This window comes from Herpailurus yagouaroundi, unplaced genomic scaffold (assembly GCF_014898765.1).
Source record: "Herpailurus yagouaroundi ecotype Mexico unplaced genomic scaffold, PumYag 29, whole genome shotgun sequence".
In the NCBI taxonomy this organism is placed as follows: domain Eukaryota; kingdom Metazoa; phylum Chordata; class Mammalia; order Carnivora; family Felidae; genus Herpailurus; species Herpailurus yagouaroundi.
The window spans coordinates 6,844,150-6,916,238 of NW_024412377.1; the positions used below are offsets into that span (position 1 = coordinate 6,844,150).

The 72,089-nt window shown below is 43.9% G+C and overlaps 1 protein-coding gene and 1 long non-coding RNA gene across 2 annotated transcripts; one reads left to right on the top strand and one right to left on the bottom strand.

Annotated features, from left to right (window-relative positions):
- The first annotated feature begins 12,593 nt into the window (after positions 1 to 12,593).
- LOC121042553 (uncharacterized) lies at positions 12,594 to 25,768 on the top strand. Its single transcript, XR_005796289.1, has 4 exons — positions 12,594 to 12,750; positions 14,739 to 14,826; positions 23,972 to 24,037; positions 25,027 to 25,768. It is a non-coding gene; the product is annotated as an uncharacterized LOC121042553 (long non-coding RNA).
- A 3,251-nt stretch (positions 25,769 to 29,019) lies between these two features.
- TAS2R1 (taste 2 receptor member 1) lies at positions 29,020 to 30,085 on the bottom strand. The gene has a single exon (XM_040491559.1). The coding sequence runs from the start codon at positions 30,083 to 30,085 to the stop codon at positions 29,189 to 29,191; it is 897 nt and encodes a 298-aa protein (XP_040347493.1). The 3' UTR covers positions 29,020 to 29,188.
- Positions 30,086 to 72,089: the final 42,004 nt, after the last annotated feature.

Below are 72,089 nucleotides of genomic sequence, written 5' to 3' on the forward strand. Positions count from 1 at the left end.
TAGAAATCCATGATCTCGCAGTTTGGAGGTCAGAGGCGCCAAACCCGTCTCGCCAGGCCCCAGTCGACGTGCTGGGAGGGCCGTGTTTCTTTGGAGGCAGAATCTGTTCTTTGCCTTCTAAAGGCCACCCACATTTCTTAGCTTGGGTCTTCTTCTTCGGCCCTCGCGGTCAGCCAGACCGCATCTTCTCCCCTCTCTGGGTTCTGCTTCTATCGTCACGGCATCTTTGCCTCTGACCACCACCACCACCCCCGGCTTCCCTCGGAAGGATCCTGTGATTACGTTGAAGCCACTCAGATATTCCAGGATAACCTCCCCATTTCACATTTTTTAAACTTAGTCACATCTGCAAAGTCCCTTTCACCAGGCAGAGGAGCACAAAGAACAGAGATTGGGAGTGGGCATCTCTGGGGCTCATCTTCAGCCCAACGCCCACCACGCAGAACCCCAAGCATTTGACCCACCTTCCCCTCAGTAAGGAATTGCGGAAAAGCCACGGAAGCTACAGGAAATGGGGCCGTGCTGGTCCCATCCCGTCTCTTCTTTTTCCTGAACTCATGCTCAGGAACGGGGTGAGTTGGGATGGCACAGGCGGTCACTGGTTGGTGGCCTGAACCACCTGCCGAGCGACAGCAGCTCTGTCCTGCAGGAGGGTGAGGTCCCGGACAGCCTTGTTGTACAGCTTCGAAGGGCCTGTCTGTCCTCTTTCTCCATGACTCCCTTTGTGCTCCTGGGTGGGGGGGGCCCCGCTTCCTTTTCCGTGTCCTGCTCCTCCCTGATCACATCTTTGGTGGCCCTGGAGAAGGATGCCTCTTTCTGGGGAAGCAGGTATAGTTTTAGAAGCGAAATTCTCATGGTTGCAGGTTTAGAGACCAGGAAGTTGCTCTGGTGGGTTGGGGGGATGGGGAGGTCAAATACTCAGAGGATGTTAATGACCAGACTCCAAATAGCTTTAGAACATTTCCTTAAAAAAAAAAAAAAAAAAAAAGGGTCTGGCCTGTTATGATCTAAATTGTGTTCCCTCCTCTCATGTGTTAAAATCCTAACTCCCAGGACCTCAGAATGTGACCGCATTTGGGGTTGGGGCCTTTGAAGAGATGATTAAAGTCAAATGAAGCCGTATGGGCGGGCCCTCATTCAACATGACTGTTGTTCCCGCAAGAAGGGGAGATTAGGACACAGACAGGTACAGAGGGAAGACGGAGCAGAGGCACAGGACGGAGGCGGCCATCCGCAAGCCAAGAAGGCCTCGGGAAACCGATCCTGCCGACACCTTGGTCTTGGATTCCCAGCCTGTAGGACTGGAGGGAAATAAGTTTCTGTTGTTTGAGTCATGGGTCTGTGGTACTTTGCTGTGGCTGCTGTAGGAGCCAATGCGGGCTCCAGGCGGCAGAAGCCGTGGGAAGTGAGGGGGCATCGGCGGATCATTAGCAACCAAAGCTCACACGGCCCCGGGGCGCTGGCCCAGGAAAGGCATCTGGACCACCAGAGCAGCACCGACCACAGAAGACAAGTGCCAGTCCTAGAAGCGGGGTGCAGGTGCCGCACGGTCACAAAGAAGAAGAGGATGCCACTGCCTTGAGCTGTGAAACAGAACAGGTACACCACCAGGAACTTTGAAAGTTGGAGCCTGAAGCCTCTTTGTAGGCAGAGTATCTCTGCCTTAAAAATAGCACCCAACGGGGGCCCCTCAGTGGCTAGTCAGTTAGGCATCCAACTCTTGATTTTGGCTCAGGTCACGATCTCATGGTTCGTGGGATCGAGCCCCGCATTGGGATCCACACTGAGAAGGTGGAACCTGCTTGGGATTCTCTCTCTCTCTCTCTCTCTCTCTCTCTCTCTGTCCCTTCCCCACTTCCATGGACTCTCCCTGTCTCACTCTCAAAATAAATAAACATTAAAAACAACAACAGCACCCAACAATAAGACTGAGCAACACCTATGTCTACTTGGCTTTGTCATGATGGGCAACGGATTTCCCCCTGGGGTTATATAGGTTTCATCTTTCCTCCACCCAGTGCATGTCCTGGAAAAGTCGTGCAATTCTGACAATATGGAGAAAATAGGTCATGTTTCCTTCTCCCTCTACCTAGACACTTGTAAGAGCAGAAGCTGTCTAGTTACAAACGATATTTCCTTTGTGCCTTAATCCTCTCACATCCTGGTTGCAGTCCCTGTCCTGCTATTACTCCGTCCCAGATCCATGTTTGTCCGCGGTGCTCTATTTTCCACCCTGGTGCTCCTGTCCCTGGCAGGGCTAACAGAGAGCACCGTCCTCTTCTTTAAAGGTCTATCTCGTGGAAATATTTCTCTTTAATTGCTCTAGTACAAACCACGTCATCCAGCCCTACTCATGATTTCCCCGACCACAGATTCTTTGTGGCAAACTTTTATTTTTTTTCATTTCTCCTGTGATGTTCCACCCGGCTTCAAGCATGGAATGGATAATGGAAACAATGTTCACCTTTATTTTCCTCGCGAGACAGAACCGTAGTGGCTTGTAGCAATTGGCAACAAAAGGTGAAGGTACAATCAGACATTTGATTTAATCGTCGAAGAGGTGGCTGAAACAAGATGCAAGGCCAACTTTTGAACTAATATTGACACAGTGGTATAATCCAACAGTGATTCAGGGTACGGTTTTAAGCAGCCAGACAAGGAAATACTAACATTTGGGTTTTTGGTTTGTTTGTTTGTTTGTTTGTTTCGATCAAAGCTGGAAAAGTTTGGAGTGTTTTCTTAGCCAAGAGTCTTGGTGTGGTCAATGTATCACAATGATTGATTTGCGAATGTTGAACCAGCCTTGCAATCGCTCCTCATCAGGGAAATACAAATCAAAACCACACTCAGATATCACCTCACGCCAGTCAGAGTGGCTAAAATGAACAAATCAGGAGACTATAGATGCTGGAGAGGCTGTGGAGAAACGGGAACCCTCTTGCACTGTTGGTGGGAATGCAAACTGGTGCAGCCGCTCTAGAAAACAGTGTGGAGGTTCCTCAAAAAATTAAAAATAGATCTACCCTATGACCCAGCAATAGCACTGCTAGGAATTTACCCAAGGATACAGGAGTGCTGATGCATAGGGGCACTTGTACCCCAGTGTTTATAGCAGCACTTTCAACAATAGCCAAATTATGGAAAGAGCCTAAATGTCCATCAACTGACGAATGGATAAAGAAATTGTGGTTTATGTGCACAATGGAATACTACGTGGCAATGAGAAAGAATGAAATATGGCCCTTTGTAGCAACATGGATGGAACTGGAGAGTGTGATGCTAAGTGAAATAAGCCATACAGAGAAAGACAGATACCATATGGTTTCACTCTTATGTGGATCCTGAGAAACTTAACAGAAGACCATGGGGGAGGAGAAGGAGAAAGAAAGAAAGAAAGAAAGAAAGAAAGAAAGAAAGAAAGGTTAGAGAGGGAGGGAGCCAAAACACAAGAGACTCTTAGAAACTGAGAAACTGAGAAGGGTTGATGGGGGGTGGGAGGGAGGGGAGGGTGGGTGATGGGCATTGAGGAGGGCACCTGTTGGGATGAGCACTGGGTGTTGTATGGAAAACCAACTTGACAATAAATTTCATATTAAAAAAAAAAAACAAAAAACAAAAAGAAAGAGGTCTGCAAGCCCATGAGCGATTTCTCTGTAGGAACACTGTATGACATTGACATTGCACTTCCTTCTAGCAACAGCTGTGCTTTTGGATATTGAAGGTGTGTAAACTGCCTGGACTTCATGTATAGGCTTCAACTGGTTAAGAAAAAAGAAGAAGAAGAAGAAGAAGAAGAAGAAGAAGAAGAAGAAGGGGGAGGAGGAGGAGGAATGCATTCTGGACATTTCTTTGTTGCTGATCTGAGGACTAGACATCTGCAAGTGGCTGCTCTGGAAAATGTAGAGCAAAGAGCAGAGCCCACTTAAGAACTATTAGGAGCGATTGGAAGAGTGTAGGTGGATAATGTGCCCCTGAGTAGGCAGATGAAGAGTTTTGAATCACTGATGATGCTGTTCAAAGACGCCCAGAGACACCTAGGACAGATCTGCTCGGCTGGTTGTCCTAAGCTGGTTCATTAGTAGCGTGAGGACATTGGAGACCAGGAACTGAATGAAGAGGCAGGTATGGAGAAAAGGGCCAGTGTAGTCACAGGACCAATAACGAAATCAGCTTCCTTTCATGTTTGGGTGACAGTAGTTCACCAGGAGCTGGATTCCGTGGGAAAGGAGCTTGCAGAGAACTACAGAGGAAGCAAGTCTATTCAATACCGCACTCCGGCTGGTGGTCTTACAAACTAATGCCATGCATCATCCCTGCAATCCCTACTTACTGAAGGTCTCTGGGTTGATGTTGCCAGTGAATTAGACAGCGTCTCTCCCTTGTCCAGGCTGCTGTGACAAACTATGGCAGACTGGGTGGCTTATCAATAATAGAAATGTGTATTTCACAGTTCTGGAGGCTGGGAAGTCCAAGATCAAGGTGCCAGGTGCGAGTATAGTCAAGTTCTAGTTTGAGTCCTTTTCCCGGTTCACAGCTCGCAACTTCTCGCTGTGTCCCCACGTGATGGAAGGAGCGAGGGATCTCTGTGGAGCCTCTTCGATAAGGGCACTAATCCCATACATGAGGGCTCCACCTTCACGATCACCCTTAACTGCATCCCAAAGCCCCACCTCCAAATACTATCACGTGGGGGTGTTAGGATGTCAGCATATGAATTCGGGGTGGACACATACATTCAGACCAGTAGTGCCTTTCCTTGTGGAGCTAACATTCTGGGAGGAGAGCAGGTAACCCTGCTGTGAAGCAGGTGGGGGGCTGGAGGACTGGTAGGGGGCAGAAGGAGGTAGAGTTTTCCATGAGTCCCACTTCCCCAAGGCAGAACAGAGAGGACCTGGGGTCCCAGGTCTCGGCAGCGGAATCTCTCCATCAAGCTGGTCCTCACACACAGGCTCTGCTTTGCAGGGGAGCAGCCTAAGGAAGGAGGCTCCGATGACATCCACTTCAGTAGTAGCATCTGGCTCGTGGGACAAGAGTGTTTGCCTGGCTGGTTCCTGGAACAGAAGTGACGTGGGACCCGGGGCAGCAGCAGGGGCGGTTGAGCCTTGTGGCAGTGCAAACTGTAATGTGCCCGACTCAGTGGCGGCAAAGGTCCTGCTGCAGACCTGTTCCTGTGTGTGGTTTAGGGCACAGACCCTGGAGGCAGCGAGCTGATTTCTGCAGATGACTCAAGGATACTGCATGTTCCTCGGTCTCTTTTCTGCTAGATCCACTGTAATTAACTACTATTCCTGGCAACTAATAACCTGGTCTGATCCTGGCTAACTATCCTTATTAAAACATGTCCCCAGAGTCTATATACACACAAGCAATGATACATTTTTATGTTTAAGAATGGGACTCTTGGGGCGCCTGGGTGGCGCAGTCGGTTGAGCGTCCGACTTCAGCCAGGTCACGATCTCGCGGTCCGTGAGTTCGAGCCCCGCGTCGGGCTCTGGGCTGATGGCTCAGAGCCTGGAGCCTGTTTCCGATTCTGTGTCTCCCTCTCTCTCTGCCCCTCGCCCGTTCATGCTCTGTCTCTCTCTGTCCCAAAAATAAATAAATGTTGAAAAAAAAATTAAAAAAGAATGGGACTCTGGTATATACACACTGGGTAGCTTAGACCCACTCTTTCCCGTTAACCACTCCGCAAGAGTCCGTGGAATTGTATGTTTCACCATAATTTGCTAACCAAACCCCCTGCTGATTTACACTTAAGAGATTTTCCTCTTTTGATTCTTGTATGCAAGGTAGCAGTGAAAACCCTGACACATTTATTTTTACCAGTTCACGCTGTGATTTTTGTATAGACTCCTAGCAATAAAATTTCTGGATTATCACATATACATATCAACCATGTTAACATGTGAAACAAAATGATATTCTATTTTATTTATTTTTTACAGTTTTACTTGAGTGAGAGAGAGGGCACATGAGCAGGACGGAGGGGCAGAGGGAGACAGACTCTTATAGTGCAGAGCCGGACGCAGGGCTCGATCATATGACCCTGGGATCATGACCGGAGCTGAACTCAAGAGTTGGATACTCAACCAACTGAGATACCCAGGCGCCCCTACGGAGGTATATTTTAAAAGGTTATACTAACTCTACATATGCGTGAAGATGCCAATTTTTCCCATTGTCTCTAGCACTTAATGTGGATAGTCTTTTTAGATGTTGCCATTTTGAAAGGCAAACCGCGCCTCATTTTAATTTATATTTTAAAGATTATTGGTGAGATTGAATATGTTTACTGGTCATTTGTATTTTTCATCTGTGTTTTGCATATTCAGAGCCTTTGTCTATTTTCTACTTTTTTATTTAAACAATTGTTTTAATGTTGATTCATTTTTGAGAGACAGAGAGACACAGAGCGTGAGTGGGGGAGGGTCAAGGAGAGTGGGAGACACAGAATCCGAATTCTCAGGCTCCAGGCTCTGAGCTGACAGCACAGACCACTATGCAGGGCTCAAACCCATGAACGATAAGATCATGACCTGAGCCGAAGCCAGATGCTTAACTGACTGAGCCACCCACGCGCCCCATACTTTTTTATTATTCAGTAAAAATCACCTATATTCTATATTGCATATACGTATATAACATGTATGTTATACAGTATGCAATTTGTATGCATTTCTCTTATAAATAAAATTACCTTTTACTACACCCACTATACAAAAATTTTATTCTGCATTGGATGAAATGATTCAATGTTAGGGAATTTAACAGTGTATTGAATTATATTAATAAATAATTTGAGTAAAGAATCATCTGATCCTGAAAAAATTTTTTTGATCTAATTGAGAAGAAAATGTTGTGATTAAAGACTTCAAGTAAAACACAATTTCTGATTAAATACTTTTGATAAAAATAAAAACTCCCTAAAATGACTTTTAAATTTTTTTTTTTCAACGTTTATTTATTTTTGGGACAGAGAGAGACAGAGCATGAACGGGGGAGGGGCAGAGAGAGAGGGAGACACAGAATCGGAAACAGGCTCCAGGCTCTGAGCCATCAGCCCAGAGCCTGACGCGGGGCTCGAACTCACGGACCGCGAGATCGTGACCTGGCTGAAGTCGGACGCTTAACCGACTGCGCCACCCAGGCGCCCCCTAAAATGACTTTTAAATGATAACCAGAGATCACCGTAAAACATGGTATGAAATTGTAAAATCCGAAAGGCATGCCTATGGCAGCTGGAAACAAGACAAGCCACGGGGTACCTTCTGCTAAAATTCAGTCTGGTTTGGGAGGGTTCAGCTAATGCGAGAAGACAGAAGCAAGTGAATGGTGTAAATTTTGGAAAAGAGGTGAAAGCACTTCCACTTTTGGCCGAGAATATGATTTTATACCTAGAAAACTCAGGAGGCTTAACTAAAAAGAAAATCTCTTCAAACTCATTTTTTAAAAAAACCCAAGCACATGAAGATGTCACTGGGTAAGATAAATATTTGAAAGCCTCAACAGCTTTCCTCACCACTAGCACAACATTTAGAACTTGAAATGGTAAAAGATTCCATTCATGACAGCTACTAAAACTACAGAATGACTAAAAATAAATTTATCAAGGAAGTCATAGGGCTAGAATACATCTTTCAATATTAATATTTTACAGAAGACATAAAGGAAGGCTTTAGTAAATGAAGACGTGTCACATCCCTGAATGGGAAGACTGAACGTTGTAAATGCTTCTCAAACAAGTGCATATATTTCGTGCAACGCTAGTCAGAATTCCAATGGTTGCGTATGAACATTGTTTTGGAATTGGACAAATTAATTGTACATTTTATATGGAAGGATAAGCTTGATAATTTCTGAGAATGTTTTGGAAGAGACTATTAAAAGGAGTTTATCTTCTAGATACTTAAATGTGTGTTAAAGCTACTCTAATCAAAACAATATGGCATGGGAATAGACAAATTGGGCAAAACAGAACCTAGGATCCAGAAACCAAACGAAAAATACTTGGGTTTTGATATATGATAGATGATACTTGGACAAAGGGCTGACAATGTAAACAAGAAAAAAGGTATATATGTGCATTTATGCAAAAGTTTTCAATGATTTCAGGATGGATTAAAGATCTAGATGAAAGATAAAATCCATTTAATGACATAATAAGATACAGGAATTACGCTTTTGTGTGTTCTTTTTAAGTTTATTTATTTATTTTGAGGTGAGGGTGCAGAGAAAGAGGAAGGGAGAGAGTCCCAAGCAGTGTCCACACTCATTGCAGAGCCCAATGTGGGGTTTGATCTCACGACCACGGGATCAAGACCTGAGCCAAAATCAAGAATCAGAAGCTTAACCGACTGACCCACTCAGGCACCCTTGCCTTTGTTTTTTAACCATTGAGTGGGGAAGGTGCTTCTAAGCAAGGTTGATAATTCAGATGCCACACAAAAACAAAACAAAACCAACCCCACGGTCTCTTCCATATTAATCCCATCACTTTACAGATTTGGATATAAAGCTTGTATGTGACAGTAAGTAATTCATCCAATTTCACTCAACTCAGTAGAGGTAGAGAATAAAGGCCTTCTCAGGCGATCAGAATGTTCAACTGGTGTAAAATATATCTTTTTCTTTTTTCTGGTGGTTGCTAAACTTTAATGAACATAAAAGTTACCCGAAGTACGTAACAAAACAGTTGCTTGGGCCCCCCAGTTTCCGGTTTAAAATAGGTTCGGTTAGGGCCCGAGAGGGTGCATCTCTAAGAAACGCACAGGTGATGCTCATGCTGCTGGCTGCAACTTTGTGGGAATAAAATCCTTCACGATAAAACTTTATGTGAACAATAAGGGCGCCAATATATATATTAGCTTGGATGCCTCACTAAGCACCCATTTTACTCCAACTTATTTTAGGGATATATATGTGATAGGGCAGTGAAAACTTAGGCCTAGAGATGAGTAGGTAAGTACTAAGAATCAGAAACAGAGCTGTGAGGTCAGGCCGAGGCTACGGAAAAGCAGCATAATTAAGATATTTCATGTATGAAAAGAAAGCTAAATGACATCAACGACAATTCTCTTTGCCAGAAATTCTCTTCTCCATAAAATCAATGAGAAAAGTGGCAAAAATGGTCAGAATTGACTTTTCCAGAACCCTGGAAATTAACCAAAGGTGTGGAGTCACCTGAGGAGCTTATCAGAAAATCAGTGGCTATGTCCCAGGTCAGGGAGCTTGGTGGCATTTAGCTTGCCTTACTCCCTCCTCTGTTCTCCAGATCTATAACAACCATGTAAAGTGAAAGCCTGTGTTCCCAGGGCAACCAGCAGCCGCTGGAGGTAACAAACCAGAGCTGAGGCTTTTGCAAACCCCAGTTCCAAAGAATTGTCACTATTTGACTGCTCCCATGGTTCCATGAAAGATCTTACTTGCAAGGCTATCTGTATTTGACCTTAGAGCTTGCCCTGTGCAAAAAGCCTTCTCCCCAAGGGGTATTTGTTGAAGACCATGATAGGGACATGTTTAACTTTTAATTGCCTGAGGTGGTGGATGCAGTGAGGACACACTATAGACTAAGCAAACCTAAGAGGGAAAGGTGGGAAAAAGAGTTCACAGGGTCTTGGAAAAGCTCTGAGGTGTTCCTGGGAGTTTAGACGGCCATGCGTCTGTTAGAGCTGTGTACGTGCCCTGGGTTGTGGCAAGCTTGGATAAAAACTGGAGTGGGTCCTAAGTTCTCGCCTTTGGCTCATCTTGAAGCTTTGCACAGGCAGAAAGGGAAGGTAAAGGTAGTATTGTCACCTGCCTGAGTGTTGAAGGATTGCCCCCAAACACATACAGAGCCCTCGTCAGATGCTGGGGGACTTCCTGGCTCCAGGAATTTGAGGAAATCTCTGTCCTATCATTAGCTGACCACTAAGCTGAGTAGAGACTTCAGAAAAAGAACACGATTTGGGGGGCTGGGGGTGGTAGAATGACTACAGAAAAGTCACTAAACAAACAAACAGTAACTACAACAAACAACAATAACAATAACAACACGCCAGGATGAAGGCAGAAAAAGACCCTATTTTCAGAGTTGCTACATTATATTATTTTCAATGCCCGATTTTCAACAAAAAAGATTGCGGGACCTGCAAAGAAACAAAAAAGCTCGGTCCGTACACAGGGCAGGGGGAGGAGGAAGTAGTCAATAGCTACCGTGTCTGAGGAGCATCAGACATCGGACTTCATCGTCAAAGACTTTACACATACTGTGTAAATACATCCAAAGAGCCAAAGAAGGCCACGTGTAAAGGACTGAAAGAAAGCAGGATGCCTCACCACATAGAGAATATCAATAAAGAAGTAGAAATACTTTTAAAAATCAAATAGAGATTTTGCAGTTCAACAGTCAAATAATGAGGAGAAATTCACTAGATGGCTCAACAGCAGATCTGAGCAGACAGAAGAAAGAAGAAATGAACTTGATGCTAACCAATTGAGATTATCCAGTCTGAGAAACAGGGAGGGGGGGGAATGAAGAAAAATGAACAGAGTCTCAGAAACCTGTGGAAGCCGGTCACGATTCTCCACACACGAATAAAGGGAATCTCAAAAGGAGTGGAAAGGGAGGAAGAGACAGAAGGGATGTTTGATGAAGTAATAATGGCTGAAAACTCCCAAATTTTGATGAAAACCATTGGTCTCCACATCCAAGCAGCTCCATGAATTCCAAGTAGGATACACTCAAGAGATCTACACATACACATCATCTTCAAACTGTCAAAAGTACAGACCAAGAGAGAATTTTGAAAGCAGCCAGAGAGAAGTGACTGATTTTGTACAAGCGGTCCTAATTGATATTGACAGCCAATTTCTGGCCAGAAACCATGAATGGCAGATATTGGTGGTATGACATATTCAAAGCCCTGAGAGACATATACTGTCAACAATGAATTCTATATCTGGTGGGGGTCAGTTGGTTGAGTGTCCAACTCTTGATTTCAGCCCAGGTTGTGATTTCAGGGTTTGCGAGTTCAAGCCCCGAGTCATCAGCTCGGTGCTGACGGTATATAGAGCCTGCTTGGGATTCTCTATATCCTGTCTCCTTCTCTCTCTGCCCCTCCCCTGCTCGCACACTCTCTCTCTCTCTCAAAAATAAATTAAAGAAGCATTTTTTAACAAAAGAATTCTACATCTGGGAAAACTATCAGAAACACAGGAGAAAATAATATATTCTCATATTTTATTTTATTTTATGTTTAATGTTTTCATTTATTTATTCATTTTGGTGGGGAGAGAAAGAGAGAGAGGACAAGCCGGGGAGGAGCAGAGAAACAAGGGGACAGAAGATCCGAGGTGGGCTCTGTGTTGACAGGGTGACAGCAGTGAGCCCGATCAGGGGCTCAAACTTACCAACGGTGAGATCATGACCTGAGCTGAAGTCAGACACTCAACCAACTGAACCAGCAAGGCACTCCTATTCTCATATTTAAAAATCAGAGACAATTCGTCTCTAATAGACCTCCCACAAGAAATACTAAATAGAGACTTTGAGGCTGAAATTAAGGGCCACTAGGCAGCACTGTGAATCTACACAAAGAAATAAAGAGCACCGATAAAAGTAACAACATAGGTAAATAAACGACAGTGTAAAGGTATGTTTACTTTATGCCTTTTTCTCCTATCTAATTTAAGTGACACTAGCATAAAGAAATAATTATAAATGTGTGTTGATGGACACACAGTATATAGTCATGCCTGTTTTATTGCACTTGGATATGATGGTGGTTTTTTTTTTAATGTTTATTTATTTTTGAGGGAGAGAGAGAGACAGAGACAAGTGCAAGTGAGAGAGGGAGATACAGAACCCGAAGCAGGCTCCAGGCTCTGACCTGTCAGCACAGAGCCTGATGTGGGGCTCGAACCCACGCGCCGTGAGATCATGACTTGAGCCAAAGTCAGACATTTCACGGACTGAGCCACCCAGGCGCCCCATGCGTTTTTTATAAATTGAAAGTTTGTGGCAACCCCGAGTTGAGAAATTTCATCATACGTTTTTTTTCCCGTAGCATTTGCTCATTTCAGGTCTCTGTCACATTTGGTAGTCCTCACAATATTTCAAATTTTCTTCTTCTTCTTATTTTTGTTAGGTGACCTGTGACCAATGATTACAACTCACCGAAAGCTCAGGTAATGGTTAGTATATTTTAGCAATAAGTATTTTTTCAAAAATTTAATGTCTATTTTTGAGAGACAGAGAGAGAGAGAGGCATGAGCGGGAAGGGGCAGAGAGAAGGAGACACAGAATCTGAAGCAGGCTCCAGGCTCCGAGCTGTCAGCCCAGAGCCTGACACGGGGCTCGAACTCACAGACTGCGAGATCATGACCTGAGCTGAAGTCGGACGCTTAACCGACTGGGGCACCACCCAGGTGCCCCAATAAAGTATTTTTTAAATTAAGGTCTGTACATTTTTAAGGACATAATGCCATTGCACACTTAATAGACTATAGTATAGGGTAATTATGACTTTTATATACACTGGGAAACCAAAAAATTCATGTGACTCATTTTATTGCAATTTTTGTTTTGCTTTTTTTTTTGTGGCAGTCTGGAACCAAACCCACGGTATCTCTGAGGTCTGTCTGTACACAGATGTGATTTGTGATAATAACACCGCAGAGGACAGGGAGGGAAAGGCACTGTAGGAGAACAAGATCTTTGCATGCTACGGAAAGTAAATCGGTATTAATCTGAGCTAGCTTCTTATGTGTTAAGAGGTAAATTGTATTTCCAGAACAGCCACAATGAAAATAATCAAGGCATACATAGGTGAATGAATGGAAAGAGAATCCTAATGGTACCCTTAAGTATGTATATTTAACATCAAAGAAGGCAGTACTAGGGGAACAGATGAACAACAACAAAAAAAAAGGCATCAAACATAAAAACAAACAGGAAGATGGCAGATGCAAAAACAAAGTGAACCTTCTTGCCATGGTACAAGCAGTGAGAAGGGTTGATGCTGACCATGGACGGCCAGTCCCAGGACACCTGCTGTGGTGAGGAGGGATGGGGGAAGGACACACGTGGGACACACCCAGAAGCACGACCACGGCGGTAAAGCCCTGTACCAACAAGCAGTCCGACTTGCTTCTTGTGCGGGGTCCTGAGCTGTCCCTACCTGCTCCAAGCTTGGCTCCCACTCAGAGGTGGGCTGGCCGTGAGGAGAATAAAGCTCACACTGGCTGCGTCCTGCTCCCGGGATGCAGGGAGGATTCGCATGCGTGACCCACATGCATGAAGCAGTGCTCCAGCCTGGGGGGGTCATGTGTACACCCCGCTGGTGGGGGGATGTAGGAAAGGCCTGGGGGTGGGGTGGACAGCTGGACGTGCCTACCAGGCAGTGGCTGAGGCCACATCCAGGGAGATTGGGGGACGAAGGCTCCCAGGGCTTGGCTTGATCCTGCGCCCTTGCCGGTCCCCAGAAAGACCCAGGGTCTCTGACCGCTTCCCTGGTCTCTGCACACCTCCCTAGTCCCACTGGGAGGACCCACGGAGCAAGACACTGTGCGGAAAGCCAGTGGCTTTACCCCTTATCAGAGGTGGTGGAGAGAAGCGTTTCTCAACCGTCAATAATAAAAAACAAATTTCTGTCGACCTTGCTAGAGGAAAGATAGAATTAGTTTTCTATTCTCTCTGCAGAAAATGATATGACCAAGTTATTTTCATAGGAGCAGGGCAGTAACAGAGACGAAAAACCCGCAGAAATGAGCCCTGCAGATGTGTATCAGGCAGCCAATTACTGCGACTACGACTAATAACAATTCCATGTTATTTTTCTGGATTTTACGGTGTCTGTAACATTTGTCAGCTTTTTAGTCTGTACCTCTGTGTGGTTCTTTCTCTCATGTCATAAATGCTGGAGAAGCCGCCACCCCAGCTCAGCTGGTCTCTGCTGTGCCCAGTGCTTGCAGAGGCCATCGGGGTAGCTGCGGGACCGAGCAGGGCCCCCACCTCAGCAGAATCTTCCAGTCCATTGTCATGAAGTTGGTCAGGGAAGTCTCTCACAATTTTTAAAACTCGTCCCCTGTGGGCCTTGCCTCCTCTGTCACCAACAGAATTTGTATCGCCCTCTTTTGATTTAATCAGTCTTGTCAGTAGACTTGTTTATTTTAGGATATTTTCTAAAATAAATATATGTGTGAGTGTGTGTGTGTGTGTGTGTATGTATACACACACATTTATATATATTTATATATGTTTAATATATATATTATTTATATGTGTTTAATATATATTTACATATAAATATATATTTATATATATTAAGCATATATAAATATACAATATATATTTACATATATAAATATATAATATATATTAATATATATTTCTATATGTTTAATATATATATTATTTATGTGTTTACGATATATTTATATATTAAATATATATATTAAACATATATAAATATACAATATATATTTACATATATAAATATGCAATATATATATTAATATATATTATTTATATATGTTTAATATAAATATATATTAAACATATATAAACATATTATTTATATATGTTTAATATAAATTTATATTAAACATATTATTTATATATGTTTAATATATTTATAAATATATATATATTAAACATATATAAATAAACAAACAATATATATTGTTCCTGTTGATTTTGTTTTTTATCTTCTAGTTTCTTCATTTCTGCCACCATTCCCTCTCTTCTTTCTCCCAATACATAGGAACCAGATATCCTTTCAGGAACCATGGAGGCAGCAAAGAACAAGCCAAAGTCTCCCCCTCATGGAGCTTTTGTTCTGTTGGGAAAAGGTAATAAACACATGAATGAGTGAATGTATAAGTTATGGTATACGGTATACAGTGACTGAGGTGCTAGGGGGCAAATAACGCCGAATTATAGGACACAGAAGGATGGGGGAAGTTCCTGTTCTATGTGGGATGATCAGAAGAGCCTTCTTCACAGAGGTGACATTTGAGCAGAGACCTGAATAAGCAAGGGAGAGAGCCAGACTGCATTTTGTGGGCCAAGAGAAGCACGTGCAAAGGCCCTGGGGTGGCCATAACCGTGGCATGTTAACTAGACACAGCATGGAGGCCAGTGCCCTCAATGTAGACGAAGCAAAGAAAAGAGAGACAGGGAAAGAATTCAGAGAGAATTCAGAGAAGGCTTGCATTCCACGGGACCTTATAAACTACAGAGAAAGTATGGATTTTATTCTGAATATGAAAGCAAGACAATGGAGGGATTTGCACAGGAGAGTGAGAAACCAGAGGTACATATTTTAAAACAGCCGTGGGTGCACGATAGGCCTCTTTAGCTTTCAAGTCTCCTTCAGGGAACTTGTTTTTGGGGTGGAACCAGAAGCCTGAAGGACCTGGATCCCACGGGAACAGCTGGGCAGGAGTGAACGTGGCATGTGTGTGGGGTGAAAACGAAAGAGAGAGAGAGAGAGAGAGAGAGAGACCCATGGGAGCCAGGGGAATTCACACCAAGGCCCAGCTTTGAACAAGGTAAGGCAGAAAGTCACAAAGAGACCCATGAATAAATAAATCATCGCACATATATTGCCTTACTATCAACGTTTTGGATTTAATGTCTTACAAACACGTAGGTCAACGTAAATGCTTTTAATACGAGCAGGAGTATCGCATTTAGGGTTTTCCACATGTTTGCTTCCATAAAAAACATCCCTGTCGCGTGGTTGGCGTGTATCACGACAGCCCCCGCCACCCCTGAGAGGGCTGGTCAGCCCGCACCGAATGTCCGCGAACAGAGGCTCGTCGGGGACGCCGATCTCATTATCTGCTGCCACTGAGTTCTCAGCGCTGGGACCTTTAGGTCGGAGCCTCCGCGCTGACAATCTCTAAGCACATCGCCAGCCACTGCCCGAAACGCTGTCACAGCCCCGCCGCCACGGCCACCCGCCTTGCTCGCCACCGCGGGCCGCCACACCCTTCCATTTTGATTCACCTGCCAGCCAAGCTTCGGTGCCACCCAACTGCTGTCCCCGTTTGCCTTTCGGTGGTGACTTTTTCCTGGACTTTCTGGCTTTTTAATTTTTCTTTCGAGTCACCTACTTCACGCCTTTCACCTCCTGCGCTGAGCGCACCTGTCTTTTTCTCGTCGCTTTCCAAGGTTCTGACTCTGCTGATCTTCATTCCGCTGTTATGTATGTCGGGATCGTTTCCTAATAGTCTGATGATTATCATGGAGGCGTTTTCTGCAGAGAGAGTGTAAATTTTCATGTCATCGGGTCTGTGGATTTTTTTCCTTCTGTTTACTTTCACGTTCTGCTCAGAGAGACCTCCCCTCCACCCCAAATTCCACCAACATGCAGTTTATCCTTCTCTTGGTGAAAGACTTACATTTACATCTTAACCCAGCTGGCTGTCTTAGTCCCAGTCGTGTTCTGGGGCGGAGAAACAAAATGTAAGACATCGTCACGCTACCTGCGGGCTCTCCTGGTCACACTGACGACGTTCCTCGGCACACTCGCCCTCCTCGTGGGGTCCGAGTCCCCAGAGCAGTCACCCGGCGGCTCTGTTCGCAGGGCCAGCTCCACGGCGCCCATCAGATAAGGCTCTGTCCCTAAGCGCCTTTTCTGTGCGCCCTCCTCAGGCGGTGGGGCTGTCCCCAGGCCTGGAGTGGCCACAGAAGGCCTCTCAGGGAGGGGACGGACGACAGCCCCGCCTGCCTGGCTTGACCTCTCCCTCCACGTGTCTAAAGAAATGATGGATGGCGGGGCTGGAGACACCCTTAACTCTTGGCAGGAGCCTGCCGGCACCCTTGGTGAACCTAGATGCAGACACGCAGACTCTGGAAGACGAGCTGAGAGTCTTCCCGCTCTGAGGTCACCCCCATTGGGACCCTGCCCCCTAGAACCACTCAGATCGTCAGACAGTGTGGTCAGAGATTTAAGAACAGCATTCTCCTTAGGCAACTGGAAGGAAAAAGTTATTCATCCATGGACATTTTATTTTTAATTTTATTTTATTTGAGAGAGAGAGAGAGAGAGAGAGAATCTAGAGCAACCTCCACACTCAGCACAGAGCCCCACGGGGGGCTCGACCCCATGACCCTGGGATCCTGACCTGTGCTGAAATCAGGAGTCGGATGCTAAACCGACTGAACCGCCCAGGTGCCCTTCATCCGTAGACTTCTTAATCCATGTGGAAAATTGCCCTTCTCTTGTGATTTGTCCCAACAGCACTGAGGTTTGTACCCACCAATTTATTAAACCCTACAACACCTCCGGATGCAGGGATGTACCCAGTGATGTGAGAAACAAAGGCAAAAGAAAAAAACAATAAATCTCCTTACATCTTACAGCCCGTGGACAAGTCCTTGAAACAGGCACAGTGACATTCCTCTAGGAGCTCAGCCGCCTCGATGATGACACTTTGCTCAGGGCAAAAGGCAATCGTAGCTTAACATTATCCTGACCCCCCAGGATCCTGTTAAGTCTACTTTAACATATAAAAATTCCTTTGGAAACTTCCTTTATCTCTACACCCCCCACCACAAGACATGCTGCTGGCAATCATACTCCAAGCTTATGGCCCCCTAATATACATCTCAAGGGTCTCATGACTCAGATTTTACTAAATACACAGTAATAAATAACCTTTTCCTAACAGCAGCTAGCCCCTCAAGGTCCTGGAAACCTTGTTTCCAAAATACCTTAAAGACTTCCACTGTCCCTGACCCCCTCCCAACTTGAAGGTATGTAATCAGTCGCCTGTCGCGACCCCAGTGCAGCTCTTTATGCCCAAGGCTGCTGTCCCCGTGCCTTCATAAAACCACCTTTTTGCACCAAAGACGTCTCAAGAATTCTTTCTTGGCTGGCGGCTCCGAGCCCCAGCATTTACGACGTCACCCAGAACCACTGAGATGCCCCCACTTTGGGGGTCCCGCAGCTGCTGTTTAGAGACAACACACAGTGGTTTGGAACCAGAAGCCGGAGAGGACACGTCCTGGGGTTATTTTCTGCTGCAAGAAAGACCAAAACGGGGTGAGTTTCAATCCGGTTCGAATGACACAATTCACAGTCTTATCTGGAAGGTAATATTCACAGAAACTCAGTCAACGCTCTATTATTCAATCGAGCAGCGCCACGGCACGGATCACTTTTAAGCTACTAACTTGTTAATCCACGCACTTATCTGTCCATTTCCCCCTGCGGAGCAGCTCGGCAGACCCCTGTAGCGTAGCTGTTCTCACCCAGGGGTGACCTTGTCCCCAGGGACAAGGGGGCAGCGTCTGCAGACATCTAATGGGCCTGGCTGGAGATGTTGCCAGACGTCCCACAGTGCACAGGTGTCGCCCCTACAGGTGGGCCGGCTTGTGTGGATGGTGTTGAGAGACCCGGTCTAGAACAATGAGGAGAAGGCACCCTCCACGTCCCCTTTCAGATTTTCTCCCAGTTTAATCCAAGACCGAAAAGGTTGACCTGAACTGAGAAAAGCCGAGTGGTGGAGGCAAACAATGTGTGAGGCAGCGGGGGCCGGGGGGGCGGGGGGGGTGGGGGGGGTGGGGGGGGTGGGAGGGTGTCCTGGAAAATCAACTGTTATGAGGGCCGAGCAGCCCCCCGCCTGGGTCTTGTCATCCGTCCACACAGTGCAACTCCAGAGGGGACTTTTCAGCCTGTGGGTTGGGGTGCCGGGCGTCTCCTGGGCGCTAGAGGGCGCCAGCTCCCTGCCCCACTGGAGCAAAGGGGCGCACAGGTGGCTCCCTCCTCTCCCCTCCGCCTCCTTCCTCAGCTCCCATCTCTGGTCTTCTGCGAAGCAAACGTTCCCTGCACCCGACCTCCATTTCCACCTTCTCGCGCCGGTGGGCTCGGCCGCGCCTCGGTCATCATCCAGGAGTCTGTGCCGCACCGAGCACCGAGCACTGAGCACTTAGCCCTCAGCACCCCCAGGGGTCAGTGTTGCCGCCCAGCCCGTTGTTCCAGGGAGCGAGAAGCTCTGGCTTCAGACAGCGCCTGTGCCAGTCTCTCAGTCTCTGAGCCTCAGTTTCCTCATTTGTAGTGGGACCCATAACACCGGCCTTGGGTCCCAGTTTTCAAAATACTAGGATCAGGGCGCCTGGGTGTCTCAGTCCGTTGGACGTCTGACTCGCTTGCAGCTCAGATCATGATTTCACCGTGGTGAGATCAGCTGACAGCGAGGCGCCCACTTGGGGTTCTTTCTCCCTCTCTCTCTGCCCCTCCCCACCTCCCACTCAACCCCACCTGGGCTCTCCCTTCCTCTCTCGCAAATAAATATTCGTTGATTTAAAAAATACAATAATAAAAAATAACAAGATATTAGGATCCAGCCAGGCAGTGTGCATCATCATCATCATCCATGGGTATTTTAATATGAATTTCTAAAAAAAAAAAAAAACCTATTAGAAGACAAGATGTAATCATGGAATGTATTTGTGCTGTCCCTCTGTTATTCCAGTAAAAACTTTGAAGCCCAAGTCTTCCTGTGCCTCGGCACCCCAAGGACGGTCCTCTGAGCGGGGGCTTTGGAATCTGATCTCCTGATCCTGGATCCCGACGGCTCAGGGGCAGTGGGCAAATCACGTTTCCCGGGGCCCCGTTTCCACATTTTGCAACGTAGGATGAAAATCAGGCAGCCTTCCACACTGCTGGGACAACGCAATAAAGTAACCTTTGGGACATGTGAGGCATAGAGCCCCGCCCGTGTTCAGCGTGAGGTGCCCTGAGCCCTTCCCGGGCTCCAGGGAGGATAATCCGGAAGAACCACCTAGTGCCGGCCCCACCCGAGAGCCTTGTCTGCCGGCTGCCCTGAAGCTTCAGCCTCCGCTCCACCCCTCGGAGCATTTCTGTCACCTCGCAGCCAGCAGGCCCGGACAGGCTCTGTGCTCAGAGTGGTTCAGGAGAGTCCCGGGCCTGACACCTGTCCTGTTTGCAGGACAGAGAGATGCCCCACCAGCTCCCTTGGAAGGTGTCTAACCACTGACATGGGGTCGATTGACCAACATTCAAAGCTGGTTAGGTTCTGTGTCAGGGTCACAGGAAAAGGCTTATAAAACAAAGATGAAAAGCTAAAGCTATTCCATTATTACTTTATTTTATTTTAATTTTTTAAAGTCTATTTATTTTTGAGAGAGAGAGAGAGAGAAAGACTGAGTGGGGGAAGAGCAGAGAGAGAGGGAGACTGAGAATCCGAAGCAGACTCCAGGCTCTGAGCTGTCAGCACAGAGCCCCATGTGGGGCTCGAACCCACAAACTGTAAGGTCATGACTGAGCTGTAGTCGGATTCTCAACCAACTGAGCCACCCAGATGCCCCTATAATTATTTTGGAAGAGAGAGCTTTTCAACTTGAAGTCTTTCTATACCTATTAAATTAGTAAACATTAAAAAAAAGATCTTAAATAGCTGTGCTGGTCAAGATATGTAAAAACCAGCAGATTTGTGTATTGCTAACTGCAGCAAATCCATACAATCTCCTTAAAAAGCAATTTGCTAATGCATTTCATAGCTGCCGACCTAGGACTCCTACTTCTGAGAACTTTCCCTATGAAATTATGCAAAAAGTAGGATAGACAAGAATCACAAAGATACCTATTAAACATTATTTATAATAGTAGAAATGAAATCACATTCAATGCTTCCCCAAATAAGGGCATAGAGAAGTAAAGTATATTAATTCATCTTTTAAACAAATATTTACCAAATGCCTTTATTTCTGGGCCCTGTGCTATATATCAGCTCAACAGTTATTAAAATGATAACTACAGAATAACAAGAAAATGCTTAACATCTTAAGGGAAATGAAATTTATTAAAATATCTCTTTGCCATGATTATAATGATATAAAATAAAATATTTTTATTCACAACATTTGAATGGGAACATGGGCAAATCAAAATTGCTGATTTATTAAGAGGCTGAGTTTTGGATGACTTTCTTCTTCCTTATTTGTTATTCGATACTACATTTTTTTTTTCAATAAGCAAGAAATCCAATTAGAAATGTAAAAATCCCCATTCCTGCAGCCCAGCAAAAGAATCACTAGGTTTCTCCGTAGCTCACACTCTAGGTCTTTGGAAGGCTTAGCCCCATGGGCCTGAGGATCCTTCCCCCTAAAATCCTTGCTGGCTTGTCTGCACTGTTCTGCTTTTTTTTTTTTTTTTTTTTTTTTTTTTTTTTTTTAATTTTTGCTCTCTTAGATATGATTTAAAACCCCAAAGAGAACTCGCTTGGAGAGTGATTTCACAAGTGGTCCATTCATTCTGTTCCTGGAAAAACAGGGAGACATGGTGCTATTCATCCTTGGGATCCTGCTGCGAACTCTTTGTGGGGCCTGGCACTCAGCCCGCACCAGATAAGAGCACCTGAGGGCACATCCAGGAGACCTGGGTGTGACCCCTGTGACTTGCAGGGGTGTTTTGCGACACAAAACACAGAGCACAGAAAAAACAGAGTAGTAAGTTTTCAGGTGAAATTGCCCAGCTGAGCTAGCCGAACTAAACTCTGGTCACATTCCTGCTCGGGGGCAGAGGGGACGGCTGTCCCCCACAGCATGCTCCTGGAAGGGGCTCACCTGCACAGACACTGGTCCCATCCAGGAAGGCATTTTTATTTTTTAACATTCTGGAAGCATACCAGTCGTAATCAGCTTGTTCCCTCTGAATTAGCCACCAGTGATTGAATCGGTCTTCAAAATTCTCAACTACAGGCAATCAAGCACAACTTTGATGCCCTGAGGGGTTAGAATTTCTAGTCTCTGACAATTTTCCCCAAGCACCGTCTGCCCTTTAAGAAAGAAAGAAAGAAAACTGGAAAGGAAAGGAAAGGAAAGGAAAGAAAGAAAGAAAGAAAGAAAGAGAAAAAGAAAGAAAGAAAAAATAGAAAGGAAAGGAAGGAAGGAAAAGAAAGAAAGAAAGAAGAAAGAAAGAAAGAAAGAGAAAAAAGAAAGAAAAAGAGAGGGAGGAAGAAGAACGTGAAATCTACTTTTGAGGTTTACTTGTGTTCGACCTTAGAATTCCACTGCATAGTGTTACGTTCAATGGCCTGTAAATTTGAATGGCAATGGTCTATTTAGATTCTAAAGGTATCTAGATTCATAATGTTTGTCTATTAGCCCGAACGCAAGCTGATTCTAATAAGGAGGGCTGATTTAGAATTTAACAGTGAGTGAATCCCGATGGAGACGGCCACCGTGTTTACCCACGGATGGCACCAGAACATAACTGTGGTAGTACCCCCAACCTCTGCCTATTTCTTTTTATGATAGATTTTAAAAATCGTGGTAATATACATAACATTTACCATTCTAACCATTTTAGGCGTACAATCCGTGGGACTGAGTACGTTCCCAGTGTTGTCTAACCATCACTGCTATTTCTAGAACTTTTTAATCATCCCAAACAGATTCTGTATCCATGAACTCCCCAGCCCAGGCATCCTCTGTTGCACTTTCCATCTCTATAAATTTTGCCTTCTCTGCTGCCTCATCTAATCGGACTCACGTAGTATTGACCCTTTTGTGTGGGTCATCTTTCCCTTACAGTGTTTTCAGGGTTCACCCATTTTGAAGCATGTATCAGAACTCCATTCCTTTTCAGGTCTGAACAACACTGTGTTGTAGGGATATTTTCATAAACCACATTTCGTTTACCTGTTTATCTCTTCTTTTAAAGTTTATTTATTTACATTGGGAGAGAGAGAGAGAGCTCGCACAAGCAAGGGAAGAGCAGAGAGAGAGGGAGAGAGAGAATCCCAAGCAGGCTCTGCACTGTCAGTGCAGAGACTGACTCAGGGCTCGATTTCATGAACGATGAGATCATGACCTGAGCCGAAATCAGAAGTCAGTTGTTTGGACAGCCTGAGCCGTCCAGGTGCCCCTCGTTTACCGGTTCATCTGCTGATTGACACTTGGGTTATTTCTACTCTTTAGCTATTGTGAGTAATGCCTCTATGAATATTGCTATACAGGTGTCCGCTTAAGCCTCTGTGTTCAATCTCTTGGGGATATTCCTAGGAATGGAATTGTTGGGCCATATGAAAATTCTACGTTTATCTTTTTGGGGAACCACCCAACTGTTTTGCACAGTGGAGTCCCCACTTGACCCGCCCATTTGGTAGAATTGCTTTTATTCCCAGATAGTTGCTGCCTGCCTCTCTGAGGGCATCTCCTGTCTCTCCCTCTTTCTATGGGTGTGGCCACTCGGCCATGGGGGTGGATATGGCGGAGCTTCAGAAGAACCACGGTGCGACTCGTGGCAACAGGGCTGCTGTAAGCGGGCGGCCATCACGGATCACTCCAAACCCTGCGACTGATTGTTTGATCGATGACTAGCATGAAACATAAAACTGCCATTTCTGTGGGTCGAAAATGGTCACATTTCAGCCCTTGGATACGACTTAACAACTGAAAACACTAGCAGCGACAAGGCATTGATCCCACTGGCTCACTGACTCCTCTCCTCAAGTTTGGAATTATTCTCACCCCCACTTCTAAGAGGGGGAAACATGATGTTCAAGTTTTTCAAGACTAGATTTTAGCTATGACCCTCTGTTGTTCAACAGGTTCCTTCCCAGTGCACTCCCCATCTGTCCCAAGGTGCTGCTGGAGATTCCTTGGGATAGAACGGATCTCAGTCCCCGTTGCTTGGGAGTTACATCGTTAGAGCTCACAGTTATGAACCTGGAACTCGGTTCAGTATGTGGTCTCCATTCTTAATATCCCTATTTCACAGATCAAGGAACAGAGGATCGGCTCATTACTGTGCCTACTGCATCGCACAGAAGCTACTTAAACGACCAGAAGAGCAGGTGCAGTTTTAGCGAGAACAGAGGAAGCCAGCTTGTCAGTCTTGAAATGCAATGGTTTGGCTTGTGCATGGACTAATTCGCTATCTTTCAATGGTATTAGACAAATCCACTTAGGCTCCCAATCTAAAATATTGTGCTCAAGGTTTCCTCTCTCCTTCCATAGAGCCTGTTTTCTGGATCTAGCATCAACCAGTGCCATTAAGAACATCATGCTTCCATGATCAAAAGCGTAAGTCTGTATTTCAAGAATTCCAAGTATTAGAGCAGAAAGCTATGGGAATGTGCTGGGGAATTTTATCATGAAACTGAGCTTCCTGACCGTATCTGGTCAGTGTTCTCTGGAAGCCAATTGCCTGGGTCTTAAATGAAAAATAAAACATTAATTTATACTCACAAGCACAACATCTGCTTTCTAAATGAGTGGGTTTACAGCCAGAGGGCAACCCATACATTTAGTAGTATAATATCCTATCCCACTGTTAGCCACTTATTTATTTTCCAAATCCTTTTCCACCTGCCTGTCTTCAGAAGAATCTGGCTTCCCCAGTGGTTCTGGAATTTAGGTCATTCAGACCATGCTCACCGAGCGCTGAGCCCAATTTAGCTACAGGACCTCACATATCCCCAAATTCAAATTCTACCCATTCATACATCAGCATGGACTTGCGTTACTTACACAAATCTAGAAGAAGAGAGTTGAGTTACAAGAAGCTGAAGAATTCACCTAGGACCATGCATTTCAACCTCAAAAATAGAGCGTCACAATGTATCTTTTTCCTTAACAATGCTGAGTTTTAAACAAAATGAATTCTCAGCGCTCATTTTAAAAACGGACATATTTTCAGACATTTAAGTCTATATTTTATTTAATATTATTTATGCTGATGATCTTGTGGAAAACTGTTTAAAATAAAAACTAATAGGGGCGCCTGGGTGGCTCAGTCAGTTAAGCGTCCGACTTCCGCTCAGGTCATGATCTCGCAGTTCGAGAGTTCGAGCCCCACATCGGGCTCTGTCCTGACAGCTCACAGCCTGGAGCCTCCTTCGGATTCTGTGTCTCCTCCTCTCTCTGCCCCTCCCCTGCTCATGCTCTGTCTCTCTCTGTCTCTTAATAAGAAATAAACATTTAAAAAACAAAATAAAATAAAAACCAGTAAAACACCAAAAAGAAAAAAGGAAACCCACAGTTCATTGGTTTGAATATGTTTTAAATCACAGGAAACAATCACCAACTCCTGAACCGCAGCCAGAATGATGAAGTAGATCCAGATGTCACAGATCTGAAGCCAAATGTTTACGTCACATCTTAAAAACAATCGGTATTGAGTCCCGTGAAGCTATGGAGCCATACATCAGGTACTTTCGTGTATCAAGGAAACAGAGGGTGATGCTGGCTTTATATAGAAAGGTAATGAAATAAATGTCCACAACGTAACTGAATTTATGTTGACTCTCTCCCAAAGCCTAACGTTTTCAGTCCACTGAGGCCGATTTTTCCAGAACCTACCCTCTCCCCTGGCATAAAGGTTTCAGTTGAATCTGCAATGATTGAGTGGCAAAATAATATTTGTTTTAAAAAAAGAATATACCACTGAAACTAAGTTTGTGTTAATACAATCTCTAATGTGATTTCCAATCTCATACCCTAGTAAGACACTTTTTAAAACATGTGGGTCTCCCTGTCCCTGTTGTTTGGAGTTTTCTCCACTATGGGTGCCATCTGTCTGTAACATCTGTTGTCCCATGGATTGCCAAAGTCGATTTGGATGATCTGCCTGGTTTCTTTCTCTTTTGGATATTTCTGACTACCTGTCCGTCTTGTTACCCGAAGAGATGTCGGTCTATACGGACAAAAGTTGTTGTAACCATATTTCTAAAGCCTAAGATTTGAATATTCACAGTCTGATGAGTATGACTAATACCTAAGCATCCAACAGGGTGTTAAAGTCTATCTGCATGGGGCTCCTGGGTGGCTCAGTCAGTTGGGCATCTAACTGTGGCTCAGATCACAATCTGGCAGTTTGTGAGTTTGAGCCCCGCATCGGGCTCTCTGCTGATAGCTCAGAGCCTGGAGCCTGCTTCAGATTCTGTGTCTCCCTCTCTCTCTGTCCCTCCCCTGCTGATGCTTTCTCTCTCTCTCTCTCTCTCTCTCTCTCTCAAAAATAAATAAACATTAAAAAATTTTTTTAGAAAAGATCTGTCTGGAATGGGTGGTCATCAGTTTGAAGACCGGTAGACATTAAATGCTAATGTGCTCCTAGCACTTCCAGGTCTAGATTATTCTGTCTTCAACAGTTATTATATTTGAATGAGTGACTGAGAATTCGAAAGGCATTTGTGGGGTATTTGGGTGACTCATTCAGTTGGGCATCCGACTTCGGCTCAGGTCATAACCTCGCAGTTCATGGGCTCGAGCCCTGCGTTGGGCTCTGTGCTGACAGCTCAGCCTGGAGCCTGCTTTGGATTCTCTGTCTCCCTCTCTCTCTGCTTCTCCCCTCCTTGTGCTCTGTCTCTCTCTCCCCCAAATAAATAAACATGAAAAAAAAAGGCATTAGTAATTTGTGAGACTTTTTAAATTGTTGCATTTATTTTAATTTTTTTTATTTCAAAGAGAGAAGGCATGAGCAGGGGAGAGGAGCAGAGAGCAAGATAGAATCTTAAGCAGGCTGCACACTCAATGAGGAACTTGACGTGGGGCTCAATCCCATGACCCTGAGATCATGGCCTAAGCCAAAATCAAGAATGGGGCACTCAGGCAACTGAGCCACCCAGGCGCCCCTGTGTTTCAATATTCAAATTGTTACGGTATCTATACTTACAAAAAGTATTTACATCAGCACCTTTTCAGTCAGTTACCATGTTTAGTCACTGGAAACCATAGAGAATCCTTGACCAAAGGAGTCAGTGTCAGCATGGGGAGTGGGACACGAGGGGCAATCCTGGCATTCTGGTTTGGGGCCGCTTACCGAACCCCTATCTGAAATGCGATGAGGTACTATGCTGGCTCCCTTTTCAGTAAGAGCCTGCCTGGTAGCCGATCCTCCTTTGCTCTTGACTGAGCAGGGCCACTGGATCTACTCCGGCGGAGAGGGGTGGGGGACCACGGGCAGGGGATGAAGGGCACATAGTACTGTGCCCTGTAGTTAACAGCCTTCTGGCCTGACCCATGGGCACGTGACCCCCAGCCAAGGCTCCCAGGGGCCACAATGGCCAGTCCATGCCTATAGATGCAGGGGTAGGGTAGAGGAAGAGTCGGTACCTATACAGAGGCTAACCCCATGCTACCCAAGCTAGATGCCAGGACAGAACCGATTTGTCCAGGCTAAAGATTCCAGCCAAGGGCTGCTACAGAGGGATCAAAGGCTGAGTCTGTTTTGCTTCTACAACGGAGCAATTCGCGTTCTACACAATATCCATCGACGTTGCTGGAAGAAATAGTTCTAGGAGAGTAGATTGTGAAAATGTTTCTACAGAAAAGAGTATGCATCCTCTTTTCTAGAACTCCTTGGTAACGTTTAAGTATCAAACAGTCTGACCTTAATATTCATCTCATTTACTAGCCTTCTGAAGGCAGAAGTTGCATGTAATGGAATCAGGATTTGGCATCAGAGGAAAAAAAAATCACAAGAGAGTTTGTATATTTACATATTTCTCCCCAAATGTTTGAAACCGCCCCCCCACTCTCTCTCCATCCACCTGCCGGTGTACACACCGCGATTCAAAGAGCCGGCATCCGCCCTTGAGACGCACAGAAAATAAAAGTAACTCTTCACTGTCCCTTCTCAAAGCGGGAGAAATAATCACCTGCAGGACACAACTGCTGTTCCCAGAGCTGGCTGCCTGGGTGCACGATTAGTCATAAACCTTCCCACCTACTGGGACGAAGGAAAATAAAATAGCAGGAAGATGGAGACGGTTAATTTGCTCCTTGGTGGGGGGAAGCCTGAGATGCATACCCAAGTTCCCACACCCAAGAAGATAAGTACTTTCCTGCACTCTTCCGAAGCAAAGACTTCTGTTATTTTAGTACAACCAAGCGTGCATGTCTTGGGCGAGGAAACCATCCTCTGAATCTCCGTTCCTGGCAATTGGCCAACCCAAACCTCAACAGGCTTTTTTTTTTTTTTTTTTTAATTTTTTTTCAACGTTTTTATTTATTTTTGGGACAGAGAGAGACAGAGCATGAACGGGGGAGGGGCAGAGAGAGAGGGAGACACAGAATCGGAAACAGGCTCCAGGCTCCGAGCCATCAGCCCAGAGCCTGACGCGGGGCTCGAACTCACGCGAGATCACGCGAGATCGTGACCTGGCTGAAGTCGGACGCTCAACCGACTGCGCCACCCAGGCGCCCCTCAACAGGCTTTTCCATCATCACACATGAGCTACAAGCTGTAGCCAAACTGGGGAGCGTCTTTCGTTTCACAGGAAGCAAAAGGGTTCCGAAGCTGTTTTAGAAAGACCTATATGTCTGAGCATCTAAAAACCATCAGTCACATAGCAGATGCATCTGTGACGCGAGGCGGACGGAGAAGCCCCCAGCCCACCCACCTACTGGTGTTGCTTCATTGGGGAGACATGCGGTGTGGTAGGAGTTCTAATTTGGTACCATCGGTTGAAAAGGTCCCAAAGCCGAGCACACAAATGCAAGATGAAACAGCTTTGCCAACTATTTTCTGGTCCGTGGGCCCAGTTAGGGGAAATGGAAAATTCAGGCCCGGGTTCCTCTTTCCTCCTCCATCTGCCTGCTCCTTTGGGCAGTTGATGGGACATGTCAACATGGCGTCTAGCATCTCAGCAGTGTGGCGTCGGTGAGCAAGCTTACCAGGACAGAGATGGCCAGCCTGTCCTCGGCTCTCTCTCAGATCGGACGACTCTAACAAACAGAGCAAAAGTAATCTGCAAGTTAGACCCAAAAGGAGCAACCGGTCCTTTCAAGATCCATCATCTAGATGAGGCATCGGGCGCACGGGGACCCCACGGCATTCACACACCCTTCTGACATCACGAGTTCAAACGTCCTTTTCTTTTTCTCTAAACTTTTTGAGACAATTGCTGATTCACGTGCAGCTGTGAGAAATAATACAGATCGATCCCCGTACCACTTACCCAGTCTTTCCCAATCAGGTAACACCTTGCGCCCTGATAGTACAGTATCGCAATGAGGATATTGACATTGATGCGATCCGCCAGTGTGCGTTGGGCTCTGAAAATCAATATAACCCTTTGAAAAAGGGGCAAATCCATAAAAATGCGTCAGGTTAGACAAGCAGTCCAAGCTTTGTGTAATTGTGAGCAGACTGCTTTGTTTGACTCAAGAAGGTATGGCAGGCATCGTCAGCTCATGGAACTGCCAGTTCTTCGAATGGACCAAAGTTCTCTCTCACTGGCAGCACTGCCCATGGAGGAGGAACTTCTTTGCATTTTGTTTCAGTTTAGGATTTCCCGAAATTAAGATAATAGAGTGTCCCGAAGGGTAGGACCCGAACACCAAGATACAGAACAGAAACGTGAAGCTTCTGAGCTCAAAAATGTGAGAAGAGAGCAAAGCAGCTGTCATGTAGTGGGAGAGATAGAGGACCAAGAAGGACAGAATGGACAGAAGCGCACTCACGTGGACACCTGTGCTACTGTCCCTGGTGCCGGTCGCTGTGTTTCTCATCTGCCAGGTATGTCTCCCCAGAGAAAACACCAGGAGCAGAGTAGAAATGAGGAAGATAACGAACGGCAGTGAAAACCTAGCAAGAAAGACAATCTGTAAAGCAGATGTTTCTTTGATTTGAGTCGTTGCATTTGGGGAGAAAAGTCTCAACAAGACTTCTTGGGAAAGAACCCACGTATGCTTGCTGTAGAAAACCAAAGGGATGGAGGCAAAAAGCAGAGACCCGATGATCAGCCATGGCACCAACTTGGATATCCTCCTCTTCAACCAGAAGAAGAGTGGGTGAGCGATGGGGGAGATCTTGGCGCAGTAGAAAACGCCGAGCCATGTGGCCAGCCAAAGTCCCGTTTCATTTACAAACATGAAAACCGCAAAATTCTTAACAAGTGGAAGGAAGTCGATCAAGGAGAGAATAACCAGATTAATGTAGAAGATAAATGACTGCAGACAAATCCTGGAAATCGCCAGGCAGGAAAGAAGGAGATCCAACGGAACCATCTTTCTCTGCTTGATCAACTCAATGCCATTCACAATCACAATGATGCCATTTGCTAAAACTCCGATGAGACATTGTATCACTGGAAGAAGAAAATGGATAATGAGGTAAAAGTCTAGCATTCTGAGAAGAAAAAAATCGGTTACTTTAAAAACTGATGTATTTATAGATTTTTGGACAGTGTAGATTATTCTAGTTTTCTATTTTTCTTCAACTGGACTAGAAACCCTTTGGGGAATATGACTGACAAAAAAGGCAATGGGACAGGAAGGTGGCATACATTTGTTTATATCACCGTTTTCTCAATTTGGTTCCGAGCCAGTCAAATAAGAAAGAGATACTCCAGCAATAATTTGCTTCTCGGCGATAGCTTTTGCATTTTCCAGATCTACTTAGCTTCGGACGTCGTCACAAGCAAATAGTGGAATCAGACACCTTCAGGGCTGGGAGAAGGGCTCCCCTACCACATAATCAGTGGAAACTCCTCAATCCTTCACCTCCACTATGAATATTGAATTGTGCCTGCAGGTGTAATTCTGCTTCCTGTTAGCGGGGCATTCTTTAAAAAGACATGACTCTGAGATGCTCACTTCTGCTACAATGGTGCGGAATGGTCAGCACATAGGACTCCTGAGTAGTAGTTATCCAATATGCAATGGCTCAATGATTCAGGACCACCGGAAATGTAAAGCAGTTATATAATAAAATATATGGGATAAACAGAAAGCGTCAAAAAACATAGAGACAAAGGAATTAGGCTTACCCATATGTGTATACAATCAGTCAAAAGCCTAAAGGAAGGCAATGTACCACTGAGGGAATCACTTAGAACCATTCGTACCCGTATCCATCTGCAGGATAACATAGGGTTGGAAACCTTTTCCCTGTTTTTTTTTTTTTTATCCCAAACTATGAGGTTTTTATGACATGATCTGGTACTTCCAGGGGAAAAGTCATTTAGGAAAAGAGGACCCGATTCAGTTTGCTGTTCTAATTGTCGAACAGACTATTTTTGGAGAAATTAAATCAGCATTTATTAACATGCATCCCGTACCAGGTGTCACACTAAGGTAGGTTCTCTCAATCTCCACACTATTGACATTGCGGGTTGGATAGTTCTTTGCTGGTGAGGGGGATAGCCCATGTGCTGTAAGGTGCGTCCACCAGCCAGACGCCAGTAGCACGCCCCACTCTCTGGGCAACCAGCGGCATTTCCAGACATTGCCAAATGCTCCCTGGGCGGGAAGACATTTTCCAGTGGAACGCCACGGTCCTAGATATCGAGGGGACAAAAGGGAATGGGACACGGTTTTCATCCTTAAGACGCTCAGAGACTGAGGGCAGAGCCCACCCCATGGACGGTGTGATCTAAAACAAAGTTATGTGTTTGGATAATTCAGCAATTCCGTACCGGAGCATAAAGTGGGGAACAATTTATTGAAGCTTTTCCGACTCAGCGCTTGACCGTACAGTTCCCAGCAGACGTCCTAATGACGCAGGTCTTTGTGGATACATTTCCCTTTGTCCAAAGGTGCCGTAAAGGATACTTAGCATGAACCTTGCCGGTAGAAAACATTAGTGGTGGGGATAAATCTCCCGGTTACTTTATCATTCTTCCCTGAATATGCAATGTCTGTGCAGCATAGGACTCTTCTCTGTTCTTGTCACGGCTTCAGTGAGATAAAGGAAACAAACAGGAACATCATCAAAGGGGGCATCGAGGGAGCCAGATCCTGAGTGAATTCTACGAAAATGGATCCGGATTCGAGCGTGACAATCAAGATGAATCTTGTTCCTCTCCATCAGGTGGGAAGAAAAATGTACTTAAAAAACACTTTCTGTTTGTACGTTCTGAGGGCTCGAAAAACAAAAACAGAAGGGCCTCCAGCTACGAAACGACGAAGCCGAAAACTCTCAAAAAAGCAGCAACCCCTATTTCCCTGGTTCTCAGTCAAACCTCCGTGCTTCTGCTCTGTCACTTCGTGGCCTGTGAGACTCGGCTCTTTGAGGGCATATCTGGGCTTTCTCCTCACCCCCTACCCCACTCATTCCTTTGGTATTTGGCGCATGGTACTTTTGTGACGTAGAACCGGAGTCGGTTATATAAGGCTTTTCATAACAAAGGAAAAGAGAAGTAAATGTTGTAAAGTCGTCTCGAGAGTTTCTGTTTTCTGCCGGTTCCTAGAGCCATCGGGTCATAGAACCCCCGTCTAACTCTTCCCTGTTGCCCCAATGTGGTGGCGACATTTACGTACTGAGCCCTTCAGCATGGCTTGGGCACCTCAATATTGCAAAACAGTCACGGTGACACAAGGGAAAGGGTGGACAAAAGTTGATTCTGAGTCTAAAACAACAGCCCAGTCCTCCAGCACTGACCACAAACTAGCAGGTGCAGCTGAGGTGACGCACGGTCCACCAAAGACTTAAAGGGAATAACTCTGTCTAATTGTGTTTATTGGCTGCTGCTTGTCTGGTGGATTGAAGCTTCTCGAGGGGATATTCGGTCCTCAAATATTCTCTCACAATTTTTGTTAGAACCAGCTTGGGGGCTAGAGGCAATCCTTCAACAGAGAGCTTCGGTTCTTGTAGGTCTTCTGACGTGGAAATCCCATGGAGTAAAAAATAAAGATTCATGAGGCTTAAGCTACGTTTTTTTCATCAAATAATTTCCATCACCCATGTCTTCAGTGACCACGCACAAAGGCTGCTGACAAGGGCTGCCACCTCGCCCGAGACTGGCACTTCCTACATGGAGGGAAGGCAGAATAAAAGACGTCTATGCCTGGGAGCACAGCATTTGTGTGGCTGCTAAGCCGATGCCCCATTCAACCCCAGGAGGCGGCTGCTGTCAGTGCTGATGCGAAGCCCTGCAAGGTGGTGTTACCCAGCCTTCCCCCTAGATTCCACCACGTCCGTCAAGATAACCGTGGCCTTGGTCATGCTCTTGTGCTAAGAGAGACTGAGCTAAGTATTTTAATGAGGAACCCAACAAACCCACGAAAGGAAAAAAAAAAGGTCCTAAATACAGACCCCTCTATGTCTTTTAAGCTGTTTGTTTCGGTGAGAAGGACACGTCAGAGAGTTTCTGAGTCTGAGATGAAAAACGTACATGTCTGGCCTCACCTGTCAGTCACTGGCTCAAGATGGTGACAGTTTTACATGGACAAATGGCTCGGAACAGATGGAACAAGTCCCGATGTGGAGAAATTCACATGATGATTACCCCGTATTACCCTGATTAAATCCGCTCACTCGCACTCATCTGTAATGAGCAATCATTAAAAGAGACAACACTAAATATTCTCGAGGTAACTGACAGGCGGAAAGAGTTGCTTATTTATATTCAAATCACTCAGCTCCTCAAAAGAAAGTGCGATTTTTTTTCACACGCAGTTAGATTGACAGCGGCGAGCTTTTCACCAGGTAGAAGGCTATAATGATCATCTTTCTGCCTTCCAGTGGCTCACGGACATTTGCTCTGAGATTAGAGTCATCATGAAAGTGAGTGATGGTTTTAATACCTTTCCCAAGTGGGTGTTCCCACTTCATTACCAAGGGAACAATTCCTGCTCTAAGGAGCATGTGCACGTATTAACATTATTGTATATTTAATAAGATCGTTCAAATAAGAAAGAAATAGACCCGGGGCAAACCGGCGCAGACCTCCTTGCTGAATCTTCCCAGGAGCAGAGCTCAGTCCTTGTGAAGCCGATGTGGAATTTACTGCATCTGAAATTCACAGCATTTTGGTCAGAAAGCTCCCGACTCTTTCAGACTACTCATTCTTTAAATCTATTCATTTGTTTCTCTCCCCTTAAATTTGCAGTTGATCTCTGGAACTAAAATTTTTGTGTTTAATATTCAGGTCACTCCCATTTACTTGTCCTTTCCCTTCCTCTGCATATCCTGGTCATATATTTCCATGCTTTTCCTTTACTCTTCTCAATATGCTGAAATTGATTTGCATGGCAGCAAATAGAATCATGGCGCGATGTAACAATACATTGAATTCAGGTCCTACATGTAACGAACGTTACAGACAAGAACCCCTTGTTAGTTACAATGTGGAAAGGGAAGCCAGAGATGCTTGCACATGCGTCCCTGGAATAATCTTGAGTCCTCACAATTTTGTCTTCAGCTGGAAAGTGAGCTGTGGAACTTCCAATTCTTCCCTCCCTTCTTCTTCCCCTGTTGTCTCCTCTACCTTCCTCTCTTTCTCCCTCTCCCTTCCTCCCTTTCTCCATATGTCAACACACATTTACTGTATGTGTTATGAAATGAGGCACTATTCCAGCATGGAATATGTAGTAATGCACAAGACAGTTAAAGTCTCTGTCATCTTGGAAATTACCTTTTGGTAATCTGCTGGGGAGGAGAAGAATTAAGCGAGGAGAGAAAGAAATACTTCCGGGTAACATAGGGAGAGGTGCTATTTTAGAGAGCGTGCTCAGAGGAGGTAAACTTTCCCAGAGAGGAGGTGATGATCATTGGAAAGAGGAACCAAATGAGAAAGGATTGTCTCTGGATGTCTGGGAGATGAACAGAGGGCAGGAGATGGTGATGCCCTCTTGAGTCAAAAGAGAGACAGAGAGAGAGAGAGAGAGAGAGAGCGCTTGAAGTGTTCTGGAAAAACAAAGGACCGAACTTTGCAGTTGCTGGAGAAGCATGAGCAAGGAGAAGAACCCAAAGTGAGGAGAGCAGAAGGGAAGAAATGGCCAGATTGTGGAGGACTGTGGGTCACAGTAAGAGCTAGATTGCATCTTCAGTGTGACAGGAAGCCATCATAAGGTTTGTGTGCACGTGTGTGTTAGTGGGAGGATTTGTCATAATCAGATCTATGTCCAAAACATTTACTCGGGTTGTCGTAAAACCCCAGAACAACACCATTTACTGTGGATGACAGACTTGGGGGTCAGGAAAAGGCAAGAGCAGAGACAGGAAAACCAATCCGAAGGCTATTGCAGACCAGGCAAGGGATATTGTTGGCTTAAATAAGATTGGTGGCACAGAGTAGAAAGAGGTGTCTGGATTGGTAATATATTTTGAAGGTAGAACCAACAGGGATTTCAGATGGCTTTGATGGGGAAAGAGAAAAATAAGAATTACTCTTGGGTCATTGGCATGATCCACTGATGAGTGATGGTGCCATTTTTCAAGAAGGGAGAGGTTGGACGAAGTTTCACATCAAGAGCTCTGTTGTGGACGTGTTCTGTCCGAGATGCCTGTTATATAGGTTGGGGGATTATTAAGCAGTGGGTGAGAGATCTGGAATCTGGGGAGCTACAAAGCCTGGAAATACACATTTGGAATTCACCTGCGTATAGATGATGCTTAAAGTCGTGAGACTGGTTAAGATTACGTAGGAAAGAGACTGCCAATGGGAAGGTCTGAGCACTACAAATAAGAAACAGAACAGTTTGCGCATTCGTGTCACCCTTACTGTCCTGCCTGATGCCGTCTCTTTGTGGAAGGAAGCCTGACGAAAGCAGAATGTGTGAGCCATCACTTCCTTCCCTGAAGTCTACACTACTAGTCGTGGTTTCCTAATCTCTTTATATACGGCTGATTCTATTTGCTGTTTCGTTTAGAAATTTCACTTCTTTATTTATAACACAGACGGGTCTATTTGATAAATTTGATTATACATGTTATGCTGGGTTTATCAAGAAATCGTTAAGCTTTTCTTATTTTCTATGCACCGGAAAATTGAAATAACATGGGAATTATCTGTTTCTTGGGGGATGGAAAGTATTCACAGTGAAAGCATCTGAGGCCGGGGGCTTTTGGGAAGGGGCAAAATACTTACCATTTCTTTAGCCCTTAAAATGCTAAACAATTGGCAGACCTTGTCTCTGTTTGCCCTTTTGACAACTCTATGAAATCAATGTTCTCTCCACTTTAGAGATTATTAAATTGAGGTGCACAGGGGATTGGAAATTGCCCTCAGGCATGCAAGTAAAAAGTAGCGTTTCCAAGATGTGGACCACAAGCTGACTTCAAATCCTATGTGTATCCGTAACCATTCAGCACCACTGCTCCCCTGTTAACACTCGTAATAATGGCGAAGATTCCTTTCCGTGGTTTCACGTGAAGATAGGACAACTGCTTTTTTTGCCTGCCCAGCACACATCCCACCTGCCCCCCCCCGCCCCCCACACCGCTGCCTTTACCCTGGTTGTCTTTGGAAGAACCACCTCTCTTCCATTCTTGTTTATGTGCCTTATTTGGGACTCCCCATCTCCAAATCCAGAAATAGGCACATGAGCTGGGTGTGACAGCTAACATTTCCATTCACCTGACCAGGGATGATCCATTCAGGAAAGAGCATGAGGCCCAAATTTGTCAAGTCAGAGGTTAATCCCAGAACTTTTGCTTGGGCAGGCTGGGAAAAATGTCCCTCTCCCTCGAAGAGAGGATGTCTTTCTGGTGCTGTTGGCAGCCATTCTGTCACCATGAGAGGCAGACTTGAACCTGTCTAAGAACGGATACTGCGTGGAGAGCAGCCATGCTGAAAGAAGACAGAGCAAGACCAGGGCTCAGAACACTTCAGCCCCCCCAACCCAGCCTTCACTTCCTGTTGGCCTTGACATTGAAATGAACCCGTAAGTTTCCAGCATTTGCCGAAGTGAGCTTTGGTCACTTTGGGCGTCTTAGAATATAACAGCCGCGTGTTGTAGAGAAAGGCAGAGATGTTCTTTCCACTTTTCACATTGAGACATTGGAGCCAGAGAAGTGATGTGCTCAAAGCCAGTCATTTTTTTTTAAATTTTTTTTTCAACTTTTTAAATTTATTTTGGGGACAGAGGGAGACAGAGCATGAACAGGGGAGGGGCAGAGAGAGAGAGAGAGAGAGAGAGAGAGAGAGACACAGAATCAGAAACAGGCTCCAGGCTCCGAGCCATCAGCCCAGAGCCTGACGCGGGGCTCGAACTCACGGACCGCGAGATCGTGACCTGGCTGAAGTCGGACGCCTAACCGACTGCGCCACCCAGGCGCCCCAAAGCCAGTCATTTAACAATGTACCCAGGGCTTGAACGTGTGATCTCTAAATTAAAGTTGACTGCTCCCTTCACGGAACTCATGGTTGTCTCAGACATATTTGTAGAACTTTTTAGAAAAAAATTACGGATTTCTTTTCTGGGGTTTCCCTTATACATTTAATTATTTCTTTCCCCTCATATACTCACTCTGAAAGCTCAGATTTTTATTGTGCTGTAAGAAGGGTTTGCAAAGCATAAGGTTACCATATGGGCATGAGAAGTTTCATTCATTCTGAACTGCACAGAATTTCCCTGGCACTCTATGCTGACTGGCTACACTCCATCCAGAAGATGTGCGGTCCAGTAGATTCTAATATGCATCCACATATATGCTGGTTGCAACCACTGGATTGGAGACACGGATGAAGAAGAGGCATATCTGGTTTTGAAATCCATCGTGTGCCATTTCTGCCCTGGTCCAATCTTGAATGGTTCTCTCTCATCCTAGGAGCCCAAATCTCCTTTGCTAAGACTGAGCATTCCAGGTTTTCATGAATAAAGTCTGTCTAGGACCTTGTTTCTCACCTCCTTGAGCCAACTTTCTCCAGATGTGATTTTCCAATTCCTAGAAGACCCAGGTTGTTTTTCCTTGCTTTGTTTCCCCAGAAGCTGGGACCATGCTTCATGGTTTAGGGATGTTGGCCCCATTCCCTGCATTCAGGAATAGATACATATGTATGGATCTATATGGGGATGCCCTATAAGCATTGCTGACTGAGTAGCAACAAAAAAAATGAATATAGCTTCTCATCTTTATAAAGATGTTGTTATGCAAAATTTATCATTACATAAACTTTACAACATTTTTTCCTACAGCAGAAAATATTATTCCATTTACCCACCATCAACTAATATTATTTTGTGGACATTTGTGGAACAAATGAGTAGGATGAAGAATAAGGTCTGTGACCAGGAAATAAAATGAATCTCACTAATTCAGAGGATGTGAAAAAAACATGAACTTGGCTTTTGAAATTGAATATGGCAAATTTAATATAGAACCACATCATGTCAGATCTGCAAAGGATATTGGGGATTACTTGTGCCGACTCTTTATTGGATGAAAAATGAGAGAGTAGAATTTCAGAAAGGATGCATGATGCCCTATGCCTTGTTCCAGAGAATATTCAGATGCTGTGCATTTTAGAAGGAAAATTGTGGATTTACTTCCCCTGGGGGTGACTTCCATGAGAGTGCACCTTCCATGAGAGCATAAAATATGGTCTATTGATGGGACAGTGGTGCCTACGGGTCCTCCCAAGACATGTCTAATGGCCATGCTTTTGGGAAAAGCTGTGTAAATTCCACATACATGCATCTCCATCCCACTGCTGTTGATTGCAAAGGATATACACAGGAATTTGCAATCCTTCCTCGAAATGTGAGAAAAGGAAAGAATATCCAGCAATGGTACCTAAGGCTTTCTAGGTATTTGTGTATATATATAATTTTAGAGACAGAGAGCATGAGCAGGGGAGAGAGGCAGAGAGAGAGAGAAACAGAGAGAATCTTAAGCAGGCTTCATGCCCAGCACAGAGCCCAATGTGGGGTTCAAACCCATGAACCATGAGATCATGACAGGAGCAGAAATCAAGAGTCAGACACTCAACCAACTGAGCCACCCAGGCATGCTTAGTCCAAAGTATTTTAAATTGCAATCACAATACATTAGAAAGGAAAACATAAAGGAAACCTTTTTTTTTTTTTTGAATTGTTAAATGTTTATTTATTTTTGAGAGAGAGAGAGAGAGAGAGAGAGAGAGAGAGAGAGAACACCAGCGGGGAACGGGCAGAGAGAGAGAGGGAGACACAGAATCCAAAGCAGGCTCCAGGCTCTGAGCTGTCAATCCGGAGCCCGATGCAGGGCTTGAACTCTCAAACTGTGAGATCATGACTGGAGCCAAAGTCAGATGCTTAACTGACTGAATCACCCAGGAGCCCCATAAAGGAAACCTTTAATTCCAATTTTCTGACATCACTAAGACTTATCTTTGTACACTTAAGGCTCCCTACATACATATTAAGTGTTAATATAGAAGTGTCATTTTATCAAATATTATCCTTCCTCAATTATCCACTAATCTGAAGGTTGTCTTGTTGTAATTAAATAGATAATACCGATTTAAAAAAAACTATCCTTTCTGCCTGGTATGAAACACAATTTAGATAATCACAGATTCTACTACAGCAGAGGAAATTTGGATGATGTTAACAATTAAGAAATCAGGAGTAAGGTTTTTTCCTAGGTTCAGTGGACTCTCTTTTTTCTAGTTGTGACTTAACACGGTGATTTACACAACGTACTTCCTTCTCAGAATTCACACGATCACGAAATAGAAGCAATTTTGGCTATAGAAACAAGATGAGAGCAAATATATTCCAAGAGTAATTGTTCTCAGATACACTCAAAGTGCATCATGCTTTGATCTACAACAGAGAAAGTAAATATGACAGTGGAAACATGATGGTGTGGAGTGGGGGAGGAGGAGTGAACTGTCCAACGTGCTCTTAATTATATGGACTGATAATTAGTGCAGCTCAAATCTCTCACGTTGACCCAGATTGCTGGGGACAGGCACTGAGGCCTCGTTTGAGTTTCCAACCGCTTTAAAAACTGATTTACAAAAACTATTCTCCTGCCTTTCTTTCTCCCAAATAATCTGTCGCATCCACATTAAGGTTGAACCGCCTTGTGGCATCATTTCGGCTGAGCTGAAGTTTGATGGGAAGAGGCCATAATCACGCCCCCTGTAAGGTTAGATGAAGTTCCCAATGCACTGAGCCTTGAGGGACACGAGGTGGTTACCTCAAGCAGAAGGGATACCTCAGCTAAGTTTCCACCAGCCCCTCGCTCCTAATATCGAGGGAGGAATGACACGTTGTTTACAAGGCAGGGTCCTGCCAAAGTGAAAACCTCAATTTCTTATGGCGCCCTTTTCTCTTAAGGGCCTGTATCATCATTTAGGAAGAATCGATACTAACCCTCTATGCCCCGGGACACCTGGCAAACATTTGGATCTCAAACCAAATTCAGCCCCAGCAAGGCCACGCGCTCACGTGGAGGGAGGGCGTAGCACCGGCACCCAGGCATTTCTGAAGGATCTCTGCAAGCCTTTCTCCTCCAGAAATCCCCTTTTCCACCAGCTCACTCCCCAGTGATGTAAAACTCCTTCACCTCGTGTTCGGATAGGGAGTTAGATGTGAGGTCGGCGATTCCCGGCTGTTGAAAGAAAGCTCGAAATACTTGCTTCACTCGGAGACTCATCGTCACCAAAGCACCTGACCCAAGCAGCGTAGAAGCAACTTTACAATTCAGAGCCATCTTGAAGTCCCACGAGTTCATTTAGCAGACGTTATCACGTATCTCGGAGCACCCAGATCTTTGGCATTGCCGTTGTGTATCTGCCCACTGAATGAATACTTACCGGGCACCTAGTAGGCCATCCTTTTATTCATATGCATCACTGGTAATGCGTGGAAGCCGCAGAATGTTAAGAATGTTAATATGTCTACTGGAAGAACTATTCACAATTGCATTTGAAACACGTTAACTGCCACGATTTTTTTTTTTTTTTGCCACAGTTGGCAAATATTCTATGGACAAGTATAATGGTTAGCAAGAGTTGGAAGTATTTGTGAAAGATTTGTGGAGAATTTTGCTGACTCTAATTTTATGACCTCAGTCTCAAGGAGACTCCAGCTCCGGCTTCCAAATACTCCTTGGTAATGGCTTCTCCATCACCTCTCTGGAACTTTATCAGCTTCTATTTTCTCAGTTTCCTGTGACTCAATCAAAAGGCAGCAGTAACATGTCCTAGGGCGAGCTCTGTCTCAAATATGATTTTTAATGAAACACGAATATGCACACGCATGTTCCAGCAAGCTCTTCTGCACTATGCCAAAGTGTATTAAAAGTGAAACCACATTTACATTTGTTTTGCATTTGTTATTTAAGAGGTCAAAATATGCAAACCGCATCCACTCTTGTCAATACCTTCAAGCAAAAGAAAATTTTATTGAAGTTAGATTCATGACCAATAGAACAGCTAATATTCCTCATTTGGGGGGAAAAGGCCACATTTTTAAACATAGTAGGCATTTATTTCTTATCTAAAACTGAGAAGACTTAACCAATGTGCATTTTGAACCAGGTATAATGACCTGCACATAAATATGCAATTAAAAAAGGCAAACTTAATTATAAGCAGTTTATAGCTTAAATGTAAATGGTTATACAGTCTGCACTTGGTCCTGGAAATTTTTATATGAAAAATAAAATTAGTAATAGAGGAATAGAAGACATTTAGTGATTTCCAAGAAGGAGTTTTAGAGACAGCCCATTCTTACCCAAGATACACAAATAAAGAGGATAGCTCTAGAAAAATGTGTATTTTCTGAGCTAGATAATAGAAAGAAAATCTTCTCTAACATAGCTTAAGAATTACCATCTTATTATATAGATGCTAAACTCATTAATGGCTACCTTCACCAAAAGAAACGTTTTTTTCCAAATCAAAGAAGTTGGGTTTTTGCCAAATCAGCACCCGTGTTTGCCCTGGAAAACACTGGGCAAAATGGTATGGGGAAAAAAAATAGCAAAATAAAAATTCAATGTGTGTGACGTACTTCCTGTGCACTACTGGCCATGTAGGGTGGATGGATCCACCCCGACGTTTCTAGGTCCTCTGTGGAGCTCCGATATGTTACACTGGTGATTACATGCCTGTGGCTTCGCATGGGGTTTGCTGGGTACGGTACACCGAGTCGCGGGGTGGACCCTCTGATGTACACAGGTGGCCCTCTCTGAAGCGTGAGATTCAGCATGCTTGGAGCACTCTTCCAGACCCACGATTCGTGATTCGTGCCCTCTCCTAATTCAGATCAAGTATCACCTCACCGAAAAGGCCTTACCTGAGTCCTCCACCCATGCCACCGTCATTTCTTACCCCCTCCCCCTGCTTCATCTCCCTCCACCTTTTTTTTTTTTTTTTGCTAACACTTTATCACTATTAGACATACTAATTTTCATTATCTGTTCTTCTTCTTAGAATCTGAAAATCCATTAGAACGGGGGCCGTTTTCGTCCATTGATGCATCCCCAGTAACCAGATGGTGCTTGGTACCTATAGGTGCTCAATAACCTTTGTTGAATGAATGCATAAGTAAATGATGAAAATAAAAACTATATCCGTTCATCAGTGACATTGTGGAAAGGTCCAATAGAGAGTGCAGCTTGCAGATTGGCTGGGAAACAATTCCTGTAATGGCTATTGTTTTGAACACTTAGGAAATATCAAGACTTCCGTGAGCTTCTGACAGACTCATAGTATGAGAAGTGTCAAAAATTGTGTTGTTTGGTGGTGTGGAGACCAGACAAAAAAAACTAAACATACTCCATCATCAGAACTGTCAGACTGGTGTTCTCAAGATCGTCAACTGGGCAGCCAGAAGGAGGGACAATGTTAGCAGTTTCATATATACATCATTGAATTGATCTTCAATGGAGCTATTGAATTCAATTAACATAAATCTGGGCAGAGACTTCTGTTTTATTTTATTTTTTTAATGTGTATTTATTTTTGAGAGAAAGAGAGAGAGCACAGCGCGAGCAGGGGAGGAGCAGGAAGAGAGGGAGACACAGAATCCCAAGCAGGCTTCAGGCTCTAAGCTGCCGCCACAGAGCCCGACAAGGGGCTCAAACTCACGAACCATAAGATCATGACCTGAGCCGAAGTCAGGCGCTTAACTGACTAAGCCACCCAGGCACCCCAAGATTTCTGTTTTAAACAGTGGAGCCAATCATTATCCCAATAGGTGTTGGTATGGAAGGATAAGGACTTGGGTTGGAGAAGGATGGACAAGCCAGGAACAGGTGATGAAAGAATTTTCAGTGGAAAAATGTGAAATAATTCAATAGCATGCATGTTGTTTAAAATCACCCAACATGCTAAATTCTGATCTGACAAACAAAATACATTGGGAAGTGATACACATTCATGAAGATTTTTCATGTCAATGTAGGCACATTTAAGAGAGAAATCTGTAACAAATCTTAAAGCCTCATTTTAAAAAGATTATAACCCAAACCCAAAGTTTGATGAATATATGAATAATGTCAGTACAGGCGAATTTGCAGCTCAATCCATTTGAGTAAGTGCAGCACCGACTCTGGGTAGTTGTGCAATGGCATCACATCTATAAAAGACAATGTACATACTTTCATTAAAAAATTGCTAGGGCGTTTGAGTGGCTCAGTCAGTTGAGTGACGGACTTCAGCTCAGGTCATGATCTCACAGCTCGTGAGTTCGAGCCCCGTGTCAGGCTCTGTGCTGACAGCTCGGAGCCTGGAGCCTGCTTCGGATTCTGTGTCTCCCTCTCTCTGGCCCTAACCCACTTGCATTCTGTCTCAGTCTCTCTCAAAAAATAAATTAACATTAAAAAAAATTTTTTTTTAATTGCTAAAAAATGTTAACCGTATCTGAACTTTCAGCCAGTCCTAATCATGGATCAAAGATCACCGTAACAAATATAATAATGGGGGAAAAGTTGGAAACATGGTAAGAAATGCTAAGATGTTCCACGAAAGCATGAAGTGAGCAAATGCTGTTGGAAAATTGGCCCAGGTAGATTTGCCAGATACAGGGTGCCACGAACATCCCTTTTACAAAAATGTGGTATCTGTGAAGTACAATAAAGTGAAGTGTAATAAAGTGAAGTATGCCTGTGTAGGTTGTTTTTTGGGTTTTTTTTTTACTTATTTTGAGAGAGGGAGTGCAAGCACGAGCGGGGAAGGGGCAGAGAGAGAAAGAGAATCCCAAGCAGGCTCTGCGCTGTCAGCATAGAACCTGACGTGGGGCTCAATCTCACGAACCGTGAGCCGAAATCAAGTCAGACGCTCAACCAGCTGAGCCACCCAGGTGTCCCTGTATAGGCCTCTCTTCACTAACACGGGTGAAGGTTTGAGGATGGAGAAGACTCCAGGGACCAGAAGCCAATTTATGACTCACTGAAGCTGGGGCTGGGGCTCAGCAGCCCTCTTCACCCCCTCTATCCATTGCCACTCACCTCAGTACTAGAGCATCTAGGATAGGAAAGTGGTCTAGCCACTGGAAATGAGCCCCTAGGGGTTGGGCTTTCATATTCCCAGCTGAGCAGTGGTGAAGATCAGCTTTCCATCCCATCCCATCTCTGAACTCAGCAGTCATTACTGACCGTCACCATAAAAGTCAATCTTCCCCTGAATGTCAGGAGAAAATTTAGAGGTCTTTTATTAATGATGCAATCGATCTCCAGAACAAAACGTGGGTTAATTGATATAAGTATATGTATATTCACATGACTATATATTATCATGCTAAGGACATGGTGGGACCAATCATGTAGGCATCATACCTCTCTGCTCCCCGTACAAAATATCTTTCCTACAGGATTGTGACTAGGAGTATGGCAGATCTTACTTCCACAAGACGCTTATCAAATATGCCCTTGTAGTGGGACTCGCCTGTAGCAGAGATCCCCAGTTCTCACAAATATCTAAGACCCCCTCCTCCTCTGGACACACAGCTGAACTACATTTCCCAGTGTCCCTTGCATTGTGTGTGTCACCGTGACAGAGTTCCCCCCAGTAGAATGTAACCAGGACTGATGAGTGCCACTCTGAGGCCTGCCGGTAAAAACTACCCTATGCACTGTCTTCACTCTCTTCTTCTTCTCCCCAATGGATACAGAGCGCTCCAAAATGCTAGAGGAGAGTGGAGGGTGGGGCCACAAGATGGAAGGGTGTGGTTCCTTGACTAATTGTAGGAAGCAGATACCCCACCCACTGACCTGCCCTCACCAAGTTCACAGTGGATTGAAACATGAGTGAGAAATAAACTGTCATTGCACGGAGCCACCTCCGTTTTGGGATTGCTTGTTTCACAGTTAACGTACCTTGACAAACATAACAACCTTTGAATGGTTTCTCAGAATCTGAATTTCCTGGGATCTTTTTTGTTTCATTTACTTTTTAAAAACGAATTTTAGGGGCACCTGGGTGGCTCAGTCGGTTAAGCATCCGACTTCAGGTCAGGTCATGATCTCACAACTCATGAGATCGAGCCCCGCGTCGGGCTCGGCGCTGATAGCTCAGAGCCTGGAGCCTGTTTCAGATGCTGCGTCTCCCTCTCTCTCTGCCCCTAATCCACTCGCATCCTGTCTCTGTCTCTCTCAAAAATAATAAACTTTAAGAAAAAAAAAAAAACGAATTTTAATTGTGCTAAGATATACATAACTTAAAAGTTGACATTTTAAGGGTGCAGTTCAGTGGCATTAATTACACTCACGTTATCGTGCAGTCGTTCATCTCCAGAGCTTTTTACATCTTGCAAAGCTAAACCTCTGTCCCCGTTAAACACTATCGCCCCATCCGCACCACACCCTTGCCTCTGGCATGTATCATTCTCTTTTCTGTCTCTCTGGACGAGAGATCATGGGCGAGTAGAATTATACAGTATTTAACCTTTATGACTGTGGTTGAAGTAAAAACGAACAAACCTTTTAGAATCTCTAAAAGTATGAAACAGGGTTTTATTCAAGACCGAGGTAAGACAGCTGCCTGAGAAACATGCTCTTCACAGAGAAGAAAGTGCTCCGGAGGATGAACGGTTTTTATAGGGTTATATATTTTTTATATCTGTAAGACCTCAAAAGATTACAGATTACCATATAGGCAGGAATCACAGGTTTTGCTGTAAAGGAGTGCAGGGAGAAGGAGCATTGATCGATGTCTCAGGGACAAGGTGGTTTTCCTTTAGACTAGTCCTTCACAAAGCAGAGGCACCATGCTTGTGTGAAGGGCCATAAATCAGGCTTTCAGTTTGCATAAAGTTTCTCTACAGTCATGCTGACTTAGGAAGAGAGGTCAAATGGCTTCCCTTGTATGTCAGGCCTGTAGAGAGTCTTTCACTTGGCATATTTTCCAGGTTCATCCATGTCATTAGCATGTGTGAGAATTTTCTTTTTGAGGTTGAATGATATTTTGTATGTAGAGACCACATTTTGCTACTATATTTATAATGCTGCTGCAAGTGTGGGTGCACAGACGGCTCTTGGAGAAACTACTTTCAGTCCTTTTAGGTATATATCCAGAAGTGGAATTGCTGGCTCAGACGATAGTTCTATTTTTAAGTTTTTGAGGAGCGGCCATATTGTTTTTTGCAGCAGCTGAGCCATTTTACACTCCCGCCAACATGGCACAAAAATTCCAATGTCTCTACAGTCCCACCCCTATTATTTTCTATTTGAATCTCTTGGGATCTTAACCTCCAGCACAAGTCAGGAAAAGAAACCTCAGGATATTGCATCAATTACTATCTGAAATTTTAATCACTATCCCTGAAAATTAGTCCAAAACTAAGAACGATTCCCAAATATTCAAAGTCCACTGTTCTTTCCCCGATGTGAACCACGATCACCTTTCCTCCTAAAATCCTGCTCATGGTTATGTAGTGATTTCTGAACATGAAGGTGAGGTTACAGTTGGCTTTGTGGTTAGAAAATGATCTTCTGGTCACCCACCAGCTCTAGGCTGAGTCAGACAGATCAGCAAGGTCACTTCAGTGGCGATCCTTGAGAGCATTGAAACCATATCTGGAGCAGATTAACAAGAAATGTAAATTCCTCTCCAAAAATAGATCCTAAGAAGTTGAGAATGTTTAAAATTACTTTCCGTAAGAATTTCCATGCCTGAAGCTCTAATTGAAAGGGCTCTTGAACTTCGGCTAGGTATGGAATTAGAAAAAAACAAAACAAAACAAAACAAAACACCCGTCTTGCATTTGCTGTGTAGGAATAATACCTAATGCCTTTAAGAGAAAACATGGGGGCGCCTGGGTGGCGCAGTCGGTTAAGCGTCCGACTTCAGCCAGGTCACGATCTCGCGGTCCGGGAGTTGGAGCCCTGCGTCGGGCTCTGGGCTGATGGCTCGGAGCCTGGAGCCTGTTTCCGATTCTGTGTCTCCCTCTCTCTCTGCCCCTCCTCCGTTCATGCTGTCTCTCTCTGTCCCAAAAATAAGTAAACGTTGAAAAAAAAAAAAAGAAAACACGATTTGGGGTTGTTATTTTCTTGGGTAAAAATTTACAGAAGAATGGAACTATCTCAGTCTTATTCTCTATCCCCCTCATTATTCCTTGACTTATAAAAATCACATTTTGAGGACAACAATCCTGAATTTCAAGCAGGATTAAATGTATAAGAGTAGCCAGATATCTTTTAGAACACCAACAATAAAAGTAAACAGGATGGACTTTCGCTATCAGCTATTGAAATATGTTAGGAAGCAATCATCTAAAACTGAGTGATGCTGGCTTCAGAAAAACCAGGGGACTAAATGGATAGTCCATACAAAGAAAAAAAGTCTACAAATACATTCTGCCATTTAAGGCAACGGAGAGAGTATAGACAATTTCCTAGATATCGTTAAGTGGCTCACTGCCCCTGGTAAAATGAAGTTAGATTCCTATTATTTTAAAATTTACATAGAAATTAATTAAAGATGAAAGGAGTGTTGGTAAAAATGCAGAGCACCTGGAACCCTCCTATTTGGGTGGCAGGAGAGAAAATGATAGGGTTTCTCTAGACGAGTGTGTCAGCTTATTGTAAAGTTAAACATACGCATAGTCCGTGATCCAACAGTTTAATTCCTATCTATTTCCCCAGGAGAAATAAAGCACATGCCCACAAAAAGATGTATACAAAGAATGTGCATACCAGCTCTATTCATAATAGTCATAAACGTAAAAGAAACCAAACGTCCACCAAGAGACATTTGGTTAAACGGATCACTACACTGAAGTGGGGCCATGCAAGGGATTATCATTCAGAATTCAAAGGAACAGGCTAAGGCCACATGCAACAACATGGATATGTATCAAAACCATTACGTTGAGCGGAAAGAGCTAACATAGAGTGCCTAATGTATGATTGCGTTTATATGAAGTTCTAGAAGAAGCGAAATGAGTCTGTGGTGCTAGAAATCAGAACAGCGGTGGTCTGTGGTCAGGGCATGGGGTGTGGCTAGACTTGACTAGAACAGGACGTGAGGGTAGTTTCTGGGTTGAGGGAAATATTTTACCTCTAGATCGTAGTGGTGGTTACATGCATGGATTTGTCAAAACTCATCAAACTAGAAACCTTATATGACAATTACTTCTTCGTAAAATTACTAAATAGAGAAGGATTTAATATTTCAAGGAGAGACTGACAAGTATGATTACTTAATTTAAACTTCTGGTAGGATCAAAAAATTACAAACAATAATTAAAAGATGAGTAAAGACCAGAAAGAAATCATTATGGGGGTACCTGGATGGCTCAGTCAGTTGAGCATCCAATGGTTTTTTTTTTTTTTTAATTTTAAAAATATTTGTTCATTTTTGAGAGAGAGAAACAGAGTGCTAGCAGGGGAGGGACAGAGAGAGAGGGAGACACAGAATCCGAAGTAGGCTCCAGGCTCTAAGCTGTCAGCACAGAGCCCCAGCTGGGACTCGAACCCACAAACCACGAGATCATGACCTGAGCCAAAGTCGCACGCTTAGCCGACTGAGCCGCCCAAGTGCCCCAAGGAGAAAACAACTCCATGCTTCTTCTTCACCTTGCCCTGCATTCTCCTTCCACTGGGGTTTCCATTCTTTCTCCAGAGCCACTATTTCCCAACCTGACGTCTGGGTAAGTCCCACAAGTCCTCAAGATCTCAACTCAGATGCCACAGCTTTGGCCGTTTCTCCTGACTCCCGTTCTGACGAGGAAGCCCTGCCTGCAGTGCTGTGCCGTCCGTGATTTCTAGCGGAACACGCATCCTGCTGCAGAATGTGCCATTTTCTTCCAACGACCACCATGGTAAGTTCCGCAAGGACGCTGCTACAGGCCGAGTGCCCAGCACACTGCCTGGGGCATGCAAGTAAATATTTCACGAATGTTTGAGACAGAGTGAGACCACATTTTTAAATTGGGAAAGATTAAAATGAAGAAAAATATCCAGTGTTGGCAAAGTTTAAACCTGTGGCATTTTTATCTACTTCTGGTAGACGCATAAACAGATATAAACTTTTCTGGAAGGTGATTTGGCAACATTTAATAGAAGCCATTAAAATGCTTTACCATCTTGATCTAGTAATTCAGCCTTTAAGAATGTGTCCTAGGGGTGCCTGGGTGGCTCAGTGGGTTAAGCGTCCGACTTTAGCTCAGGTCATGATCTCACAGCTCGTGAGTTTGAGCCCGTGTTGGGCTCTGTGCTGACAGCTCGGAGCCTGGAGCCTCCTTTGGATTCTGTGTCTCCCTCTCTCTCTGCCCCTAACACACTTGCATTCTGTCTCTGTCTCTCTCAAAAAATAAATAAACATTAAAAAAAATTAAAAAAAAAAAGAATGTGTTCTAAGGAAATTATCAGATAAGTTTCTATGAATATTTGTGTAGATCTCATTGTTTATGGTTTATAAGATGAAAACATATTTTTTAAATACTTTAAGGAGTAATTAAATAAATCATAAATTATATCAAAATACAATTCAATAATTAACAGTGATATATGATACCCTACAATTATTGATATTAAAAACTCGTTCACAATATGTTAAGTTTTTGAAGCCAGTTAAAAAGAAAAGTATAGTGCAATCCAAATTTAATTCAAAATATATACACAGAAAAGCCTGTAGAAACATACATCTAAGAAATTAATTGCTGTTTTCTCAGGGCCACAGAATTATGGGTGATTTTTTTTTCCTTTTGCTAATCTGGTGCTTTCCAGTTTTTATTTCAGTTAATGTGACTCATTTGTATAATTTTAAAGAATGAAAAACGTTAACTATGTGCTTTGGAAGCTCTGTTATCGTAAATAGCTGGGCTTCACCTTGAAGTTCCAGTGAACTTTGGATTGCAATCAACAGCAGTTGGCTGAAGACCACTCTTTTTGTAAAAAGTTCCATTTCCTTCTATCACAAATATGCCTGCTCGGATTGATCTCAACACTGATTGGCCTACACTTTTCCTCCTGATGTCGCTTTAGCAGGGCGAGAGACTGGGCTGATGTTCAGGCGTAGAGTTTCAAAGACAAAGGCGATCTGAAACACCAACCTGTTTGCCGTGGTGAAGAGACCAGAGACAGATGAAGTCAGTCATCCGGTCAAGGCCGTGGAACAGAGGAGCGGCCAGGACCCAGCCTAGTCTTCCTGGTGCTGTGCCCTGGCCTCCTCTGTCTTCCTCCCGCACCGTGCAGGTGCTGAGCTCTCAGGAAATCAGAGCCAGTAGCAAAGACACTTCTACCTTCTCAAACAAAAGCCAAAACGACAGCATTTAGAACGTGCTTCCTGCACAGGCGCCGTTCAAACACACGTTACGTGCGTTGAGTCCGTGGACCCTCACAACAACCCTGCCAAGGAGGAATCATAACTAGGTCCATTTTACAGATGGGAAGCCCGAGTCTCGGGGAGGTTAGGCAATTTTCCCAAGGATGTCCAGCCTGCAGTGGAATGGCCAAAATACGAAACCCAGGCAATCTGGCCGTCCAATCCGTGCTCTTAGAGCCGCGGCTCTCACACTTTCATGCACGGAAGGGTCACCCAAGAGCTTCCTTAGAATCACGTCCCGGACTGTGTCCTCAGGGAGTCTGATTCAGTAGATGGTGAGTGAGTACGTCTGTCACGTTCACAGGCGGTGCCGATGGTGCCGGTCTGGGGCCCGCACGTGAGCCGCGCTGCGCACATTCTACGTGTTGCCATGAACTGCCACCAGTTCCTCCCTGGAATTAAATCTAGTAAACAATCAATAATGCATGAGTTACTCGCGGATCAAATTAATTTACCCCAAATGGCTTGCCATTGATATAGAAGTAATTGGTAGCAAAGTTGGCTGATAATCCAATTTAAAAATTGTTACTTATTCAACTCTATCGCCGCAAGTATGAGGCAACGCGTTCCCGTGACAAGCCTGCTGGGAGTCCGGGGCAATGGAAAACCGAGGAGTATCGTTTACTGTAAAACCACCACAACAGCACAACACGGTCTTCTAATCACTAAAGCCTCATTTCCAGAAGTCACGAAAGACATGGTGTGAATATAGCATCCCACAGAACCTCACCCTCCCTGCGCTCTCCGTGTACATCTGCTTTTCCAGGAGAGGTTGCCTTGGATACAAGTATCCTTATGCCTGCAAAGTCTATCCCCTGTGGCAAATTAGCAAATCGGCATTCAGATTTAATAAATCTGTCTGTTATTAGTTTTCCTGCATGGCTCAAACCCCCGAAGCTTGATTAACCTCCGTGAAAACTGATAAAACCAGTTCTTGGACTCTCCAAGTGGACAACTGAGTCCAGAGTCCCTGAACTCCTGCCCCGGGAAATGGAGAGGATCCCTCATTAACGACATGGGACCGCAGGGAAGGAGGTTGGTTTTGGAAAGGCCACGTCCGCATCCCTGATGGTGACTCATGCCCAAGACCTAGACCAGCTGCCCTTTGGGAGGGGTGACACCACCACAGTTAATAACAGATTGCAGGCCGAAGCTTCCTTCACTTGGAACAGTCGGCCCACAGCAGTAGCACTGGGGCCGTTTCCTCTGGTCTTCTATCTGTATGAGCGCCCTGAAGAACTACCATGCTGTTGGCCAGTAGACGCAATCACATGACACAACTTGGCTCCCCAGCAGGTCTATCTGCTGCATGAGAAATTGGAGAATGGGGACATACCTAGTGATGGTCTCATAGTGCAACCATCCAAAGCTATTAGAAGGGAAAACACATGACATGAGCATTTTTGTTAGGTCCTAATGGGTCAGGCCCAATAGAAGATTTTTGCTTCACCACTGGATTTCCTTTGATATCACCCTGCCTCCAGATGAGATCCAAACAAGAGCCCCAAATGAACCCCCTTGCTGTGAACATCCTCCAATCCCCTACGCTCACCGTGAAAGAGGAGAATGTCTCTGGGTCAGGACCATTCCCCCACAGAGTCAGAAAAGGGAGCTGTGACTCCTTTGGGCTGTCCCACTCTGCAAGGGGTAGGGGGGAGCCCAACTTCAAAACACAGATATACCCCGAGCCCCGGATTCACCAGTGAGTTTCTCGAGACTGGGACACGAACAGTGAACATTCATCTATGAAGGAGTCCCTAAACAGCCGAAAGTGGTTAAAAATACTTTTTAAGAACAACTAAAAGTTATTATGGAAAAGTCTGAAATATTTCTAAGTCAACTGATGAAATAGAAGGCCTAAATAGGAACCTCATTTGTCCTCACACAGAATAAACCCTAGCAATCACCGAGGTACATCGATTCTCTAATGTAGATTCACACCCCAGACTTCCCAGCCTGGGAGGGAAAACCCAGTGGTCTCGAGACGCTCAAACATGCATGTGTAGTGACCTTACTGTGCCTCTCTGTAGGCTGTGGGGAGCAAATGATGGCTCCCAAGATGTCCACATCCTGATCCCTGGAACCCACGAATATGTCACCTTACGTGGCAAAAGGGGCTTGACAGACACGATTAAGGTAACATATCTTGTGATGGGAATATTATCCGGATTATCTGAATGGGTCCAAACTAATTACATGAGTTTGTAAAGTTGGAAGAAGGTGGCTGGGAGGTGAATCAGAACGGCAGTAAAAGAAGGATTGAGAAGCAGGGACAATGTCCAAGCATCTGAGAGAATCCTCTGGGAAGTCAAGATGGCTCCCAGTTGATGGCCAGCAAGGCAATGGGGTTCTGGGTTTCACAGCCACAATGACCTGAATTATGTCAACGCCTAAACGAGCAAGGGGATGGGTTCTCTTCGGTGCCTCCAAAGAGGAACTCAACCTTTGACACCCATACTGCAGCCCACCGAGATCCACACTGTACATCTGAGCCCCAGAACTGGAGGATAGTGAATTTGTATAGTTTATTCTGCTGAGTTATAGTTATTCTGCTGAGTCTGCATAACAAATGGTCATTTGTTATGGCCACAATAGAATACATAGTTTTCAAGCAAATTTCCTTTTTTTTTTTAGCGTTTTAATTTTTATTTTGAGAGGGAAAGAGAGAGCAAATGGGTGAGGGGCAGAGAGAGGGAGAGAGAGGATCCCAAGTGGACTCCATGCTCAGTGTGGAGTCTGATGCAGGGCTCATTCTCACAACCACGAGATCATGACCTGAGTTGACATCAAGAGTCAGATGTTTAACCAACTGAGCCACCCAGGCGCCCCCACGGAAATTTCCTTTCTAATTGTAACTTTTCCACTTTAGACCTGGGTGGCTCAGCTGGTTAGGCGTCGAACTCTTGACATCAGTTCAGGTCTTGATCTCAGGGTCTTGAGTTCAAGACTTGCATTGGGCTCTGTGCCCAGCATGGAGCCTGTTTTAAAAAAACAGACCAACCAACCAACAAACAAAAAAACAATGAAAAAATACTTTTCCACTTTAGCCGATCCTATTCTCTTTAGCCACAGACTCTGATCAGCCTGAACTCTGGTTCCTTCTTGTAAAGCAACCCTCTTCCTCAGATGAAATAATTCAGAAAGGTCTTTATAACTTTTTCTACCAAACTTTCTGTATTAAAAACATCAGTGGATTTCCATGCTCTATTTTAGTCCAAATGATTCCAGCTTGGCTAATCATAGCACTGTCAGTTAGGAGTGATGTAATCCTAACCTCCAAAAGGTGAATGAATGCTCTTTTCTGACCCTGAAGGTGTCTCAATCATGTCTGGCAGTGACTGCGTAGAATATTCTGGAATGCATCAAGGACAAAGAGGGAAAAACAAAGATACTGATCTTCAAACCTCACAATCTGGTTTTAATATCATTTGTCTACAGAAGAATCAGCTATCAGACAATGATCTCCTCAAGTCCATTTTTAAAGACCACTTTAATCTAGCCATCTGCTAAAATTGTCTTGATAGAAAAAAGGAAAATTTCAGTGAACATCTGAATTTCTTTGTTTACAAAATAAAAACCGGATCACATTCTTGACCCAGGTTGCTGGTAAAATTAGTCTGATATATTCACATATCCGTGTGTGTTTATATGTATATAATGCATGCACGGATTTATAGTATACATGCATGCATTGATGCATATGTCTGTGTATTTTTATTAACCACACGTGAACAACTGCGCACACACCGATGTTTACACACATATACGCGTTAATCAGGATAAGCTAGTGTATGCTGCACCTGTTATCCATTGCCGCATACAAACCACACAAACTTTTAGTGACTCCAAACAACAAAACTTTATTCTCTGACTGTCCAACAGTTTTGGGGCCAAGCTGGCAGTTCTTCTGTGGGCTTAGCCTGAGGTCATTCACGCAGTGCAGTCATCTGGGACCCAGTGGCCCAAGGCAGGCCTGTTCCCATGCATGGAGGTGATGGTGGCCACCAGCCCGGTCTCTCCCTGCACGTGGTCTTTCCCCAGGGACACTGGCCTCAAAGGTGGTCTGAAGGCGGCACAAGGGTTGAGCAAGAGGCCTTTGCTCACAGCGCTCTCAGTGACACTGCTTAGTCTGCCCCCCTCAGTCTACTGATCAAAGCTAGTCAGACGTTCGGGGCGCCTGGGTGGCTCAGTCGGTTAAGTGTCCGACTCTCGGTTTCAGCTCAGGTCATGATCTCACGGTTTGTGGTTGAGCCTCCCATTGGGCTCTGTGCTGACAGTGTGGAGCCTACTTGGGATTCTCTCTCCCTCCCTCTCTGCCCCTCCCCTGCTTACTTTCTCTCTCCCTCTCTCAAAAAAAGTGCTAGTCGGACGTCCAGCCCAGTTTCAGTGGGTAGAGGAGCAAAGTCTAGCCCTTGATGGGAAGAAGCAACAAGTCACATTGCAAAAGTGCTGGAGGAATTTGTGGCGACTCTCATAATCTCGCAAAACCCCAAAAGGCAAAGTTTTGTTTTTCTTCAAGCTGCATGTCTGTCACGGTCTGCCGGGGGCTCTACACCACAGTGCTCCTCATTCAGAAATGCAGGTGGATGGATTTATTTCTCCGCGCAGAGCATGCTGGGGTGGTTATCACAGCTGAGGTTATCCTAGCAGTGACGTGTTTTGTAGACAACGAAATGCTTCTCTCCAGGATTGGCATATGCCAACTCCCAACCAGCTCACTGTCCCAAGTGAGTTATATGGCCACACCTGACTTCGGGGCAGTGGGAGGTGAAGTCTTATCATGTGCCCAGAAAGAGGGGAATTCAAATCCTGAGCTATTTGTTACCAAACAGCACGGCATATATGCGCCCTCTCCCGCACACACACATACACACACACCATCAATCTGTTAGTTCAACAGACACCTCAGATATTGGCTGCTACTCTCAGTGTTCTGAATATTGTATTCTCCAACTATACATCAGTAAAGAGAGAACAACTAGATAGGTTGTATTTTTGTCATTTCTATAAGAAATTTTCAGAGGAGGGCTAATTCCTTCTTGTTTGTTTCAGAGATAATAATTCAAATTGAATTTCCTTGCCAATATCAGATTAGCTTTGATTAGACCCAGAAGGGTTTTATCCACATCCTGAATCAAAAAAATATATTGCCACTTTGTAGTTAGAACATTACTATTTCTTTGGACGTAGAGCTTGGATTCCAAGGCTGTTCTCAGACACTCTGGTTCTTTCTCCTTCTGAGACACAGCTACTCCTCACCTACTGAAAATTAAACGTTGTCAGGTGATTTGCTTTAGCCAAGGAAATTCCATTTTACATCTGCATACCATCCTACATTATAAAGCACCGTTATATAGATTAACTCATAACCAAGTTATAAAGACAATAATTGGAAATTAGCTTACTCTCATGTAAACGTTGCTAAATAAAGGTGACTCTGAAAACAATATCTGTGCTTATAAAAAAGAGGGTTTGGGGGAAGGTCAAACAAATAATCCTGAACCACTCAACTGCCAGTTGGAATTTTTGGATCCAACTAACAGCAATATTTTTTAAAAACTAAAATAAAGATAGAAAAATAGTTTATATTTTTAAATTGTACTGTTCTTCTTAAAATTTTCTTATTTTTCATGTTGGAATCTTTGTAAGTCTGTAACGGAGAAGGAGGAGAGGTTTATAAATTCCAGTTGCCTATAATGGCTCAACTTTCTGCAAAGATTTAAACTTTTCTGTTTTTGCTTCTAAGAACAAGATTTCTGTTCATGTAGACTATTATGCTAATATTTACCTGACACCCAAATTAAAAAAACTTTTTTAACTGAAAATGCTACCCACAGAAATAAGCCACACTGGGCTTCCTGTCTTATTTTCTCTTGTCATTCCACGTTTATAAAGGTAGATGCTGTTTCTCCATAGCTTTTAGGTAATGGTCCCCACAATGAGCTGAATGGTGACCCACAGAAAAGGCGTTTCCAAGTCCTCACCTCCTCGGGACCTGTGAATAAAGAGTCTTTGCAAACATAATTAAGTTGAGCATTTTTGTGATGAGATCATCTTGGATTACCCAGCTGGGTCTTAAATCCAATGGCCAGTGTCCTGATGAAAGAGAAGAGGACGAGGCCGTGTGAGAACAGAGGCAAAGCCTGGAGTCATGGATCTACGAGCCACGGAGCAAGAAGGATCTCCAGCAGCCACCAGATGCTGGGAGATGGTGGGGTCTGGATCTCCCTCAGAGCCTCCAGCAGGAACCAAGCATGCCAACACCTCGATTTCCAATTTCTCACTGCCACAACCGTGAGAGAATAAATGTATGTGGTCTTAGGCCTGCCAATTTGGGATAATCTGTTGTGACAACCCTGGGAAATGAATACATTCCCTCCCATGTCACTGCTGATCGTCTCCCTGCCCCCCACTTTTGTATTGGCATTTCCCAAAAAACCAGCAGAACTGTAATCTCTGAATTAACACCATTTAAAATTTTTTTAAAATGATTATTCATTTTTGAAAGAGAGAGAGAGAGAGCATACATGAGTGGGGGAGGAGCAGAGAGAGGGAGAGAGAGAGAGAGAGAGAGAGAGAGAGAGAGAGAATCCCAAGCAGATTCCACACCATCAGTGCAGAGCCCTATGTGGTGCTCGAACTTATATAATTGTGAGACCATAACCTGAATGGAAATCAAGAGTTGGACACTTACTGACTGAGCCACCCAGGTGCCCCTGAATTAACATTATTTAAAATCTCAGTGGTTTTGTTTCACAGGCTGGCTCCCTCTAAGTTCTGTAGAAAAGCAGATGTTACAGAATCCCATGCATGGATGTGAATCATGAACGTGAATGTGTGGCCCCCGCTGCCTTCAGATGCACTGATGTGCTTCAGCCAGAGATATTTGAGCTCTAGGTGGCACCTACAAAGTAGATGCCACAGGGCTGAAATAAAAATGGGCCCAGTGTCAGTCCTGCCCCTGCCAGTCAGCTATATGAACATACGGGCTCTAAACCACTGTATACATTCTATACTGCTTTCCTTTTTTTTTTGGCTCCTGTTTTATTTTTCAGGATTGCGAGTTGCCTCTGGAAGCTGCCACAGTCTGAGATCAGTTAATTTTCTTCTGCCTATTAACATGCAAATTCATATTTCAATGCAAGGCGTGATGGATTTGTGTAAACCGTGGGGCTTTCTCCTCTCAAGTTTTTACTGGTTTAATTTTAATCTGGGCTGTCTATCAAAAATTTACCTGTCCCTCAAAGTGCAGTTTAAAATGCCACTTCTCCTGTTCAGAGTTTCCGGGTTTCGCTCTTGACTCTGTCAATGAATTATGTGCACCTACGAAATGTGCCCACATTACTGAACTTCTATCATGTTCCGTGCACCACGTCAGAAGATCGTATCATGACTTAATTTAATCTTCAGGGAACACATCTAGGCTTAGCTTCTCTCCACGGATGAGGACACTGACTCGACAGAGTTCAGGAACTTGTCGGTCGTTGTACTAGGAAGCTGTCGCTGTGTAACAAAATTCCGCATGTAGCGTCCTAAACCGCTCATCTGTGGTCTAACGGTTCTTTGGTCCGAAGTCCGACATGGTGTGACTGGTTACTCTACTTAGGGTCTTACAAGGTTAAAATCAAGGTGTCGACTGGGCTCTGCTCCTTTCTGCAGGGCTGTGTGGAAGATTCTGTGTCCAAGCTCATCTTTGTTGTTGGCAGACGTAGGACTGAGGGACCTGTTTCCTTGACAATGGCCTCCTCCATCTCCAAGCCAGCAACAGCACCTTGCATACCTCATGCTCTGACTCTCTTTGGCTTCCTCTTCTGCTTCTGCTTCCTGTGATTACTTTGGTTCCTCCCGGATAATCCCTGATAATCTCCCTGTTTTGAGGCCAACCGATGAGTAATCCTAAGCACATCTCAAAGTCTCTTTTGCCCTGTAAGGTAACATATTCACAGGTTAATCCATACCCCATAAGAAACAACTTTATCACCTATTGTACAAGCTTTCCATACAGTTTCTTTTGCCTTTAGTTTTACAGATTCTGCTCATTTCCAGAGTTACTTAAGTCAGCACCTTTCCCCTCATTCCTTTTAATGAGGTTATTTCATTCATTTGTAATGTGTTCAGATTCTCTAGGCTCATCTTCTTTTCTTATGGGGCTCCCCCAACCTCTCAAATGATTTTTTTTTAATTTGTGTATATCAAAGTTCATTCTTTGTCTTGTAAAATTCTATGAATTTTGACAAATGCCTACCGTTATGTATTCACCATTACAGGATTATACAGAATAGTTTCGTTGCCCTAAACCTCCTGTACCACATCCATGCATTCTTCCCTTCTTCTCATGTTGATATTATATACCCTTAATATTACATGATTGAAGTGGCACTTTACATCTGTGGTCTTTGTCCCAATTAGCCCTAATTCCAGTCTTATCAGGAAAATCCCAGTAGAGCAGTACTGCTGAAAATTGTCAAGCTCATAAAAAATAAGGCAAGTCTCAGAAACTGTCAGGGCCAAGAGGAACCGAAGAAGACAAGACAATAAATCTAGTATATCCTGGAGTAGAAGAAGGGCATTAGATACAAATGAAGGAAATATGACTAAGGTATGGATTTTATTAAATAATAGAGTATCAACATCATTGCATAAATCATAACAAGTGGGCTATACTAATGTAAAATGTTAATAATAGGGGAAAGGGAGTGTAGGATAAATAGGAATCCATTTATCTTCTTAATTTTTCTGTAAATCTAAAATTGTCCAAAAATGAAGGTCTATTAAAAATTAAAATTAGATGCTGGAAATTCCCTTTCAGGTCTTAAATGGTCTCAGTTACTGACAGGATAAAATCAAAACTCCACCCTTAGCACTGAATACCAGCTCTTATTTTCTCCTCCTTCCAACGGCTGCTCCATTTCATGCTTGTGGGGGCTTCTCATGGCTCCTCAAACAGTTACAACAAAGCGTCATGCCTGTCCGGAATTCTTCACCTTTCGACGTTCCATTACCTCGGATCTTTCTTACAAATGGCTCATCTCTGAAGATTCAACTCAGTTGTCCCCTCCACAGAGAAGTCTTCCCCGGCCTTTCCAAAGTAGACTGACCGGGAGCCTCTTATCTATGCAATATGGCAGCCTGCAAGTGCATACAGTCTAGTCCATTGCTTTGCCCCCCGCTACTCAGTGTGGTCCAGGGACCAAGGGCATAGGTGTCGCCTGGGAGCTCATTAGAAATGCAGACCCTCAGCTCACTCAAACCTGCAGAGTCAGAATCTGCATTTTAACAAGGTATCCAGTTGATTTGTAACCATATTACATTTGGAAATGTTTGAGCACCGGGATTTAGTTCTCCCCAAGCCCTTAGCATGTAGTTCTCTGATATTTTTTAATTGTCTGTGTCCTTGCCAAGTTATGAAGTCACTGAACACAGGGACCACGTTTCACTTGTTTGTTTGTTTGTTTTTTTTTTTTTCCTTATCTGCAGTCTTTTCACAGTATCTGGGACATTCATGGGAACAAGACTGAATGGACTCACGAAATGAGAGGCTGTGCTGGAAAGTTATATAAATTTTATAGGCTAATACCTAACACTCCATTTTCCTTGCCAGAATTCAGAAATAACCAAGAGACAGGCAATGGTCTGGCAGATGATGTACAAAGCATCCCATTTATTGCTGATAAAGCTGATTTGGGAGAGCATGGCTTTGCTGTAAAGCTAAACAGCTGCTTTATACTTTGCCCAGAATTGGGCAGACATAAAGCTTATCTAGGCTTCCCTTGGGGGAGTGGGAATCTGCTCTTGTAAAACTTAAGTCATGGAGGAAGAACAGACCTGTGTGGTGCTCTCTCTAGGCAGAGTCCAAAGAGAGCAGATACAGAGGTGCACCATCAACTTGCTCAGGGTCTGCTCCCAAATTCTCAGGCAGCCCTCCTCCATCCTTCCTGTGGTGTATAGGTTACCCTGATAAAATGAATTCCTCCACTGATAGCAGGAAATTCAGGGGGGGAAAGGAACAGGAACTAAGGGAGAAAAGAGCAATACAAAACTTGAACTGTGATCTCAAAGAACTAAAATCTCAGGCGAAGAGGTCAGATACTGAAGACAGGGCTTGACTTGGCTGAATCTTAGCTACTTTGGGACGAGACCCTCAGACCTGCCCCACTGAACCAAACTCGATCTGACCCGTCTCCCGCGGTTTCCAGGGGAGCTAGGTGTGGTCTAAAATGCCCAGCTCAGCCTCCAGCCCCAATCAGCCATCAGGCCAGACCATACTGAATGGTATGGGGACTATCATTGTTTCAGCTCTTCTATGGGCTTGCTTTCCAGCATCTCTGCCTCTGTTGACCAGGAAATGACATAAAATGAAATATAATGGCACCTTTAATCCATTTAATAAGGATGAACTCTAAGAGACCAGAAATAATAAGCGGGATTTTGAGGGGACCAGGAACATGAAAAGACCCTTTAATGTAGACTCACACAAAACTACCAGAACTCAAATCCACATCATTTGAAGTATTACTTATTTTTTCAAGTATTACTTCTTACCACTGAATGAACAAAATTTCTTTTTTCTCCCAAATCTTGGGCCATATGTGTTATAGTATAATACATATTATTAAAAATATATGTGTATAATGTATATAACATAATAATAAATCATAACAATTCATATCATTAACTCATGTCATTATGATCCTTAATCAGACAGAATACCACTCTCTACAAGTCACCGAGTCTCTTGGAAATCCATTTAACACACACGATTTAAGACCCATGTGTATATTATCCTAAGAAATTAAGGTGATGATACTCAGTGATCACACGCATTTAAAAAAGACACGGACTAGGGGCCCCCGGGTGGCTCAGTCAGTTAAGCATCCAACTTCAGCTCAGGTCATGATCTCACGGTTCATGGGTTCAAGCCCCACGTCGGGCTCTGTGCTGACAGCTCAGAGCCTGGAGCCTACTTCAGATTCTGTGTCTCCCTCTCTCTCTGCCCCTCCCCCACTCACATTCTGTCTCTCTCTGTCTCTGAAAAATGAACAAACGTTAAAAAAAAAAAAAAGACACAGCATAGTTTATGAACAGCCACAATTTTGGAAAGTTTGTTGATATAATAACCCAAGGGGAGCAGAACCTTCCTGAGTGAGACACAGGTGGCTTTTAACACAAGCCTAGCAGCAGTCTGATGTTCAGGAGGCATCCAGGGATGGTTTCCTTCGGTTCTTTAAGAAAGAAACCTGTGTTAGCAATATAGGGTGTAAATGCTTAGCATTCATGACCCTGTACCTTTAGCTACTGCCTGTGGCAGACATTACTAATTGATCACAGCAATCTTTTGCCTCTCCCTAGATGTAGCCTTCTCAACCCAGAGCTCCGGGCAGCCACAATTAATTGATTGGAGTTTGCGCACAAAATGAAAACTACCTGACATCCCAGAGCTGGGCCCTCCGTCTCTCACCCCCCTTTCCCCGCACACAGCTGTGCGCATCTGCCTCAGCAGACTCCATCGCCACTGTCATCTTTCCGAACGTCTGCTCAAGGTCTGTGTCCTTTCCTGTCATGTTGCCAGCATCTAGCCAGGTGGGTGCACATTTTGTTATAAAAATGGAAGAAGGGGGGAAGGGTGGTGCTAAAAACTGAAGTGGGGATTAGAGGAGGAGAGCACGTCTGGGCAAAGCCCGGAATAAGTTCAGGTTTGGACTGAGTGAGTCCGAGGTATTGGCACATCATTTCCCTCCATCCTCATCTATTGCAGTCTAGACCCCGGAGGACAGAGGCTTTGTGTAGTTCAGAACAGGCTTTGCAGGTCCTGGTTCCAGCCCAGTTCTCCTCGGAGAAAAGAGTGGACGTTTGCTCTTTGAAATGGATTAATTGGCCACGTTATACAACACTGCAGAAGCATAGAAAACATGCCATCTAGACGATCATATGTCTTGGGAGAACACTTTTGGAGAGCTATAGATACATTAATTTATATTTATATATACAGTATTTATAATATAGTTACACACATAATAATATGTAGCACAATAACGCATTATAATGTATTGTAGTGTATCATAAATGTATTTATAACAGTAAAATTGGACAAAACATCCTTTGGATGCAAGTACCCTAGAATCACCAGCCCACGGTGATGATTTACATATTTAATAATCGTGTCAAAGTCCTCTTGGATTCGTGATGTGGTTACACATTAACGACCGATCTTGAAGACTTTGTGTAGTGCCTGTGGAAACTACCCAGCCAGAGCTGATGGCTGTTGATAAAATGACATATTCCCGTATAATTCATACTCCACAGTGCCAAGGAAGAAGCCTAGTTATTTCTAAAATTATTTTTACAAAAAACATAGTGCATCGTGTTATGTACACAATTAAATATTGTTAAGTAATGTAAGCAAAGGCAGATAAAACCATTTTGTGTCTTTTAAACTACAGTTGAATAAATCTATTTTGTAAGGTCTTCAATCCTTAGATTTATTTATTAGCATCTCAAAAACAGCTAACTGTCCTAAATGCCTGAGTGTCATCAACATGACAAAGCTGTTGCCCCTGGGAAAATCTAACTTTGAAAAATATATTATTCTTGAGGAAGGAAAAAAAAAATGTTGATCTAGCAGGAAGGATGTTATCCTTCGGCATTTTCCAGAGACTTGGTCACCAGATGGGAGGTCCGGCCCAGGGTGAACTCTTTCCTAGTGACCATTAATTCCGAGAAATTCCTTGGGACATTCTTTGTCATGTAATTAATCACACACAAGGCCTGTAATCTGATGTTCAGTGTAGCTTTATTTACCAGAACGAGGGAGAGAGAGAGAGACACACACAGAGAGAGAGAGAGAAGAAAGAAAAAAGAAGAAAATTGAGGGGAGAAAATAAATCAAAAGAAAGGGTCCAACATAGGAGGAAATGGACAAATTATATTTTATCCATGGAGTAGAAATGACTTGCTTGCTAAAATTTGCTTTTCAAAACCTTAATACTATGGAGGAATTCTCCTAATGAAATGTTAGCTTTTAAAATTAAAATGTATTTTTATTGCAATATAATTGGCATATAACATTACATAAATTTAAGGTATAAAATGGTATTGATTTATAGATTTATATATTGTAATATAATTACCAACGTATTGTTAAATAACACCTGTATCATGTCACATTCTTACTTCTTTTTTGTGCTGGGAACAATTAGAGCTAGTCTCTTAGCAACTTCGAAGTTTATAATACAGAAGTGCTGACTGCTGTGCATTAGATTTTCAGAACTTAATTATCTACAAGTTAGAGTGTTAATTTTTTTAAAAATGGTACATATCAAATAATCCCAATTTTATTAAAAATTTTTTTAAATTTACATTTATTTATTTATTTATTTTTGAGAGACAGAGGGAGACAGAGCACAAGCAGGGGAGGGGCAGAGAGAGAGGAGACACAGAATCTGAAGCAGACTCCAGGCTCTGAGTTATCATCACAGAGCCTGACGTGGGGCTCGAACTCACATACCGTGAGATCATGACCTGAGCTGAAGTCAGACGCTTCACCGACGGAGCCACCCGGGCGCCCCAGTCCCAATTTTATTTTAAAATACTGATTACTGTAAATATGACTCTAAATATTAATAGTAACTATATCTTAGAAATAATACTTGTGGATTATCTTTATTTCCTCCTATGTGTTTTCTTGTGTTTGTTATTATACTATGTTCCCCTTCAAATTAACATGTCTTACTTTAAAGGTTTTATTTATTTACTTGAGAGAGAGAGAGAGAGAATGCAGGCAAGTCGGGGAGGGGCAGAGAGGGTCCCAAGCAGACTCCACACTCAACACAGAGCTCAAAGCGGGGCTTGAATTCACAACCATGAAATCATGACCTGAGCCAAAATCAAGAGTTGGACATTTAACTGGCTGAGCTACCCAGGCAGCCCAATAGGTATTACTTTAAAAGTAAAATAACATATGTTGTTATTTTCAAAACATCTAGTTACTTTTGCGTGAGTTTTAAACACATGTGAAATATTCAATTAAAATTAAAAATTGTGATTATTTTGATAGATGACAGAAAGATAGCTTGAGTTATTACTACATAATTCAAGTATAGATCCTAATATGTGATATATTCTAATTAAGAGTCATTAACATATGATATATTTTACACAGGACCCACAGAACAAATGAAACTTGTCCAATCATCTAGCATGTCCCATCATCTCTCTGAAGCTAACACGTTATAGTAACAGTCCATCACTAAAAATGAGCCTTAAAAACATAAATATCGACTGGTTCCCCTAAATTCTACCCATGACTTTATTACTTCTGCTAAATCATTGCCAGATATAACAAAAGCCGCCAGTGAAAAGGGGAACATGATGCTTTCACCCTGCTTGGGAGATGTTTTAGACTTTTAGGTACTGCTGGTGTTTACCATGCAATTTTATCCCGTGATCCCCCTGTGAGTGAACCAGCCCCATGAGCAACCCCATGGTCAGTAAGCCTGATTGATGGTCGTGGTGAATAGAAGGGCCAGGCAAAGCATGCTGTGTGCTCAGATGAAGATTTAAGGATCCACTGGCCTTTTCTTTTTACTCTCTGTCGTTCTATTCCTTTTGCCCACCGAAGAGTCAAAGACACCTGCACCTGTTCCCCAGGCATCTTCAAGGGCCATGCACAGAACAAGACAGAAATGCTTATCTAATGGCAATAAGTTATCCAGCGTCCTCAGCTTCATCGGGAGTCCTTCTATCAACGGGAATCCACGGTAACTTCATGGGTAACTTGGGGCTGCACGTGCCAAGGTCCAATCCAAGAAGAGGCACCATGGGAAGATCCCTGGAGTCACTGACTTAATAGAATGGACTCTTGCATAGAGGAGAAATGTACCGAAGACTGTAAGGTGGCAAATTAGGTATGCTATGCCTAGGAGATTTCAGTACCAGAAACCTTGGAATAAAGATGGAAGTTTTGATTCTATGGCGAGATAACTATGTGAAGTGATATTAATTAGCAGTCAGTAGAAATCTAGGAACCCTTTAAACCACTGATGGGGTGACCTTTATGGAGCCTCGAAATTCCTGCCATGGGCACAGAGTTGACTGGTCCCTTCGGCAGGTTAGATGAAGACCTCTGTGGTTATAGGAAAATATTTTTTTTTTCAGAAACAGAGGAATTCTTGAAGTCTACTGAATATAAGAGTCACTTGTTAGGCTCGTTGATATAAATAGAGATTCTCAATTATCCCTCAGAGATTCTGATTAAGTAGATCTGGAACAAGGTTGGGATTTGCATTTTTGACAAGTACCATCGGTGGGTTAGATTCAGGTATTTCCAATGTATGTTGAGGAAGGCAGACAGAGGAAAGACTGACGGACACTGGTGTCAAATAGATGTCCACCTCCACACACTCCTGTGAGCAACAGTGAGTCCCCAGGGTTCTGGGTGGCTTCGTGTCCGCATCGTTACGATGGGGAAAACATGAACCGCCGTGGAGTTTGGGAATGTAAAGATCCTTGCCTAGTGGATGCTGCATGGGTTCTCCTTCCATCCAGTTCCCGAAGCCCATTTGCATCATCCCCTTTGCAAAGACTGTGGTTGTAGCAAAGCAAATCGGGGCAAGCACGAAGAAGTTGCGGCCTCTCCCACGTCAGTGGCTTCGTGTCTGGGGACTGGCTGCTTTGGTATTGGACACAAATGGTTTGAACTGAGCACTGGGAAAAAGGGCTCAGCAAAGATGGCCCTGACCATCAGCGCATCAGCACCACCTGCCTCTGCTAACACAGGACCCTTGAAAGCTTGATCTAACAAAGGAGCCCCGAGCAGTGGTTCCGGGACTTCTCTGAATAGACGACTTTGATTCTTGCCTATTAATTGACTTTTATCAACTCTATGGCTCTGCTCTGTCCTGCCTATTCTCTCTCTCTCTCTGTCTCTTGTCTATCTACCATCTATCCGCTTATCCTGTGACCTTTAATGCTCTTTTCCATGTACCCAGCTAATCACTCCTGTAAAGATATCCAGTGGGCTCCAAATGCCTGAGCAGTCCTTCCCCAAGCGAGATCCCCAGACCAGCAGCATCAGAATTACCCAGACACGATGGAAATGCAAATTTGCCGGCTCCACCCAGACCTGCTGAATTCAAAACTCTGAAAGAGTTCCATAAGCCATCCATATGATTCGGATGTGGTTTCAAGAGTGAAAACTATTGCCACAGGGAGTTAACATCTACCATAATCTATTTAAATTTATATATATATAAGCTTTTTTTTTCCACAGCTGGAACATTTATTTCATTCTTTTTGCTTCTTGGGCTTTCCTCTCACAGTTTTTGTTTTTATCATAATGTAATACTTCTTTTATCGTAATGTAATTCCTATTTTTGGCTTGAGAATCTTTTATTGGTTACGAGAGAGAGAGAGAGAGAGAGAGAGAATGGGAGAAAGAGAGAGAGAGGGAGAGACAGAGAGAGAGACTCCCAGCTATCCCTCAGAGTTTTAAATAGATCTGGGAGGTCAAGGTTGAGATTTGCATTTTCAACAAGTACGATGAGTGACTTAGATGTAAGTATTTCCAATGTATACTGAAAAATGTGTGTATATATGTATATAATTATAATGCATAATATTATATGTAATATATTATATATATAGTATTGTTTGAAAATTTCTTCTAAGTTTCTAAATATTACACATTTCTTCTAGCAAAGTTATTACAACTTCATTGTCACAATAAATAGCTGATAAAAGCAACATGATACAAATTTTGATGTTTTTCAACAAAACCAAAATATTATTACTAATTTATTAATGAGCTGAATGAGCCTTTTTATTTTCACATGTCCTTTAATGAAGTAATCGTCAAGCTTACAAGAATGAGCTAGGAGTCGTGTTAAATGTTGAAAACTATCTTTGTACAAATAAATAAATGGGAATAGGAGTTTTGTTAAAACGCTTTCACTCAATTCATCAAAATTTGTCTAAATTATGTGATCAAAGTTATATAGTAATATAACATTGAAATTATTTTTAGTAACTTAAAAGCATGATTAGACTTTCTTTAACTTTGCAAAAGGCAAAAAAATAGAATCCATCTAACTGGTAAAAGAATGTGTTACCATTATTAAAAACATTTTTGTAATTTCTGGAATATATACTCTAAAAATTTTTTACTAAGAATTAAAATATGACTTCCCCATGGAAGCACTTTGTTTTATTTGATATACTAATAAACATTTGGGAAAATAAGATTTTGTGAGTTATATTGTAGTTTAATAGTTTTAAAATAAAATGTCTAGATCTAGGTATATGATTGCACAGCTTGTGCACTGTGCAATTTAAGGGGGTGACATTAGCAGAAGCTCTAATATAAATGGCAGCCCTTGGATATACACAATGTGGTGGACCTCAAATGCTTAGGTCTTCTCAGATGCTATAAATATATTCTCATTAAAATTAAAGACATAACTCAGTTTGTAGAAATAGTCTTTGTATTATCTAGTCATCAAAATGATTTCTCGTCAATCCAAGGAAGACAGCCTTCATTTCTGTCAGGGGAAAAAATGTCTGTCTTCATCTTCAGTCACAAGTGTTGCCATGCATCCCTTGACCAGCCCTCTACTTTTGAATTGTGAATTGGAGACAGAGAGATAAATCAGGCAGAGACATCTGCTGAGGTTGTCAACCGCATGGAATAAGTTACAATTTACTTTGCTTCCAATGCCTTTGCCCCTGTCATCCTGGGTTCATCCCCTGGAGCAGCCCATCCTTTTCCAACAAACAAGGGTTGGAAGGGAAGTCACGAAAAACAAATGACTCTTCTCACCACCCACTCTAGTACGCGTCTGAATCCATATCATCCAAACCCAGGCCAAAGCCCCTCCCTCTAGCACCACAGCTCACTGTTTACAGAAGGATGTGTGACCCAAGCAGATAACCCAGTCCTGTGGGGGTTGGTGCACAGCAGAGAGTTGAGTGATGGCCCCCCCAGAAAGACACAGCCACGTCCTAGTCTCTGGGGCCTGGGAGTGTGACCTCGTTTGGAAAACGGGGTCTTTGCAGATGTAATGAAGCTAAGAATCTCAAGAAGAGATCATCCTGGAATATGCTGGTGGCCCCCAGATCCCGTCACAGCGTCTGTATAAGACACAAAGGGAGACAGATACGCAAGAGGCCGAGGAGAAAGGCCACGTGAAGGATTGCCTGGGGCCACCAAAGCTGGAAGAGGCCAGGAAGGATTCTCCACTAGAGACTTTGAGGGAGTGTGGCCATACTGGCACCTTGCATCAGACTTCTGGTCTCCAGAGCTGTGAGAGAATACATTTCTGTCGCTGTAAGCCATCCCGGTGTGGTTCCAACAGCCACTGGAAACAGATGCATGCTCCTGGACTTGAGCGAGGCTTGCCTGGGCCACTCACCCTAATTGTAGAGTGCTTGCTACCTCCGAGCATCTTGGAAGATTCCAGAGGGGTGAACGTGTGCCTTCGGTTTATATCATAGGACAGGGGTAATTATGGCAGGAGAATCGGGATTGTGACACTGGCATGGCTCCTGAGGAGGTAGAGTGGGAGCCAGTGCTGGAGATGACTGGGCTGGGCCAGTGATCCGGAGGACGAACAGCTAGGACAGGTGACATGTTAAAATGTCACGCGGTGAAACGGGATGGGGTATGTGGTGCTTTATCTGAGTCTTAGTTTCTGATCCAGTGAGTAAGAACTGACTCAATTTAAACTTAAATGTCTGTAGAGTCTCCATCCCTTAAATAAGGAAGCTGAGAACCAGGTCGAGGCAGATCAGATGATGCTTTCCAGGGGGACGGACAGGGGCGAGGTGCAGCCTCCCCCCAACCCCACCCTGGATTCCAACGACCCCGCAGCCCCTCTTTTCTTTGTGGTTTCATTCAGGGGATCCATTCTTGGCAAGTCTTGGCTCTGTTCTCGGTTATTCTCATGAAGGGGAACCGTGGCCTTGGCTCTGGGCTGGTCTGTGTGGCCCCTTCGTTTACATGTCCCACTAAGCCCCGCTTTGATGATAAGCAAAGCTTGTGTTTCTTCTTCTGCTGCTGCCACGGAGCATGTGTGTCTAGTGCCTGTCAGAGCACCCCTGGAAACTACTACCGGCCACGGGTGAACAACAGGTCAACTCAGAGGGAAAGTACGAACATAGGACTGCCTGGGAGCAGCACACCGCCCTTCCTCCAGATTGATGGTTCTTCAAAACTGGGGTCACATACTGAGCTCGATGAAGTTATGGGTCCTCGATGATGCATTACACAGGCACATTTTGGCATACCATTTTATAGAGTTCACAGACAATTCCCCCCGATGGAAGTCCATTCTTGTAAAACCCAGTGGTTCTAAATATTTTTATTCTATTAAAAATTTTTTAATGTTTATTTATTTTTAATAATGAGAGAGACAGAGCGTGAGCAGGGGAGGGGCAGAGAGAGAGGGAGACACAGAATCCGAAGCAGGCTCCAGGCTCCGAGCAGGTACCACAGGTCCCAGCGCGGGGCTCGATCTCAGGAACTGCGAGATCATGACCTGAGCTGAAGTCAGCGCTTAACTGACTGAGCCCCCCAGGCGCTTCTAAATATTTTTATTCTTAAATTAAGCCAGACCATCAAAGATCCTGGTCACATACCTTAGTTGCCTGTTAAGATGCTCACACCAAACCTCTCTGAGGTGTTATGCCATCTGCTTCCAGTAACGAATCCGGAACAAAAGTGCTCTGTAATTTCTGGCTGAATTTGTGGTCGAACTGTCATGGATTCTGTTCATGACACCACAAGGCTCGGTCCTCACGAAACAATGAGAAGACTTTCTCTCAGGTCTGCGTACCGGAACGAGCTATGCCTCCCTGGACTAAGTGTTTATGCTGTATGGACACCAAGAATTACATGACAAAACGTGTCCTCCTCCCGGAGGGTCATGGAACAGGCTTGCTTTGCAGCTCACCCCCTGTGGAGAAGCCTCATCCTGTCCCCTTCTTATATTTTCCTTCATCCTGATTTTCTCCCTTGTTTGTTAAAAACCTTATCAAGAAAGATGTTCACTGAGGACTTGTGAACATGGTGAAGGAAAATTCATTTCTCCTGCCTGTAGGGACTCCTCTTGATGAATTCAGAAGCCCTTTCTCTCCCCTTGTTTCTACACACCCTGTTCTCCACTCGCTCACCACACCCGCCCCAACCACTTCCACGGGACAAGCATTCAAGGACTGTCCCCCATGGGTGCAGGCCCCTCTGGAAATGAGCAAAGCACTCACAGAAGATTTAGAGAGAAGCAGAGGTGGCTGTCTGCCCTCAGCCTACCAAATGAAAAATAAACATGCCTCAATATCAGACACATACATCGTGGATGACTGTTTAAGGCATTTGGCTTTTTACAGGCACTTTTAAATCTTCCTCAAAACTTTTTTTTTAATACAGAACCACAATAAAGAGGCAAGTACATTTCTTATATTTCTTCTTTAACTACTTTTCTTACCCAATTATGGCACGACCTCTGGTATGATGCCTTCTGTTCCCAGACTGAGTTTGCTAGCTACATTGCCTTTAAAAAAAAAGGTTTTATTACACAGTCAGCAGTTAGCCAATGCTTGGCTCCATTTGGAGACCGGTTCATGTAGAGCGTTCGCTCTTAACACAGCAGTTCAAATAACGTGGCCAGTTGTTAACGCTCGGCACCAATTTGGAATGTAATACATTTCACTAGAATTAAAGTCACTATTATAACTCAATAACCCTCACCTCCAAGAATCAGCCATAGTTTATCTTCAAATAAATTACCGGCTTTTTAATTTTTTCCCCTGAGAGGCATCCAATTTTAACAAAGCTGTTCCGGGTCTAGTGGGACTACCCAAGGGAAACCGCTGCTCAGTAATTCATGAGGGAAGAGTTCTAACTAATTAGGTTCCTTTGCCAAAATTAAGACACAAACGAATCACAAAATTGACCCTTTTAAGTGTAGCATCTAAGATGTCTGCAGCTGTTGACAAGAAGAAAGCCGGTGATAAATTATAACAATTGGAGCAAACAAAATCAAACAAGGTTTTAATTCATAAAAATATGGAAGAAATTAAGATCAGATCAAAGGGAATTTCAGTAGTCGCGAATCAAACGAGACAAGAACCACAAAGCGACTTCTTGTTAGCTTCAGGGCAGCCGAACCAGGGTCTTGGAAACAACATTTGTTTTCCCCAAATAAAGGTAAAAGAATTTAAAAAAAATGATTCTGTTACTCTACTTGAAAAACAAAGGTTTTCTTCATTTTGGCTACCAACATTTTAATAGGTGTCATCCTGTGTTTGAAGTATATCGCCTCCTCCTGACACCCATGAATGAGTAAAAAGAAAGTGTTAAAGGCCAATTTCTTTGTAATAGGTTTCTCTTGTTTGATGTCCATTTGCAATCTCTTTTATTCTCTCATCTTCAATCCAGTTTTGCAGGGGTGCCTGGGCGGTGCAGCCGGCTAAACATCTGGCTCTTGGTTTCGGCTCAGGTCATGACCTCACTGTTCCTGAGTTCGAGCCTCAGGTCAGGCTCTGCGCTGACAGTGCGGAGCCTGCTTGGGGTTCTGTCTCTGCCCCCCCCCCATGAATAAATAAACTTAAAACATTAATAAAATAAAATAAATAAATCCAGTTTTGTAGGTCATGATGTTTGGTGAGAATGTCCCATCAATTATAACTTAAGTGTTCAAGAGGACAGTGTAAGA

What these genes read in the sequence shown, in the direction of transcription:
- TAS2R1 (XM_040491559.1), bottom strand. Translation starts at nt 30,085, where the DNA reads ATGCTAGACTTTTACCTCATTATCCATTTTCTTCTTCCAGTGATACAA.